At 38.8% G+C, this 61,500-nt stretch overlaps 4 protein-coding genes across 4 annotated transcripts; 1 reads left to right on the forward strand and 3 right to left on the reverse strand.

The window, feature by feature from the left end:
* Positions 1 to 1,401: 1,401 nt before the first annotated feature.
* On the reverse strand, positions 1,402 to 2,334 carry LOC100774566 (olfactory receptor 10J1). Its single transcript, XM_027419071.1, has one exon. The coding sequence runs from the start codon at positions 2,332 to 2,334 to the stop codon at positions 1,402 to 1,404; it is 933 nt and encodes a 310-aa protein (XP_027274872.1).
* A 25,466-nt stretch (positions 2,335 to 27,800) lies between these two features.
* Positions 27,801 to 32,272, forward strand: Fcer1a (Fc fragment of IgE receptor Ia). The gene is made up of 4 exons (XM_035445310.1): positions 27,801 to 27,915; positions 29,068 to 29,322; positions 30,900 to 31,157; positions 32,121 to 32,272. Exons 1-4 carry the CDS (start codon positions 27,801 to 27,803, stop codon positions 32,270 to 32,272), a joined length of 780 nt encoding a protein of 259 aa, XP_035301201.1.
* Positions 32,273 to 37,330: 5,058 nt separating this feature from the next.
* LOC100774280 (olfactory receptor 10J3) lies at positions 37,331 to 38,272 on the reverse strand. Its single transcript, XM_027419073.1, has one exon. It carries the CDS (start codon positions 38,270 to 38,272, stop codon positions 37,331 to 37,333), a length of 942 nt encoding a protein of 313 aa, XP_027274874.1.
* Positions 38,273 to 57,770: 19,498 nt separating this feature from the next.
* LOC107977056 (olfactory receptor 10J3-like) lies at positions 57,771 to 58,709 on the reverse strand. Its single transcript, XM_027418934.2, has one exon. It carries the CDS (start codon positions 58,707 to 58,709, stop codon positions 57,771 to 57,773), a length of 939 nt encoding a protein of 312 aa, XP_027274735.1.
* Between the last annotated feature and the right edge of the window lie 2,791 nt (positions 58,710 to 61,500).

Below are 61,500 nucleotides of genomic sequence, written 5' to 3' on the forward strand. Positions count from 1 at the left end.
AAGGTGGGAATGGAGATGAGTGATAGAGTATTTGCCCCACATGTGCAAGACACAGGGTTCAATCTCTCACACCACAAAAAGAATTTAAGTTTTAATTAAAAGAAAATAAATATAAAATAAAAACAAGGATCAGCCTTTAGTAATTCAAGTCATTCTTTAATGTAACCTCATCACCAAATTTTGCAGTTTCTTCTGAGTATAGGTAGAATGACAGGAAACAATTGTTTTTGAGCTTTCAAAAATACCCAGACCTTTTACTTGTATATTTTGATTCCTGTTCTTCTGGTTTTGTGGAGGCTGTGTGTGTTTGTGTTTGTGTGTGTGTGTGTGTGTGTGCATGTTTCTTGTTTTTTATTTGTTTTATTTTTGTGTGTTTGTTGGGGGGAGAGAGAGGTGTTGGGTGGGTGAGGAAGCAAGGATGAGTTGGGAAGAGTTGTGAGAGGGGAAAAATGTGATCAGATTACGTATTATGAAAAAATATTTCTCAATAGAAAAAGGAAACAAAACCCTATACTGTGACTATACAGTATATCCATGAGAGATACGTTTCAAGACCTCCCATGGATGGCTAAATTTGAGGCATATAAGCAGTCAACCTTATATATACTGTTTCTCTTACTTATACATGTTTACGATAAAGTTTACTTTATAAATTAAAATGTACACTAAGAGATTAGCACAATAGCTAATGATGTGGACATGTCTCAGTGGATAAATCACTTACCACAAAAGTGTGAGGACTGGAGTTCTGATCCCCAGAACCTGTGTAAATGCCAGGTGGGAGAGGGCAGCCCACCTGTAATTTTGTATTTAGGTGGTGGACATGGGGAATTCTCAGAGCAAATCTGGCTAAAGAGACTAGCTGTGTCTATAATTGTTGGGCTTGGTTGAGAAACCCCACCTTAAAGAATAAGGTAGAAGAGTCATCAAGGGAGATTCCCAGTATTGATATTAGAACTCCCCAAGTACATATACACATGTATGAACACACCCCACATATGCCCACATACATTCAAACATGCATACACACACACGAATAGTATACACATACATACACACATAAAAAGACAAAAATTGTAATGGCAACAGAAAAACTATACCAATATATTGCAATGAAAAGTTAAGTGACAGTTGTCTATGATTTGTTTTCAAGATACTGATACTACACCGTATCAGTAGATAGCATATAGAACTGCACAAAGAGATGATCCATGTTCCAAGTAGAATGGGTCAGAGCTGTGCTAGATTCAATTTTGTTAGTTAAAATGGTAGATAATTTAAACTGAGGAATTGTTTGTATTAGGAGTATTCCATTTATATTTTCAGACCAGAATTCACCATGATTAATTGAAAATACAGACAGATAAAAGGAATCCACTGTATGCCAAACTGCTGAATATCCTAGACAAGAGCTTTTTTCCCAATAGCACGATAAATGGCATCCTTGACTTCTTTGTTTCTCAACGTATATACCACAGGGTTAAGGAGAGGAGTAAACACAGTATAAGTTACTGAGATCAGCTGGTCCTGATCCCTGGTGTTCTCTGATTTGGGCTTCAGGTAGGCAATAGAGGCACAACCATAGTGGATGATGACCACAGTGAGGTGGGAGGCACAGGTGGCAAAGGCTTTCTTCCGTCCCTCAGCAGAGGCAATCTTGAGGATGGTGGAGATGATGAGAATGTAAGAGACGAAAACTAAGCCCATGGGCACCACAATAACCAGTGAGCTGATGATAAAGTTAATTATGTCATGTAGAGTGGTATCAGCGCAGGACAGTTTCATAACAGGACGGATGTCACAGAAATAGTGAGCTACCTCTCTATCACAAAAAGGTGCCCTGAACACAGATGCTATTTGAATTATGGCCACAAGCAGCCCAATGCCGCAGGATCCCAATACTAGCTGGGCACATACCTTCTTGTTCATGATGACTGTGTACCTCAAGGGGTTACAGATGGCTACATAGCGGTCATATCCCATCGCTGTGAGCAGAAAACAGTTGTTAATGGCCAAAGTGATAAAAAAGAACATCTGGGTAGCACAGCTAGCCAAAGACATAGACTGGCTTGAACCTACAAGGCTGGAGAGCATCCTTGGTACAATGACCAATGTGTAGACCGTCTCTGAAGTGGAAAGCATACAAAGAAAGAAGTACATGGGGGTATGAAGATGGCGATCAATACTGATAATTATCACGATAATGACATTGCCAGTCAGGGTTAGCAGGTACAAGGTCAGAAATATCATAAAGAGAGTAAACTTATATTCCTGAAAGCTGGAAAAACCTTGGAAAACAAATTCACTCACTTCTGTGTGGTTTCTTCTCATCATCTTCCCGACACAATGGCAGGTTTGAGTCAATCAGTCAGACTACATTAGTGCCGAATGCTTTGAGTAGGTGACCCTTAGGAAGAACCGATAATGGCTCTGTGTCCGGGTAGATATAGAGTTAGCAGGGGCAGCTGTCCATCTGGTAGTCAAAGATAGACACAAGCAGGAGCTAATTTAATGTGTAGAATTTTATGTGTGAAGTGTGGTATGGATTCCTGGTGAGGTAGACAGTAGGTATTGGAGGAGAGTGGGCAAAAGAAACAGAGGAGCCATAGTTAAAATTGAAAGGCACTTCCCCTTAGGGCATAGCTTCAGAACTTGTTACCTAAAATTTGTTTAAAATAGAATTTTATTGTCTTCTTAAAGGGCTGCCCTTCTTCTGTGTTGCTGAACAAAAGGATGCTGGCTGCTCCAGCTCTTCACAAATGCTTGCCTTCTCCCATACATTTGTCTACTTCATGAACCCACTTCCACAGATCGTTTAGCCTTTGCAAACCTGACCGTCCCCGATCACATTTTTAAAACAAGAAATATTCCTCTCTTTATTCAATAGTGAGGAATGCTTCCTTTTCCTCAGAAAGTCCTCTCAGTACAGGATGTAACCTGTCAATCAAGCTCCTTGTTGCCCAGCAACTCATTTTCCTGGATTGTGTTCATCTCCAGGCCTTTTCCAGCTTGTGGTTACATGTAAACAGTTGGCCTCACTAGACTAAGCCATTTTTTAAAATTTCTTCATAATTATACAGTTACATAGCTGTGGGGAAACCAATATTTTAACCTCTATTTTCTCACTGAGAAAATAGCATCAAAAGTCTTTCATGTTCAAAAATGATTGAGTAGCATTAACAACAATTTGTATCTCTTTAAGGTTTTTCCATAAGTTATTCAACATCATAATGCCCTATATACTTATTTCTTCCTCCCATCTTGTAGCAAGAAAATTATGACACCAAAGTCTATATGATTTGCTCAAATTAATTCTATCTTTTACTTCCAAAACTAGGGTAATTTATCCTCTATCACAACTGCCTACTAAGCATCATGACCACAAGGCAGATGAGAAATAAGAGGACTCTCTGTTTTTATTGGAAACAAATAATGTATTTTCCTCTTTCTGTGGGAATGAAATTACATTGTGAAGAAATGGAAAATCCAGAAAAATAATTTGGAAAACTAGAAAAGTTTTAGAACCTAAAAAGCTGAGGAAATATTAGGAGATTAATGCTAATCAATATAAATGCCTTGGATTAATATTTCTACTTTCAATTATGTATTCTAAGAAAAATATCAGATATCTGTATAAGGATGTATGTAAAAAGAACTTGTATTATTTTATCTGTAATAGGGAAGGCCAAAACCAATGAAAATTAATAATTAATTTACAATCAAATTAATTATGGCATAGGTATCTGATGGGAACCATGTGGTCAGCTCATAGCTAAAGAGAGCTGACATGGAAAATTTGATGGATAGGAAGAACACAGACTGCAATTTATAAAACAAAAAGGAGTCAAAATAAGGAATAAAATCATATACATACAAACAACACTAAGCAAGCTCAGCAGGTTGTATTCATAAATTTATGCACGTGTATGTAACAATACAAATCTAAGAAAAAAAGGGGCCATGCATTTGAAAAGGAGTAAGTAAGGGAATGTGGAGGGGTTTGTAAGAGGAAAGGTAAAATGATGTAATTAAATTTAAATATTTTAAAGGAATGAAAAGGGAGGGAAACAATAACATACATAGCATTTAAACAAAGAAAATCCACTAAAGTTTCTTTTTTTGATTAATGTTTAGACAATCCAAAATTACCTTTTTAATATTTCCCATATAACCCAGCCTTTTTCATTTAATTATTTCTTTAAACACCTAAAAACAAAATTGCTAAATATTTCTTCCCAGTCAAAACTTATCATTGGATGGCAGAGAGGACCAAGAAACAAAGATGAAAACAGGGAGTGACTCTACCTCGGAGAAGCAAAGGTTGAAGGCACAGTGCTTGAGCAAGTCAGAGGCTTTGAGTGGGAAGCCAGAGGGGGACTATCTTCAGTGTTTGAAATCTGTAATTAGTAAAATGAAAACTTTTGGAACGGTGATGGAGCAGACTCAAGCAGTGATATGCTCATCATAGGTGCAAATCTAAAGTGAATAAGAGTCTTAAAGGCCATATTTTAAAAATAGAATTAATGAAAACATTCAGAATTGACTAAATATCCTTGCTGCTTTTATGACAGCAGGATGCAAGGAGCTGACTGGGAATGAGTTTGAAATTTCTTAACTGAATATTTTGAAGAACAGTACAAAAATAATTTGAAAATATTAGCTATGAGTAAGACCAAATGAATACTTCAATTCCTCACAGATGAAGGGGTAGAATGGGCTACCTCTTAATTAACTATTCCTGTATAACTGGGATTCATCATATGTTTTAGATGAGGAAAAAGAAATGTTTATGTAACTGGGGGATCAAAGTATGCCAGACTCTACAAAGACTGAGTGAAGCATATGAATTCTGGAACTTTTTTTTTCATGAGGAAAATAATGATGGCTCCTCAGGATGGAAGAAGAAATGAGTGAACACAGGGACAGCTGGATCACATCAGCCAATGCAACACCCCAGCCTCCTTCCGTGGAGTCCCAAGCACCAAAGAAGCAACATTTTATTTCAATTTCTATTCTGATTGGGGAAAGAAAAATTTCATCCCAGCTCCTAATTTTTTTTTTAAAATTCTTCCATAGTAATAACTTCCTTCCTAGACCTGAAAACCAATTCTGAGCAAGCAGCTAATCCCACTCGTTTCATTTACCAAGACTTACCTATTGGAAGCAAGAGTTAAAAAAACAAAAAAGACAAACCTCAAGTACTTGGAAGTCTTGAGTCTATCAAATATGACTGAATGATTGGACCCTAGAGTTAGGAAGTGATTTTCAAAGCACACCATTCCTCACAAATAGTCCCCCAAATTTTGCTTCAGTGCATCCAATGATTAGAAACATATTATCTTATAAGTCAGTAGCTCTCTTTTTTTAAAAGGAAAATACTATGTGTATTTAGAAAAATAAAATTACACTTTCAAATTACAAGTACTCAGAGTGGTGGGGATGAGCAAACAGAAATCTTAGCTTTCTCCTCCATATACTCTGGCCTATAGGTAACCATGGTTATCCTCTCCTTTCCCTTTCCCTGTTTTGTTTTTTTTTTTCTGTCTGGAATTTTATTTTTATATAACCTTACATAGTTCCATAGCACTTCAGTTTTACACAATGGAATCAGACTGTACATACCAACTCTTGTCTACCTTCTTCCATTGCAGGTTATGTCTTGAGCTTTTCCTGTAACTCTGCCGTCCATCTCATTCCTTTTGTTTCTAGAGGTGTATACTATTCCAATGCTGGCATCAGTTCCAAGGTTTTTGTCTTTGGTACGTGGAAAACACTACTTTCTACTCTCTCAATATCTATTTCCTTGCTCATTACACCTCCTACACCCTTCTTTCTATGTCCTCTAACATGAGACTATTTCACACACTGCTGATATTTTCAAGGCACAGCAAGATTTCACGTCTTTGAGTCTATTACCACAGCAAAGGGGCATGGCATATAGTAACATTAATGGACATGAGGGTCTATAAAGGCAACCAAATACTGAAAACTGAAAGGGGGAAATACACTTGATATTCCATTCTCATTTACTCACTGCTTCTGACCTTGGCAATAGGAATCAGAAGGAGGCACGTTCTAGAGTAATCTTCACAAAGTACTGAAAAGACTGAGTCTAAAAAACAGACACGAGTGGACAAAACCCACATCCAAGGGGTATTTACAATGGAAGCTAGAACTGATAAAATGAAAATTCAGCTCTCTAGTATGAAACGTAAACTTAAATTATTGTTGTCCCCAGTGGAAATTGGGTGAGTTGACTTCTTTGGTCTTGAAGTATATGAGGGGGAAAAAAGAGAAATATGTTCTCTTAATTTGCAAATTTCAGGAGCTTTGAATGTTTATTTTCTCTAAAAACTAGTGAATCTCTTTGCCCTGATCTCCTGAGGGTCCTTCCTTTGGAGAATCACTTAGAGGTCCTAAGAGACAAACGAGAGGGAACCTGGCCCCTAGTCTCATGGGCTTCATTAGGAAGTTGGGTGGCTGCTGGAGAAGACGTTATCATGTGTTTACTGTTTGAGAATTGTGCAGGTTCCAGAAACGGAGTCTACATTGACGTTTACAGAAGTAAACCAATTAATACTGATAAACTTGCAAAGAGAAGATGCTAAATTTTAATTTTTCTGTACTAGAAAGCAGCTTATTTCATAAATCTTATTCAAATAATTAAGATCACTTGTAGCAGTGGATTACTGCAGGCTAAGGTAAGGCTTGTCTAGCCCAGCTTCAGCCTACAGTTGAATTCCTTAAGTCTCACTGATACATGCCTCATCTTAACATCCATTTACAACAGCAACAAAACAAAGAGTCACCTACACTTGCAAAAGGTCCCTGAACTTCCTGGAAATAAAATGAATTGGCTATGCATTGGTGGTTCTCCCTCCAAGGATGATCTGTGCCTCCACAGTAGCCTGGGAGGAAGCGTTTCAGCTCTTCCCATTGCAGGGAAACACCACAGCAATCCTGAATTCAGACTAAGGATGCTTCAAGCAACACAGTCTCTTCTTTAGTGACTCACACAGTGCACATTTGTCACAGAGGAGCACCAAAGGAAAAAGAAAATCACATGAACCATTGGAGACCCCTAGTTTAGAAATCAACATTTCTGAGCCAGGCAAGGTTTCACACACACACACACACACACACACACACACACACACACACACACACACACACACACACGCACACACCCCTGAAACAAGAGCTCAACGTCATTATCCCCTGCTTTAGGGAGTTCAAGGCTAGCCTGGCTACATGCAGCACACACACACACACACACACACACACACACCTGAAACAAGAGCTCAACGTCATTATCCCCTGCTTTAGGGAGTTCAAGGCTAGCCTGGCTACATGAATGAGACTCTGTCTTAAAAAAAAAAAAAAAAAAAAACAAACAAACAGAGAAAGTGAGAAAGAGAGAGAAAAATCATTTTAATTTTAAAATGTATAATATATGCATTCATATGACTGTATCTATTAAAACATTTATTCACTGGTATGGAAAAGTAGGATGATGATCATGTTTGTTACTGCTAATATTTGAATATGTCTTTCAAATATCATATGTTAAAACTTTGATCCCTAAATTTACTTAGGTGGTATTTAGAGGTGAGAGCTTTGTGAAGCGACTGTATTAGACTAAGCTACCATAAGACTGATTCACTTTTTTATGTGTTATATTTATTTATTTTTATGTTATGTGTTTTGTTTTATGTGATCAGTGTTTTGCCTCTATGTATGTTTGTGCATCGTGTTCATGTAGGGCTGGAAGAATACAGAAGTCCTCTTGGAAATGGAGTAACAGATGACTGTGAGCTGCCATGTGGGTGATGGGAATGGAACCCAAGACTTCTGCAAGATCAGTCAGAGCTCTTGACAACTGAGCCAACTCTCCAGCCCTGCAAAACTTTCCTGCGGGGTGCATTGCAGAGATCCCGAATCTGCCACAGACTGTCTGATTTTGCAGCATTCCTTTAAAATCCAGGTAGAAGCTGTAGCTCTTGCATTCTGCACGAATGCAAAAACATCAAATGCATGCTGCCAAGCTCATGTATCTATGCACTCCTGGGCCATAACAGCAAAGATTTCTGAGTTCCTGGATAGTTGAGCTCAAGAAATATTTTTCAAGGGGCACTTTTGAACTGTCTTCTCAAAGCCAAACAACAAAACCTTCAAATGAGCTAAAACGTTTTTTACCCTTCACACTGTAATGAAGTGAGTAGGGCCAGTTCCTGAGCTGTGGTCATGTCATTTTTCCTATTAGCCTGACACAGAATAATTGCTTATTAAAAAACAGATATCCTTTCAGCAGCAACCCTTTCATTGATGCCAACTACGCATTTGCTTATATTCTGGACAAATCTTTAGCGTTCCAAGATGTTGTTTGTTTTGGTCTGATTTTTGCTCTTGGTTTTCACTATACATCTGGCAAAAAGCAGCCAGCAATATCCATGTCATACCCTGAAAAACCACTCTGTCCTCAAATTAATATCGAATTAATCAATTACTTTTAAGCTCAGCATCATCCAAAGTGTCAGGAGCTAGATAAAATATAGAAAAACAATTTATAGAATATATCACATTGAGCATAGTCCTTACTGTCCAAATTTTATTAGCATAAGGGGTTTTTTAGATTTTTTATTTTATTAACTAATTATGTGTGTGCATATGCCTGCAGATGCCAGAGTACCAGACATACTTATAATAAAAAAATTCCATATTGTTTACCAGACCCTCAACTTTAACTAGTCAGCCTAAATTGTATCTAGGAGCCTTTATTAAGTGACACATAGAGCATGTAACAATTATAGTCAGAGAATAAAAGGCCATGAATTCAAGAGGGAGCTGGGAGTGTATGGGAGGAGGGGGGTGACATAAGCATATTTTAATTAAAATTTGAAAAAAAAGGGTCACAGGCACATAGTGCTTGTTTGTTTAATTCTAAGCAATGCTAATTTTGTTTTTTTCTGTTTTAACTTTCTTTTTATTTATTCTTTGTGTCTTTCATTTCATGCATCACCATTCCAACTATCTCCCATGCCTCCTCCCAAATAAAACAAAATAAAATGTAAAAGAAAAATTAAAAATGGAAAGGGGAAAATCTCGCCCTGAAAACTGTAGTGTGACACGGTGAGTCAGGTATTATTAAACCACTTTATCCATACATATTTTCATGCAGGCATTCATTGCAAAGAATCACTGGTCTGGTTTGAGGCCCCTGGTCTCTGCCACACTATAGCCACTGGGCCCTTACTGGGACTCTTCCTGGACATCCTGTTGTTGCCTTGAGTCATGGGTATCCTGCAGCCTCAGGTACTCAGTACCAGCCCACTCCCCATGCTCCAGTAGATCACAGTTGTGGTGGATATTGGGATGAGCCAACAACTAACCCTGGTTCTTGGCCTGGGTAGTTTCAGGGTTGGTCTGCACACCAGCTCTCCCCGTCTTCACCACCAGGGTAGCTCTCCAGCATTGATTGCCCTGGCTAATTCACCCCTTATGGCAATGAGCACTTCTCTTGTTTTTTTCCCCCACTTTCACGGTCTCAGGATCAGTTCTCCCATACCTACACCTTCAGGGCCAGAGCTACTGTGTTGCTCAGGTGTGGCATACGGGTCACTCTCCCAAGTGCTGCAGCTGATGAGGGGCAGGGACAGCTCTCTTGCTCTTATGACCTCAGGGCCAGCTCTTCTGCTTGCCTCAGGTGTTGATGGGTGGTGGGGGTGGATGGGAGGGCATTTCTCTCCTAACCATGCCACATGACCAATGAGTAATGGGTACAGCTCTCCCATGCTCACAAAACAGGGACTGGCTCACCTACATCTCCACCAATGGGGCCAGCTCTACCGTGCTGCCCAGGAGAGGTACAGGGCCTGCTCTCCAGAGTGTTGCAGCTGGTGGGGGGAGGGGCATCTCTTTTGCTTTTATGACCTCAGGGCCAGCTCTCCCACCTTCCTCAGGTGGTGATGGGGGCGTCTCTCCTCCACCCAAGTTGCCATATGACAGATGAGGGGTGGGGCCAAGGTCCCCCACACTCACGTTTTTGGGGCTAGCTCACCTGTGCCCTAGTCAACAGGATCAGCTCTGCTGTGCTGCCCAGAGCAAAGCTAATTTTTATTTCTTTTTGAGATCTCATACAACATATTTTGATAACATTCTTTTTCCTTCCCCAGGTCCTCTCAGGTCCTCCCTCCCTCCCTACCCACCCTACTTCATGTTTTTTTCTCCTTAACAACAACAAAATGCTGTGCAAAATCTTAAGATCACATTATATACCGTAAATACAAACCGTTGTTGTTAATTTTGAAAAGTTATATTTAAATTACCTCTTGATCAGTGTTTTAGTGGGCAACAGCTTGATCTTGCATTTAAACTGATGAATAACCTAATAATTTAATCTTTTGATAACTCAATTTGACTAAACAATTGTGATAAAGCACAAAACGCCACTTCTTTAATCATGTCATTCATTTATCTCTAGTCAATGACACTTTTGTATAGAAATTTCTTGCATCAGTTAGGTGGGATGTAAGCTAGGAATGAGAAAAAACACCGGATTGAATCTTCACACTTGAATTGTCCAAGTGCTGTGTTCCCTTACAGCCAATGAAGGAAGTAAAAACCATTCCCCTTTGATTTTTTTTTTAATGATACATGCCTACAAATAGTCATGACCCAACCAACTTATGCAATATGATTCGAATGGATCTGAGATGGTGGGATTATACCTCGAGATGGGGTTGAGTCTGCAAACTTCAGCAAATGTATGTGATTTGCTAAGCAGAGAGAAAGAGGGTGGCGTGGGGGGGGGTAAGAGAGCTCTAAGTAAGGCTTGTATTCAGAAGATAAAAGAAATCATGCAGAATTAAAGAAGCTGTTCTGTCTTCTCATGTGGGTCACAAATTCTGAACATCATTTCAAAATAACATTTGTATCCAAGTATACCACCATGAATGAGCCATATAGAATCAAATTGCTTGTGATTTTTGGACAATGGGGATTTTGTTCATAAATAAATCATAAAAGGCTGGACTGAGGAGACTTCTTCAGCCATATGACTGGAATAGTAAGTTAGCCACAGATTGGAACTTGGCAGGATGAGGAACTACATCTTCTATTTCATTTATTTGCTTTATTATGCTGTATTTCCAGTTAATTAAATTTATAGTCACATATCCCATGGTTAGAATGGTGGAAAGTGGATTATGAAGTCATTTTACATATTCTGAAAAAGACTGACAGGCCATCAGTCATAAAGGAAAACAGCCTATGATGCTAATTACCATGGAAATTAACTATAGAATATGTCCTGGGGGCTGGTTTTCCTAAGCACAGATGCACAGACAAGATTGGTAGCTCCCACGAAGGGCGAAGAATTCGAGATCAAGAGTGGTCCATCGCTCTCTAGCGCTCTTTAATTTGTATACATATTTAGAAATATTTGCCTTTAGGGAGAGAAGATGATTTATTAGATTGCAGCATCTTGATGGAATAATCAATGTGTTAATTGCTCATTTATCTCTCTAGTAAGTATTTATTGGAAATTTAAACATTCTCTGCGCTAGAGTAAGCCCCAGGTAAAGAGAAGTTGATCAAATACATGTAGACATCCAATTCAATGATATTATGTGATGAGGAGCCAGTTAAGAAAATAAGCTATTTTCTTATACTGTGATACATACTATTGTTAGGAAAGACTGAAGCCCCATGAGAACAATAAATGACCTCTGCCATACATTTTAATACACTATACACACATACCCATCAGGAAGTGAAAGTTACATGGAAATTATTCTCTTGTATATATTTGAAGAGTTCTTTTCCTGGGGAGACATAAATGTCTGCTTCATCCTGACAGGAATCATTGACAGGCCAACGTATGATCCCACCAAAGTCCAGTTTGGAAAACCTATGAGGTTTTTTTGGTTTGCTTAGAAAGTGTGGGTTAGATGCGACCTATAGGAGGACGAGTGACTCCAAAGTAACTGTGCCACTGAAAATGTTACCTCAGAAAGGATGATGACTTTTCACAGCTACAGATGAAATCCTCACTTCAGTTAACCTTGCATATTCTATACTCTAGAGTCAATGAAGCAATGTTCAGTTAGGGCAGAATTATACACAGGTAGCTTTAAGGTACAGGAGGGAGTGATTGAGCTAGCAGATGAGGACACAATGACCCTCTGTGCACTCCTTCAGTGAAAGAGTATCAATAGTCAACAAATATATATATATATATATATATATATATATATATACATATATATATATATTTGCATTTAAATCATGATCTTAATATTCTGAGATAACTTTAGCTTTTTTAGAGTCTTGGCCATGGGCCACAGCCAGCTCTAGTGAGATTACCATTGTAAGTTGGGGCTTACATGATAGAAACACAGGCCCTTGACCATGGAGACCACACAAAGATTTTTTTAAAAAATACACAACAGTTTTTTATCAATTCGTTGAGAATTTCACAGATGTATACAATATATTTCTATCTTATTTCCCACCACACTCTCCAGCTCCCCTTGGGTTTCTCTAATAAGTCTCTCTCTAAAGTTTATGTTGTTAACTTTGTGATTATTTTTATGGTCCATTAAGTGCTGCTCATAAGCACATGGGTGGTAGGTCATCCGCAGGGACATGAGCTACTTACCAGAACCATGTCTCTAAAGTTAACCAGCTGTCCCTCTCCTAGGAGCTGTAAGGAGTTCCCTAGCTAGGGATAGGGTCTCATGTGACACTTCCACAGTTTTGCTGGATTATTGACGGAGTTGATCTCATGCAGATCCTTCCACAGACATTCACAGTTAATAGGAGTTCATGAGTGCATCATCTATGCCATGTCCAGGAGACAGCTTTGCCCCAGTCCTCCCTGAGGTTTGGTTCCTACAATCTTTCTGCTCTCTTTCCTATGATGTTCTCTAAGGCTTTCATGGAGGGAAAATGATGTAGATGTCACCTTAATGGCTGAGCATTCCATCAGAACTTCTCTGAACTTTAACCAGTTCTAAATCTCTGTATTAACTACCATCTACTACACAAAGACACACTAACTTTCCAATTCCCATTTATTGGACTATCCTTTGTCCTTTTCCCACTTGAAAACTGACAGACTCAGCACATTTTATCCCTTGGCATATTGAAGCTCTTTCTAGTGTGGGTTGTGTGACACTACGAAGTCCTGTTGCTACTAAAGAGGACTTTACTGGGTGTGGTCATTGAGCATCCAATGGTTTATTGGCCTTCTATTCTCTTAACTATACAGTTCACACAAACCATTCTGTCGTGTTCACTCAGTCCAAATTGAACCCATCTCAACTGGTTGTCTCTAAATTCTTTTTTTTTTATTTTAATGGCTCTGTTTTTGTTGTTACTTTAGGACTTTGGACAAAAACTGACTAGGAAACTGGAAATAACTGCCCTTCCTTACAAATCCTTCATGTTTGCATCAATCCTGCTTTAACTCCTCTCTTTCTTCAGCTTCTGCTTTCAGATCTGCCACTGCCCCCCCCCCCACTGCTTTTCCTTTTCACCTCCAACAGCTTTGAGACAGCACAGAAGGCAAGGTTTCTAAATGTCCTGAACTGTCACCTTGCCAGTCAGAGAGGAGAATGAGGGACTCATCCATCAGGCAGCAGGAGTCCCTGCTCTTGGGCACCACCACAGGCACATATTGCCCTCATAACTAGCTTCTGTCCTCTTGAACCTGTACTCCTCACTGCTAGGAAACACTTGGATGTCAGACCCACAGAGGACCTCGAAGCACATGGAGTCCAACCTTTCCATTTCACAAGGGTCATTATTTTGGAAAGAGTCTCAACCGGTGAGCTATATACAATAATTCATTAACTTAAGAAGTTAGTTCTGTGGTCCTATTCTCATGAGGCAACAGGCTTGCTCAATGACATCTTAGGCCAATTCCACAGCATTTTAATTGCTTCTTATAAGTAAAATAGTCCACTGGGGTTAATAAACACAAGTCTGTTAATTTTGAATTTGAATTTTAAATATTACCCAAAACTGTGTGCACAGTTCAGTGTGGGCCTAGCCCTATCCCAAAGGACATGATCGACTCTGGTGACCCCCTATGGAAAGCCTCATCCTCCCTGGGGTGCAGAAAGGATATGTGATAGGTAGGGTTTTAGTGTGTGTGGGGAGTGATAGGGAAGGAGGGGAGCGGGTGGGAACTGGGATTGACATGTAAAACAATCTTGTTTCTAATTCAAATAAAAAAGTAACTGGCAGAAAAAGAAAATACAAAAACTTAAGTTTTACCCCAAATTGTTTATATAGCCCAGTATCCTAAGTGCCTCTACCTGCCCCCAGAGTGGCATAGGTTGATAGTTTCAGTGTCATGATATGTGTTGGGAGGTATAACTCATGCTTCCTTTACTTTTTTTGTTATAGTTTTATTATTTCAAACAATTTTTAAATTTAAATATATTTTGATCATGTTTTTTTCCTCTCACAAGTCCTTTCAGATCATCTCCCCCTCCTTACCCACTCAACTTTAAGTTCTTTCTCAGAAAAGCAAAAACCTAATGCCACACAAAACCGTTCAAAACCAAGAAAACAAAATAAAACAACACCAAATTAACACACACACACACACACACACACACACACACACACACACACACACACACACACACACACCAAACTGTAACCAAATAAACACACAGACACCCTGCGGAGTTCATCGTATGTCTGTCAGCTACTCTTGAACATGAAGCCTGCTTTGGAGTGGTTGATATTGGGTAATCTCTGCTTTGGTTTCACTCCTAGAATTATAGACTTCACCCCTCCGAAGGCCCACCAAGGGTCATCTCCTCCCTTGGTGCTGATCAAGAACACACCTACAGGATATTTAAGACTGGTTGTCAGACCTGCCACATGCTCTCTCTCCTGCCTTCCTGATAGTGCTCTAGTTTGCTTTGGTTTGTTTATTAACTCTGGTCTTATTAATTCAGTTTGATTTGGCTCATTGCATTGGTGGAGGATACCCAATAACTGGGGATCCAATACTTATCAGTTGATATGCCCAGTTTCACTCCATTGGAGAAAACTGATTTTCCCTCTCCCAGCAGGTTATAAATGATAGCTAAGTTGTTAGCCTTTATCCTAATGGGTAGGTTTCCATTAATTAATTAATTAATTAATTAATTCATTCATTCATTCATTTTTTTAGCTAGCCCAACAAAGTTGGATAAAACAAACCAACAGAAGGGAAAGAGCCTTAGAAAATGCACAAGAATCAGAGACCTATTTGTTCCCACACTCAGGAATCATATAAAAACACTAAACAGGAAGCCATAATATAAAGACAGAGGACCGTGTCTGGTACACACCTGTGCAGGCCTGGTGTGAGCTGCTTCAGTCTCTGAGTTCAAATGAGCATTGCTCATGCTGATTGAGAGTGCCTTTTTTTCTTGGTGTCTTCCATCTTCTCTGCCTCTTACACTCTTTCTGCATCTGCCTACTCAGGGTTCCCTGAACTCTGAGGGGGAAGGATTTGATGGAGACATCCCATTTTAGGGCTGAGTGTTCCAAGGTCTCTCACTCTCTCTGTGGTATCTGGCTGTGAGACTCTATATTTGTTCCCATCTGCTGCAGAAGCTTCTCTGATGATGACTGAGCAAGGCACTGATCTATAACAGAATATCATTATGGGTCATTTACCATTACATTCTCTCTCTCTCTCTCTCTCTCTCTCTCTCTCTCTCTCTCTCTCTCATTCATTCTTTCTTTCTTTCTTAGGCCAGTAGTATTTGGTTTCACCTTAGGTTCCTGGGCTATCTAGTCTCAGTTTCTTGATCATCCAAGCAGTGGCAGGTATGGGTCCCATTTCATTGAGTGGGCCTTAGTTCAAATCAGTTATTGGTTGCTTATTCCATAAGCTTTGTGCCACGATTGCCCTAGCATATCTTGCAGGTACTATACCATTATAAATAAAGGGTTTTGGAGGAGAGGAAGGAGAATAGAGAATAAGGCAACTATCCACAGTGAACATTCAGAAGCTTCTTGCTTTGTTATAAGTGCTCTTATTGTATATAAACTTTGTAAGTTAAGGTGAAGGAGTAGTGGGGTTTCCTTTGTGTTGGTTGTCACTGTTTGTCTAATGTTATTTATTGTGTTTCCTTTCTTGATCATTATTCAAATCCTATTTTGTAGGCATTCCTTTTTAGGTTCTTCATCTGCAGCTTGTCTTATCCATCTTCATATCTTAAATGATCTACTCATCTGAGACTCTATCCTTTCGTTCATCTCTCACTGTAGGAAGCCACTCATTATAGTAAACCTTGTCAACCACACATTGTCTCTCCTGGGTTGATTATCTCTGAGGCTTAAGGTTTCATTATTTCCTATTATATATACTTTGTCTATGGGAGAACTAAGTAAATGCCATGAAAAATGGTGACTGCATAGGCCAACTGCATGCATACTTCTGGGGGGGTATCTATCTCTGCTTACCCTATTTCTTATAAATTGTAGAAGCATTGAATGATCTGGAAATATAATGCTTCATAATCAAAGCAAGATCTAGACATGCGATCCCAACTTACTTAGATGAAGAAAATGGTTTAATAACTCCAACTTTTATAGCAGCCATCTTGAAACAATACAATATGTCAAATGCCTTTCTTTCCAATTTATAAGACCTGGCTATCCAAATCTGTGAACTTCAAATATTGACCTCACCAGTCATATGATCTAGACTTCTGTGGCTTATGAAAGCCAGATGTACCAGTGATATGTACTTATAAGATTCCTTTGAATCTTAAGTGATAAAACCATGGCATCTGATATACAGTAAATATTCAGTAAATGCTATGAATTAATTGTGGCTATTCCATATTTATTATTTTTACTGAAATATGCTTCAATTTTTCCATTGTCATTTCTGCCTATAGAGCTTACTTTTTTAAACAAAGCACTACATTTGTTAGGATAAATCTTTCTGCCAAAGCCACCCGAGCCCCACCGCCATGTGGGCGGCCTCCGCCAGCCACCTGAGTTCTGCCTGCCACGTGGATGGACAAAATAATACAGAGACATATTAGGTACAAAGCTACTTGGCCAATGACTAGGATTCTCATCTGTTAGCTCAGTCTTAATTATCATAAATCTATATATTTTATAAGATTTATCTTAAAGAGGATGCCTTTCTTTGGTGCCCTCTCTTGCCAGTGGCTCACATCCTGCCACTGGAGGATGCGAAGGGGAAAAAGGACACTTTCTGTTTCTCCTTGCTTAAATATGAGTCTCCTTGCTATGTCACTTCCTGCCTGGATCACCACTTCTCTATTACACTTCCCAGAATCCTCTTTGACTCCTAGTCCCATCTAACTTGCTGTCTCATTGGCCAAACAAGTACTTTATCCAATAATCAATAAGATAAACATACACAGAAGTACTTCCCCCATCATACATTTAAAAAGAAAAACCCTTTCTGTGTATCTTTGTCCTATACAGTACTCAATGTATTGCTGTGTACATATCAGCTGCTTAATAAGTATTTTTAAAAAGATGTAGTATTGCTATAACCTAATGCATGTTTACAAATTCAAGTTAGTTCTTATTTTATTAACAAGACAAAGGGTAAAAATATAATGTGAGAAGCTCACACACAATTTTTCATATCATGATAATATGTTATACTACTAAAGGAAGAATTTCTGAACACAGACCTTCATTGTACAGTGAAATATACTAAGTATAGAGTCCCTGTTGGTATTATTTTCTCAGCATTTAACTTACACATTCAGTTATTTGGTTGAAATCCAAATGTTAATGCTCTGGTGATGGGTTTTGCACAACTTAAGACTTTTTTTAAAAAAGAAAGTGTTCATTTTAGTGTGTTTTTGCAAGATGCAAAGATTTAAAATAGTCCTGTCCAGAGTGTTATGGCAGAAACAACTATATTTTAATCAAACAATGAAAACAATTTCCCTTATTTGTGGAAGGATTTAATTCAAATGCTTATCCCCACTTCTGCTTATTAGACCTGTTCATAAGCTAACAAATGCCATCCCAATCTCCCCCAAATGAGAACTCACCTTGACCCTGAATCCTCCAACCCCTCGAACCCACTGGCAGGTTTTGCTAATGTTATCTGCAAGAGTTCATTTTCTTCATCCCTGTCTGTTGTCTTCAACCCACTTCAGCTTGACTTCCATACACACCACTCCACAGAGATCACCATCACTAATTCCCAGAGACTTACACATTACCAGACACAGTGTCATTTATCTTCACATTTTACTTCATCCATCAGCAAGATTAAAAAATGAACCATTTCTCTAGAAGTGTGCTCTCTCCACAGCTCCAGTGAGGACCCTCTTATCTTATGAGCTGTTTCCTCTAGTATCTTTCCTGGACCTGTCTCTTCCTCCACCCTTGAGATGCTGGTATTCTTTAGGGCTACATCCTGGGATTTGCTTTGTTCTTTTCTCTCTCTCTCTCATTCTATATTTTAGTCAACTTCACCTTATTCAGTCATCAGATATATGTCAGAAATTTAAATATACATTTCTAGTTCAAACACATATTTCTTTCAACTTTCTAAACTATCTATTTATCAGTAGCACTGTATAAAAAGGGAAATCACAACACAACATTCTTTAAATTGGAACACTTAATTTTCCTCCCTAAAACTTATAGTATCCTAAACTGTAGTCCTTCCCCAGCCTTCAATAAAAGTGATGTCACCACTCACAGAGTTATTATGGTAGAAAATTAGGAACTGTCTTTTATGCTTTCTTTATCATCCAATCTGTCAGTAAATCCTCTTAATGCCCACCTTGGAGCCATGAACCCTTCACTACCATCTCTCTAGGACAACTTATTATCATATTTTATTATCAATTAAATCATATTTTAACAATCTTCTAAGATACTAGAACACATCTGACTGCAGATATATCTATGTACATATCTACCTCAATATTTATTCATATAAATGTGGCATATGTATATACACATACAACATTCATATGTATTTAAAAGTCCTCCAAATGTTTTAATCAAGGCAATATTTATACATGCATGCACACACACACACACACACACACACACACACACACACACACACCACCACACCTGCTTTAAACAGCAGTCAGACAGCTTTTCAAGACCCTTCAAAGAAAACCCTACTCCTTGCCATATTCTTCAGGCACTCACAATCTATTCTTATTCTTAGTTCCATCTCATTTCATGCTTTTGCCTCTACTTGTCAAATTTCTATCCAACTGTTCTCTTAATTCCTAGAATCTCCATGGTCTTTCTTGTTACAGGAACTTTGAATTCCACACTATTTGAAATTTTCTCATTTCAGCTTTTGGTGTGGGGCACCTTATCTCCTCCTTTAATGCCATTCTCGTTGAAAGGTTCCTCTTTTTGTTGTTTTCCTGTTTGTCAGGTAAGAGAAGACTCATCACAGAGGGAAACGATCTTGTTATTTCTTTTATGAGTCATCAGCAAATAACAATGTGTTTGCCACATAAATATGTATATCAGATAAAATGGATTTGCATGATTAATATTATTCTTATATTGAAACTAAATGTTGTGTTGGGTTGAATGGCAGAAATAACAGGGTCAAATCTGAGCCTATATTTAACTCATTTCTTTAGTCATGATAGTTAAAATTTGTTTGCAAAATGTAATATGCAAAATGGTGTTATTGAACCTCACAGCTCAGTTTTCTCTTTTTATGAGATTAGACCAAATAATTAACCAACAAGCCATACTTAAATCTTAACTTTAATGAGATAGACCTTGATAATTAAATGTACTTCTCCTCTTCTTTTAAATATCCATATTATGACATTACTGAAATATATACTAAATTAGTAGTATGAATCCAATTTAGAAATTAAGAAATTCATTTTGTATTTTATTTTGACTATTATGCCTTGCTCCTAATTAATTATTGGCCATTGGTCATATGGAGATTGGATTTTCTCTCTACATTTTTTTCTATAATATGACTTTGTATTAGTGATGGTAAAGAGCACTGTTTTGTGTTTGGAGCCTTTTACTGGTGGGTTTTGTCTCTATTTGGACAGCCTGAAGATTCCTGCACAGGTACAACAACACAATTGGAGTTACCAGATGGAAATTATAGTTAAAAAATAAAAATGCAGAATAGTAACTTATTAATTAATCATTGAAGTAATTTGTAATATTTATACCAATGCTTTTATTTTGTTATCAATGAAAATGTTCACATACTGTCATTTTAAAAGTGGCAGTCCTTGCCTGGCAGTAATGGCACATGCCTTTAATTCCAGCACTTGGGAGGCAGAGGCAGGTAGATCTCTGTAAGTTTAAGGCCAGCCTGGTCTACAGAGTGAGTTTCAGGACAGGTCCTAAATCTACAGAGAAACCCTGTCTAAACCCTCCTACCAAAAATGTGGCAATCCCTACTTGAGAGAAACACAGGCTTACAAAACTGGCCAGAGAGATCTTTAAAATTCTTGCAATACTTCTATTTCTAATAGTAAAGCATTATAGTGTTCCATTCATGTCAGACCCCAAGTCTTCTGGGGCCAAATCCCTACTTAAGTTTTTTTCTTGAATTTCTACTATCTGTGGGCATTAACAGTCTTGGAAGAGGGAATGGCAAAGCTGTGATGAATACCACCGGGGCAGACTGTGTTCAGGGATTATTTCTCTTTCTGGTTCTACTTCCCTTCCTGCAAACCTAAACCAGTGGTTTCTAGTCCCAGTTGGCCCTGTTTTCTGTCATCCGTTTCATAACACCCTCTTTGCTGCACTGATATGACATCTACAGATTATAAACTGATTAGAAGTTACTGTAAGGTTAATGAAAGTCAGGCTTTGTGTCTGTCCTCTTACATGGCCTTGCAAAGGCTCTGAATCAATCATATATTTTTATAAAATTTATACACTTGTGTTAGTCAACTTTCTGCTCCTATTTAAAAACAATTCCCGAGTAATCTTAATTGAAAAACATGAAACGTTTAGTTTGCTCACAGTTTGTGAGGTTTTAGTCAGTTGGTCCTGTTGTCTTTGGGCCTTTTCACAAGGCAGATGTCTCAGCAAGCATGCAGGCCAGGGGAGCTGTTCACCTCATGGGTCCCTAGGATGCAAAGAGAGAGGAAAAGCATGGTCCTGGGACCCAACATCCCCTCCAAGGGCATTCCTCCAGTGGCCTCTGACCTTGCCCTTGGCCCCCCCAGTACCACAGGCTGTGGAGCAAGCCCTTCACACAGATCTTCCCATAGTCCTGGCTACAATTGTCTGAAAGCACTGTCTTCCCACTCAGATTTCCTTCAATCATGGTTCCCCTCCTGTTGCTGACAGGAGAAAGGGTTTTTCCCCTTTCAGGTAAGGAGACTTTTAGCTGAGGAGCTACTTAGCTCAGGGTTAGTGTAACAGCTGGTTTAATTAACTTTCTGGTGTAGTAGTCTACTCTACTGCATCCAAGTGTAGACGTGAGTCCCAGGAAAACCCTTCCTCAACAACTGGGGAAGCCTCTCCTGGCTTCACAGCACAGAGGTGAAAGGCTAACCTTCATGCTCAGAGTGGTGCATCCGCCAGTGCTGGGGGAAAATCAGAGCAGAGAAGGAAAGACAAGGGTGAAATATCTGGCCTGACAGCTAATCCCACACACACACAAAAATGTAAACCTCAAATTTGCCTAATTTTATTAGCAAGATTTGAGTTTTTCCAGCACCTAATAAAAACACAAGGTTTTCTCCACAAAGAACTTTTTCAATAACACAAAATAGAAGGTTATAAATACATTATAATGTTTTTGGCTCTTGTGATGGGAATCGAGCATCCAGAAGCACCAGAATGCCTGGGTTTGTGAGCATAAGCCGGCAGCACTACAAACAATAATATCACATGTTGAAATTGCATTTACCCTGCACTCCAGCTGCAATAATGGAAAATAAACACTGATCAATGATGCTAGGGGAATGAATTATACTTTTAGCTTCCCTACCAAAGTGATATTAGAAAATTACTCTCTAATAAAGAACCATCAAACAATATGTAGGAAAGGCATGTAGAAAAAGAAAACTACTATAGAACAGTTCATATGAGCAACAAATTAATTTTTCTGGATTTCATGTTTGTGTTACCAGGTTTTGCCCTTTGTAGTGTGTTGAGGTTTATTTACTTGTTTCAAATAAGTAGTCATTGAAATACCTAATATTGTATCCATTGCTTTCTATTTTAGGAAGAGATTCCTAAATTACATAAACTGCATGACCCTAAAGCTGGGTCAACCTCTGTGTACTACCTACAAAAAAATCAAAACAACTCAGGACTTCAATACGAGGAAGTAAAAAAATGAGACAACTTCATTAGAAAGTGGGACCATGATGAGTAAGCACACAGCTGGACCTCAGTGATGCATCCAGGCGCTTAGCCAGAGAGTCCCCGTGATCTCTGTGCCCACCTCCCATCACTGGGGTTAATGCGGAAACCTAAAGCGCAGTAGTATCCTATGTCCTCTTGGGTCACGCGGCTTCTGGGCCTTGGGGCCTTTCCTGGCCTTTCGGCTCCTCATCTGTATCTCTTTCTAAGTGGCATTTACTGTGTGAATCCCAGGAGTTTCTATTTCTTTCACATATTTTTGACCTCAAAATAGGTAACCACTCAGGTCAAGACAAGAAGTGAAAACATCAAAGCCACTAACTTGAATGCAAAAACTCATCAGGTACATAACACCAACTACTGAATGTTCTTTTTGAGAAGACTCCTGTTAAAGGTGACAAAAGGAAGACAAGGCAGATGCATGTCTCCTTGCCCTAAAAAAAATCTCAAAAAGATTATGAGGGATTGACAAGAGGGCTTAGTGAATAAGAGCACTTGTTCTTGCAGAGGGCAAGAGTGTGGTTCTCAGTACCCATGTTGCAGCTCACAATCCTTGGTAATTTTAGTTTTAGGTGATTCAACACCCTCTTCTGGTTTCCACAGGCACCCCACTTAAATGCGCGCGCGTGTGTGCGCGCGCGCGCGCGCACACACACACACACACACACACACACACACATAAAAAATCTTTAAAGAAATGATGGGATGAACACAATTAAAATGCCACCATGGCAACCATATTGTGTGTCTATGGATTGATAAACTATGCCTTGGACTGATGAAAGGAATGTGTAAAACAAGAAATGGATGAACTAGACTGATGATTTTCTGTCTGTGGGTGATGAGCTCTGGCCAACCTAAAGAGTTTTAAGTAGGTATGACAAATGCTTAGGAACAAAATCTCGATGTGTTGATTGAATTGACACTTCTATCTGTCAGGTTATGCATGTGCATGGTCCTGCCAAATTCCCTGAGTTTAAATCCTAAGTATTTATTTGGCAACTGTAAGTCCTTCAACAAACTGCCTAACATCTCTATGATGTAATTTCCTCATTAACAACCACATAGTGATGGTAGAAGGGACAAAGTTGATAAGATGTGTTGCATGCTTAACCTTTCCCCTGGTCACTAGAGAGGGTGTGCTGTCCACGAGCCATGCATATTATGAGGAATCAGCTTTACTGTCTTCTCAACAGTTCATATCCAATATTGTATGGACCTTGATTTTATTGAACATACAGAGGAAGCCAGCCCATTGGCCCTTCTGTTTCCTGAATTTGGAAGAAGTAGGCAGTGAATAGTCTGAGTTTTGATGCTTCTCTTTCAGACATGTTGTGCAAGACAATGAAGTTCTGGTTAAAAGCTCCTCACTCTGAATCCAGCTTCAAGGACACCTCACAGAACAAAAATCCCATCGTTTATGCACAGCCATTAGAGTTTTATGTCTGTACTCCACAAAGTGTAATACAAAGTAAGTCTTCTGGGAGATGGCAATAGGTTTAAATCTGAGCACGAGATGCTATTATGTATTAATCACACATGTTCTCAGATTCAAAATCCTGTGGTAAGAAGTGAGATTCTATATATTGTACTGATTTTGTTAAGCACACATCCCTCCCTCTTTTTCGGTTTCACCATTTAGCTGTCAAAAACCTTACAGAGCATAAAAGGGTTTCTTAGATTATTTGGTGCCCTGAGCTTATTGATCCCTTTCAGAACAATGTTTTCAAATGCATGCTCACAATAATAATAACTACAAAGAAAGCCAATTAGTTTAAAATATAATTTCCATGTATTAACATTTTCCCTGCGCCTGAAAACACATGTTCTTAATGAAGATAAACTGAGTACAAGAAATGAGCAGCCGGACCATCCAAACAGTGGATATAAAATAAATTTGGAGGACATTTTGTAAATAAGGTTAAAATGTATCCAAACTATATTAAGCATGGTAAATGAAGTTCTTATTTAATATTGATTTTATTTTTTTATTTCTTTTGAGTTTTTTTCTTGTTTGTTTGCTCATTTTAGAAATATACTCTGGATATAATTGTATGGTTTATTCTTTCTGATGTTTATATTGCTAGTTGTTTACTTTTTAGAGTAAAAATTACTATGTTTTTTATTGAATTTCATTGGTTGAACCTTCTGTTTGGGGTTGTTGGTGCATCTAAAGCACCTTCTTCTTATTACTATCACATAGTTGGACACTTAAGTGTAAGCTTTAGATGGTGAAGCAAATAAGAATGATCTCACTAACAAACCCACATCTTCAGACTAGGCAAGCACCTCTCAGGGAGCTGTTTGGACAGTGTGCAGACTTCAGAGAAAGCCCTTATAGAAGCTGTGTGAGCCACAGTAAAGTGACAGCAATTCAGTCAGTTTTATTGAATGGCCTCTATCTTAGGGAAAAGAATCCCACAAATTCTCATCAATGTGTAAAGCATAATCTGCCTCCTCCATCTCTCCCAAGGTCTATGAATTCAAGCATTACCATCCCAGAACCTCAAGCCAAGACCTTCTCCATTCCTCCTTAGTTTCCTTCCAAACAAAAATTCCTTCCTGATCCTTCTCTTTTCTCATGAATCCAGAGAGTACTGAGATTACTTAACATTCATTGCCATGAGAAACAAATTATTGAAAAAAGTATCTTATATATGTTTCTTATTGCCTTAACCCATCCCAAATAAATATTTCTATTATAATTATTTAGCATATAAAATTAATGAAGGTAATATTATGTAACTATTAAACATTTCTTACATGCTAGAAGCTGTGCAATGTATTTTATATACAATAATTTTTAGTTGATCTTACTATGGTCTAGATATCACTGTTCCTAGTTTGTAAGTAAAATCCAACTATATAGTTAATAGAAGTACCTGACTTCTGCTCTGTAAATGCCAACAATGTGCAGCTTTCAAAAACTAAACCCCTGGGCTGCAGGCTGGCAATCCTTTACTCTATGTCTAAAATCTACATATGAGTGAGTACATACAATGCTTGTCATTTTGTGACTGGGTTACCTCGCTCAGAATGGTTTCTTCTAGTTCCATCCATTTACCTGCGATTCCATTGCTTTTTTTTATTCTCCGCTGACTACCACATTTTCTCTATCCATTCTTCAGTTGAGGGGCATCTAGGCTGTTTCCAGGTTCTGGCTATTACAAATAATGCTGCTATGAACATAGTTGAACAGATGTCCTTTTGGTCCCCAGACTGATAGCTGGGAAACCAGCACGGGACTGATCCAGACCTCCTGAATGTGGGTGTCAGTGAGGAGACCTTGGAAATCTATGGGGCCTCTTGTAGTGGATCAGTACTTATCACTACCATAGGAATGGACTTTAGGAGCCCATTCCACATGGAGGGATACTTCCTGAGCCTAGACACAAGGGGGTTGGCCTAGGCCCTATCCCAAAGAATATGACAGACTTTGAAGACCCCCCCCCCATGGAAGGCCTCACCCTCCCTGGGGAGCAGAAATGGTATGGAACAGGTAGGGTGTTAGTTGGGGGGGTCAGGGGAGGAGGGGAAGGAGAGGAACCTGGGATTGGCATGTAAAATAATTTTCTTTCTAATAAAAAGAAGGAATAAAGAAGAAAAACATTACAAACAACCCTAAAAGTCAAAGAAGACAGGAAGTTGGTAAGAAACATGGAAAAGAAATCTGGAGTTAGTTTCAAGGTATGTGTGCAGATATGATCAAATAATTTAAAATTTTTTAAAATAAAAAATTAAGTGAAAAAAACCCACTGGCTATTCCATTAAATCTCTTTCACTAAAATGTAAGATGATCGCATGTTCTTGAGTCATGTTCAATATCAGACTATATTCCCTAATTCCATGGGTAGCTGGAAATTTAGAAATATACTGTGTGGCACAGTTTTATGTTTAATTCAGCAGACTTCAATTGTCTTGGAGGAAGACCTCATCACGATACATGGTGTCCCAACCACTCCAGTCATGAGATGTGCTTAAATATATGGTTCCCACCTATTCCAGAGAGATGGCAAATAGAAAACCTTTGAGGATGAAATACAATGTAGATATTCGTTTTTGTCATCATCTCCAGGATCACTGGCAATGTCAGATCTTAATCCAACCTGAAAGAAACCAGTGAATTAGTCAGAGAAACCCTGATGAAACGGAGAGCTACTGTGCACTTAAAGGAGAAACCTGTTTGTGTTCAATGATCATAAAACTTAAAGTTTACCAAAGCTAGGATGTAACTAAAATTAAGATGTCTCAATCCCGTAAGTGAGGGCTCATTATCTACCTCCCCTGTCATGAGCCATATCTGAACCCAGTAGAGGAAGAGCCCCAGAGCCTATCTGCAACAAACCAATCAGATAGTAGATCACAGTGAACCAGATGGAGACTCTCAGACTAAGCAAATGAGATATTAAGCAGGAGAGTATCTGTAACTGAGAGGAATCTCAGAGCCTCTCACCCATTGTTCTCCATGATCTGGAGTATTCTTAAATAGAGCATAATAATGGCTAAGAGGTTGATTTCAGGGTTACACTTTTTACATGTTTAAACCCCAAATTCTCCACTTAATAGGCTGCATCAAAACACAGATTACTTAACCTTTCTAAGATCTATTTTCCCATCAACATACATATGGATTGCAATAAAATCTAATTGCTCTAAACCGTAATATCTAACTCATAAGATATTTTTTGTGAACAGTCTCAGAGTGCCTAGCACTCATCAAGGGATTCAATAAGTACTTATTTTATTCTGCAGTCCTCTATACCCCATGCTTCTAAGTTGCAAACCAAATACTTGTGCATTGAATGGCATCTTAAGGAAGCCTGTGGCTTTGCTTAGATCCATGGTCCTCACCCACCAGATTCTAGGTGTACAGCTGAAGGTACAACAGGAGCAAATGGGTGACTATAAAATTGCCCAATTTGGCACAACCCTATTATTATCTCTGGAGAAAGCCAAGCCCAGGCATAGCTGATGAGCTAACCAGATACGATGCAGAAAACATTTCCTTCTCCTTTTTGGTTTCAGCCTATTTTTGAAGCCATATAGCTCTCCGGCACAGTTAGCACCTGAAGGCACAGAGGCAATGGCTACTGCCACTGGAGGGTCTTTCAAGCTGTGGCTAACACTGCTGTTCATCTGTAAGTACCAATTCACATCACTCTCCACCCCAAGGGACCAAAATGTATCTAGAGAGCTTCAGGATGGGTACATTGATGGTTTTTGGGTGACTTTGCAAGACATCCACAAACCATAGGAGCATTTCCCAGCACTGTATAGTAAAGAGGAGCAGAGAAAACTGGCCTGAGCATCACCTCTGTGGGAAATCAGGATAATAGCTTGGATCTTTTCAGTCTTCTGGCATCTATAGAGTACAAGACAGATACCAATAAAGGAGGATGGAGGAAAGAATGCAATGCCTTCTCCCCATTGATTATTAAAACGTTATGGATGTGGGTTTCAGTCCCATGCAGATCCCAGTCTTCTTCTGTCCTGTAAATCTGGAGATAGACACTAACTTACCCTTTATTAATTTTGCAGCCCTGGGTGTCACACTAACAGGTGAGTTCATGGTCCTTATTCCCTCTGTGTATGTGGACATTGCTCTCTTCCTCTGTCTGCATTCCTTATGCTTTCTTACAACTCTGAATTTTTTTCTTCTCGGAAAGTGTGCTTTCCAGATCTACCCCTTCCCCATCTTTGTATTCCCAGCCCTAGGATTTCCCATATACCACTTTCCCCTCTCAAGTCATCTCCTCTTCTGCTTAAGCCAACAGCCATGTCTGCACTGCTGTAAGCCTCTCTTCTAGGACTTTCACATACACTCATCCAACTCTCATGTTACTACCATTATTGCTATTTTATAATTGAGAATCTCATAACTCAGATTACATCACTTACTGGGGGACTGCACAACCAACAAAAACTGGGTTCTGTAAGTCCCTTGGGTCTGAATACAATTTACCTTGACTATATCATATTTTGTCATCACCACAAGCTGCTCTATAGCTTCTGTTTAAATTATCATCACATCTCCTTGCCCCTGGAAGCCATTCAAGGCTGACACCCTCTTATTGCTTTCCACAAACCTTGAAGATTGCAAACTTTTCTCACTGTATATATTCACAATTAAATAGGTAGAAAATTAGAATTAATAGTTTATCAAGCCTATTATATATTTTTATTTTGATTAATATAATTTATTTACATTGTATACTAAAATATACCAACACTTGCTGTAGTCTGAATGGTTGACAGTTGCTCCTAATATGTTTAATGAAACTGAGGTTTTAACATTTATCCTTTATTTCCACATTGAGCCATTCAATAACTATTTAGCAAATACTAACTATGAACCAATCATTATGATAAGCAATGGTTGGGTGTGTCAAATATTATCTCTATTTAAAAAGATTGCAGTTTTCATTTATGGATACTGATGTTTACATTTAGAGAATTAGAGTAGGTTATAACATCATTTAATAAATTGCTTCACTTGTTTCCAAACTTCTTGTGTTTGAATCATATCTTCATGCCTAGATAGTTGCTCTCTGAGACCACATAACTATTTATTTCATCCTTTGTTGCTTTTCTTACACATCAAGACTGAGCCTTGTCACAAGATGGACCATTGTTTGACTGTTGACATGTTTGTACTCTTGAGACTGGATAGTTTTAAAATTTCTTTATCTTTGCAATTTTACTTTCTTTAAGACACTCAGAAATCTGTTATGTCCTTGAACCCACCATGGATTAGAATATTTACAGGAGATAAAGTGACTCTTTCATGCCATGGGAACAATTCCCTTCAAGAGAACTCTACTAAATGGTTCCACAATGGCATCATCTCTAAGGTGACAACTTCACATTGGGACATTACGAGTGCCACCATTCAAGACAGTGGAAAATATGTATGTCAGAAGCAAGGACTTTACAAGAGTAAACCTGTGTATTTAGAAGTGATGAGAGGTATGTTCTTGGGATATGGGAATACATATCTTTCACGGGAAGAATAATCTACTAGAACAGTGGTTCCCAAACTTCCTAATGCTGCAGACCTTTAATATAGTTTCTCATGTTGTGGTAATCCTAACAATAAAATGTTGCTACTGTTATGAATCATAATATAAATATCTGTGTTTTCCAATGCTCTTAGGTGACCCTTGTGGAAGGGTCTCTCCCCCCACCCCCCACCCCAGAGGGGTCATGACCCACAAGTTGAGAACCACTACACTAGACGATGGTAGGAATGTAGGTTACTCTAAGAGATTCAGGGCTTCTCACTGAAGACATCTCTGTCTTTCTTCTGCACCACTCCTTAAGTCCTCTCTCTTAATCATCTATTCAGTCATCAATATAATTCCTCTGCTCTGTTTTTTTCTGTCTTACCTAGATATAGACCTGTGTTCTGTGACCAAATGGCATGCTAGGCAAATGGACACTGCAAAGAGCTCTCTATGTACATTGGATCATCATGTTTGAGTAAAGATTTGCTCTGAACAATCTGGAAGCCATGAAAGATTCCTCTATATGTTCCTCATGTCCTTTATTGTTACTAAAACAATTCTATTGTTTATTTTGATACAAATATTGCTTATTTATGACTCTTTTACTGCCAAAAGTTAATGCATCATATCTAGTTTTCAGTAAATGTTGAAATAGCAAACTGTCTTTCAAATGGAAAAGTTACACAATATATTTTTCTTGAGTAAAAAGATACATTTTAGCATCTATAAACCAAATTCAAAATACAAACTAAACCATGCAAAGTAGTTATTTATTTCCTGGTAGTAGACTTTAGAGAAGTCCTCAAAGGGTTTTTCTTAAATACAATATGCTTGCACAAGTTAGATATATTCTCATTCAAAAGTCTCCATTTATGAATGTTTTACAATTCTTAAAATGGCACTAGCTATAGAACACAATTCTTGGAACTTGATGAATCATTATTGACAAATAATCATTGAGTATCTACAAACTCCTAAACCCTGTGTTAGATACTACTGACAAAACAGAACTGGACACAGCCCTGTATCTTGATACATATATCTATACAGGGAAAAGAACAGTAAATAAAAATTAGGCAAATAGGTAAAATTTAAGGAAGTATTTTGGACAGCTATCATTAACAACAGAACTGTGAAGCTTCTGTGAATAAAGAGTACACAAAAATAATTCCTTACGTTCAAACATTTTTGGAGGAGAAAGTCTGTCTGCTATCGCTTAACTAGATCCAGCTAGAACAATCTGAAGGGGATTCTGGTCTTTGGGCTTTCCACATGTGGGCTCAGCAGCCAACTGTATGCCATTTTCTGGCTCCTGACTGACTTTTCAGAGGGAGAAAAGATTCACTGTATAAATTTCACGTTATACATATTATTTTGTTTTTGTTCTTTAATTTATCTTATGAACCAAGAAGTGGGTTATTGGACCCCCCTTTAATGAGTCTGTGGATCTGTCTGCCTGCTCTTCTCTCCCTGCCCCCCTTCCTCAGGACACTTGTCTATTGTTAAGTAAATAACAATAATGTTATGAATGCTCTTCAGATTGGCTGCTCCTTCAGACTTCTGCTGATACGGTATTAGACAATGAGTCCTTTGATATCAGATGCTATGGCTGGAAGAACTGGAGTCTCCACAAGGTGATCTACTATAAGAATGACCTCGCTTTCAAGTACTTTTATGAAAGCCCCACAATCTCCATTAGAAATGCCAAACTTAATGACAGTGGCACCTATCACTGCACTGGCTATCTTAGGCGGCTGAACTATACATCTGAGAAATTCAGAATTACTGTAATAAAAGGTAAGTGGATACAGAACAAAGTAGCCCATAGCAGGGAAAGAGAAAGTGTACATGTGAGCCAGTATTTGAAGTTAGTACAAGGACATCTGTCGTTGTCTAGAAAGGTCAATAAACTTGCAACAAGGAGACCCAGGACACATCTTCACATCAGAGTCCTTATTTGCTAAGTGCTGATGGTAATACCTATGCACAAGAAGAAATTTTATAAAGATTAATGAGATAGTTTTGTCAAATGGCTTTATAAACTGTCAAGTCCTGTCTGAACATAAAAGATCTCAATTAGCATTTAAGAATTATCTCTTGCTCCTAAGAAGAGTGTTTGTATCTATCAAATTGGAAGTGACTTGGGAAGCTAAAGAAACAAGGATACAAAGAGCTTAGAGAGTCCATATTAGCTGAGGGTGATGGGGAAGGAAACCAACCCCTTGGTGACCTGTGTGTGCAGGTCCTAGAGGATGACAGTGAGCCCGCTGAGGGCAGGCAGGTGGGCTGCCTCTATGGCTCAAAAGAAAAGCTGCTCTTAGCAAACATCATATAAGAGGGGAACTTTGAAATGCTTGCTTTCAAAGGAGGAAATTTTGCTTTATCTTGGTATGCTCATAACTGTCTATCAAAAAGCAAGTTGGACAAACTTAGAATTATGGTCTGATGTTTAATTATCACCAGTTCCATGCTGTGTCCTTTTGTACTTTCAAATCATCAGCATCATGTTTCCATGACTTTCACTGACTAGAAGAACAGTTAGACAGGGATTATCAGGAAACATTTATTCCCCTAGAGTGATCTAGAGACCAGACTGTGGAACCCAGTATCTTGGGTGTTTGCTCTCTGTTCCTGGATACCCCGTCAGGCTAAGGGTAGAGAATCATGCTTGTGTCCCTCTTAAGGAAGATGGAACTCTGAGCCCCATTTTTCTGTTTCTTATCTGAATTGTATAATTGTTGTATCTGTGTTCCATTCTAGTTTACAAAAGCAAGTACCATTGGCTACAACTAATTGTCCCACTGTTGGTGGTGATTCTGTTTGCTGTGGACACATGGTTATTGGTCTCAACCGAGAAACAGTTCAAACTAGTCTTGAAGATTCAGAAGACTGGAAAACACAACAAACCTTGAAACTTAACTCCTAATCTCAGCACATACAGGAACTGATCACATTGCTGAAGAGACAATTCTTAACTGTAATTTTCCACAGTCCTTAATAGTGTCTCATCTGTCAAAGGCCACTCATATTATCCATAGAAAAGTCTGTACCCCAGGATTTGTATAAAGACTTCCTTAAACCCACTGTAGCTTATTAAGTGATGGGTAATAGCAAATGCTCAATAAACACCGGTTTAATGAGTTAAAGAATGAGTTGATTGTTTTATTTGCATTTGTAAAAGTTAAAAGCACAATTTGAATAAAGCAAGTATAGAATCATGTGGCATAGTACCTTTACCAATTCTGGACTTCTTCGTTTGATTTTTTTCTTCTAGAAGAAAGACCCATGAAGGCACAAATTTAAAGTAACCTTTTCTTGTCATTATAAGGAGGTAGCACAGAAGACCTGGTATGATGCCGGTGAGGTTGGCGATGTTTTGTATTCTGCCTTCCATTGCTTGGAGCTTTTGATTCTTGACAAAAATTGAGGTGACTACAAAGCATAGGAAGTTCAGGCCAGGATTCATATGTGATCAATTATAGTTGCAACTTGTATCTTATCACCATAGAGGAACAAGGCAAATGGCTTTTGAGAAATCCAATAAATGACAAACATTGTCTATAGTCCAGGACAGCAATTCTCAACCTGTGGATCATGACCCCTTTGAGTAAGTTTGAAACAATGAAAATATATCCTGCATATCAGAAACTTGTATTATGATCCATGACAGTAACAAAATTATAGGTATGAAGGAGCAATGAAAATAATTTTATGGTTGGGGGTCATCGCAACATGAGGAACTATACTAAATGGTTGCAGCATTATGAAGGTTGAGAACCACTGGTGAAGGACCTAATACATTTTGGGGTAGGGAAATATGTTTATGTTTTATCTCTCTCATTTTATTATCAAGCCATTCACTGAAGTCCTGGGCCTGTCCCAGAGTGTGAATTGGATTAAGTTTCTTCCCTGCAAAGACACCCATTATTAGAACTAAAGTGTACAGTATAAGACATGGATCAAAATCTTTATTCTTTTCCCTTCTAGGTTTATGATGTGAGAAAATCTGCTTATATATTTATGAGTCAAGTGTTACATTTCTAAAGTAGTAAGGATTGGCATCATGTCCAGCTCAGCTCCTGCCCATGCTCATGTAGACAATGAGTTGGGGCTTAAGGGAAACTCTAAGGGACAGAGTACACACTGTCAGTGCTGAACTGGAGCTTATGACAGCACATGAAAGTAGAGGGCTTCCAGTTTGTCCAGACTCTGCACCTACTGACACGGTGGGAAAGGCATAAGGGCAATTTGTAAACATTGACTAGACCTGGAAATTCCATTTTGTCAAGAAATGTTAATGGGGTTTACACAGCAATTAATTCAGCTTTTTATAGGGTGAGCATATTACATGACCTTCCTTCTCACACTCCTCATTTCACCCCCATTTCGTATGGTAAGGAACGACTGCATTCCTGTCACATGGATTCATGGAAATAGGTGTGGTGAATACAGAAGAGATTTCTTCCGGAATGCAGGCAGGGGAAAGCCCCTACTGGAAACTCCTGAGTGATTTTATGGGAAACTTTCTCTGCTTCCTGTCCAAACCTTAATTCAGGATAAAGCCTCCAGAACACACTGTTGCCAATATACACAATGCAGAAACATTGTTTCACAGAATTCCCTACAGTGTCCGTGCCTCTGGCATTGAGCTAGACAGGAAGTTTCTCCTTTGTCTCAGACTTGATCCTGATGCCAAATACTCAGAGTTAGGAACCAAGATATGCTTGATGTGGGCAAAAATTCCAGGCTAGATCAGCTTGAGAGACATCCAAAGAGTATATAGGACTCTTGCACATCGCTGTTCACTTTTGCCTCCTCCATCCCTAGTCAAGCTCGGGGTAGCCATGGACAGAGCAGAGGGATGGAAGTTCAAGTGGCTTCTCACTGGGTGCTGGACTGGGCCAGGCCACTGGCAAGTCTTCGAGATTCTGTTTTTCTGTGTGAGAAGGGCCTGGACAAGGCAGTTTCTTGTGTCTCTTTAATCTCAGACACGGCCACTCTTTATTCTAGGCTCAAGCTCAGGAGTCATCTACCCCAGGGCCAGGGTAGATTCCCTTCCATGCTCCATCACTGGGCAACCAGATCTGTCATTACCTTCCTGTAGTGATTGTCATATTTAAATTCCCGGGTAATTTAAGATCTGTGTCTGCCATTTCTGTTTTATTTTTTAGCCTTCATGACAATTCACAATCTACTCCAGAAGTAACATAGAAAATTAGCTTAACATTCTAATAGTTACTGGTCCCCAAAATATACTCTTTCTAAAAGAATCTTTTTAAAAATATACGTAAAATACTTTGATCTATGTCAAAGAGTATGTTATACAGGTTAGTCAAGGAATTTTATTTCTTGATTTATCATTTTGTCCTCCTGGGTCACCTCTGATCTGCACTAAATTGGTCCAGGACAGAGCATAAAGTAACATTTGCTCTCTCAAAATAAATAATCACAAATCCTTATGAGTTTCTGATACTTAGGGGATGGCAGATGAACATCTCCTGGCTTGTGACCTGAAGATAAATTCCAAGGATGCCTCCAGAATAAAGATTCAGACAAAAGATATATCAGGAGAGACTGTTTGGGAACTAAGTCCTTAGAAGAAAGGTGAACTTCTCTTCATCAAATGGGAAATGAAGCACAGGTGGGCACCTCTCTACACCTGGAGATGCATTTTCCTGCTTTGGAGGTCAGAAACCCTCAAGACAGCCCAAGTCTATGGATGGCCTCAGTCTGTCTTCCTGTCTTAGATCACCAGCCCAGTTCTAGACAGTTACTTAGCAAGTCCATGCCCCCATCTGGTGTTTCAAATGCCATAGTATTCCCATAGTAAAGCTTTAGTTTACTAATACTCTCAGAATTGCTATCAAGTTCACCTGCATTTACTACTTGCAATACCCATATTCCCTCAGGTGTAGTGTCTGTCTTGTTGATGTTCAATACAGCAAGGAGGGTGGACAAAAGCCTCTCTGCAATGTGAGGTTGGAATGAAAAGACTCTGAAATTGTAGAAAATTAAACAGAAAAACTCAGATATTTATTTCTTAACAAAATTTCAAAATTATTGTGTCATGGTAGATATAACTCAGCACTTGTAACAGCAGTGTACTTTAAAACTGAAAGCAAGGATCTCATCCACCTCTACCAGGATAAATTAAGGCTAACAGTTGTGTATTTCACAAATGCCAACTGTTCTAGAAGTGGAATTCTAAAGTGCAGCTGCAGATTGATGACCCCAGGAAAAAGACTCCAAGAGAGAGGCTTGAATGCAGCACCCACATGTATGCTGAGGTGAAAGAAGCAGGGTTCAAAGAGAAATGTGAAACAGTCCCAGCAAAAGCCCTAAATCATCTCACAGATGACAGCTCTAGACAGGAGATAGTTCTTCATCATCATCATAGAGAAGAGACACCATGGAATAGACAAACCATTGGAAGCAGCCTATCCCCCAAACATGATAAAAACACAGATGCAGATCCTTAACATGGAAACTGCCTGAAGGGGACTCACGGAGAGCCTCACTCCAGGGTTCTATGTAACCTGGAGAGTTCATGTGTGGATTCTGAGGTGTACCGTCTGGAATTATATATACATCAGCCTTTGGCAAATTCATCTTCAGGCATAGGATGGCTGTTCCACTGACCATTACATCTGTACTTCATATCTTTACTTAAACTAGAGTCAACAGAATTGCTAAGCTAGTCTTCAAAATTTGTCTTTTAAGCAACTCCATTGAAAGGAGCTGGCTTCACCATTTCTGGAAATCTGGAGATGTAGTAAAGACATAGCACTCCACATTCCTTCTCTGTGCATACTTCATAGTCTAGTCTTTCTTCCTCCAAATGATACATGTTAACTTAAAATTATAGATCATTCATTTCCATAGGTGTACTCTACTACTGTCAAATGGTGGATCTGATGTTCTTTTCACAGTGATATCTACTAGGCCCTTTCCATAACCATTTTCTTTATTCCAGCATTGTAAGGATGGACAAAGCTAACTTTTCAGTATGGTCTTCTTCTGGGTCTGAGTTTTCTCAAGTGTGTATAATAGGACTGTGGATGTCCCGTACCTTGATTCTCTCTGCAGGTGGTGCAGTTTTACTTTCTTACCTCTATGATACCATTCACTTCAAAGACAGACATTAAGACTCTTGAACCCCCCAAGTCATCACACAGTATTAATATGATATTCATGAAACAGAATATAAAAAATTATTTGACAAAAATATATGTGTTTGTATACGAACTATACCAGCAGTTTAGCAACAACAGAAATCTTTCTTGGCCGATTGCCAGAATGGAGATGTATCAGACTTAGAAACTTGATGGATATTAGTGTTTTAATAAATTTGAATTGATATAGTCTACCAATGAGGATCTAGTCTGAGAAATAATCTGGAAGTAGTTTCATCATTGTATCCATATCACAGTGTGTAGCTACACATCACACACAGTACCAGTTCAGGGTATACAACCAGCTGAATGGTCTCTGCCATTATATATGAAGTCTATCACTGTATTAAAAGTTACTTGTCACACATGACAGCAACTCACAATATTCTCATGGAGAGTGCAGCCATTTGCTCATGTGAACAGGTCTATACAAAAGGTCTCTGGCATTGAACCAGGTCTACATTTAAAGGAATTTGGCAGGGAAGTGAAAAGGCATTAGTCAACCATGACACACAGTTGGACCAAAGCTTTCAATTAAAAGCCTGTCAAGCCTCTGGCTATAAGTAACCCAAGTTTATAATTTTTCTTTCTACTTATATTAAGTATATAAAAATCATTATTTCATCCCTCTAGAGCAGAGCCCAGAGGATTCTGATGGTGTAAAAGGAAGCCTCTAGATTACTAACCATTAGCGTATTCTGGTCTTCCTGATACCACAAGTAAAGGCATAATTTGAAACAACTTAAAATAAGTGCCTATTCACAAAATGAAAGAAATTAAGTTTGCAAATGAGCCTGATTAAGATGAAAGTGGCTTTTTCCATATGGCTCGGTATAGGGCGTCTTTGACTTCCTTGTTCCGAAGGGTGTAAACTAAAGGGTTCAGTAGAGGGGTGATAAGAGTGTAGGTCACTGAGATGAGTCTGTCCTGCCCCAGCAAGCTCTGGGACTTAGGCTTCAGGTAGATGATTGCAGTGCAGCCATAGTGGATGATGACCACAGTGAGGTGGGAGGCACAGGTGGCAAAGGCTTTCTTCCGACCTTCTGCTGAGGCAATCTTAAGTATGGTGGAGATGATCACAACATAGGAGATGAAGACCACACCCATGGGTAGAATAAGAACACAGACACTGACAACAAAGTTGATAATCTCATTGATAGTGGTATCTGTGCAGGCCAGCTTCAGTAGGGGTCTTACATCACAGAAGAAGTGGGGAATAACAAAGCCATCACAGAAGGGCAGGCTAAACACCGATGTAACCTGGACAATAGCCATGCCTAGGCCAATTCCCAGCGACCCAGATGCCAAGCGGACACAAGCTGCCCTACCCATGATGACTGAATATCTTAGAGGGTTGCAGATGGCCACATAACGGTCATATCCCATGACCATGAGTAGGAAACAATTGTTGATGCCAAAAGTTAGATAAAAGAAGATCTGGACAACACAGTCTTGGAAAGCAATTGTGTGGTAAGGATTGAGAAGGTCAGAAAGCATCCGTGGTATGATGGTCACAGTATAGCAAGTGTCAGAGATGGACAATATGGCCAGGAAGAAGTACATGGGAGTATGGAGGTGATGGTCCAGGTGAATAATAGTCACGATGATCACGTTGCCAGACAGAGTCAGAAAGTACAATGTTAGAAAAACAGCAAAAAGGGAAAGCCTGTGCTGCCAATTGAAGCTGGAGAAACCTTCAAAGAGGAACTCTGTGACAAAGGTTGCATTTGACTTTAACATTGAGAATACTGTATTTCAGGAAGTCAGACAAAGGAGAGAAAATCGGTAGTGAGTCAAACACAAACTGAACAGGAGTCGGCTGGATCAAGGCCTTCAGAGAACAATATGTCTACCCTGGGCAAGGCTGGGGATGCCAGAGTCTCAAGACTCAGCTACTGGAGAAATGCTCAGTCTTCCTCTTTGAGCTACCTTTCCTCTGGGACTTAAACTAGGCCCATGGGATTGAGAACACAGATGGAGACAAGAAACCAAATAGATCAAAATTAAAAGAGATTTGTAGAAATAGTCTAGCTTCAGTTTCTTGATCATGTGATTATTGAGTCACGTGTTAGTCCCCCTTTAACTTTTATGTAATTTCCTCCACCAATTTCAACAGCGATTGTGCTAGGTTTCTATTCCATTAACAGTGCACAAGGTTTTCATTCACTCAAATATTTTCTAACACTTGTATATATTAATATTTGTTTACTATTTTCACAAATTCATAAAAACTTATAATTTATTTTATATACACCTTAACTTTTAGGATGTGGCATCTAATTGTATATTTTAATTCTATTTTTTAAATAATTAGTGATGTCAACTAACTTTTTGTTTGCTTACTTAAATTCAACCATGACCCTAAAATGTTATCTTTACTTTCATGTTTAATATAAAGCCATACACAATAGCTAACTTACAGAAACAACATGGCAGTCTGTAGACAAAAAATGACTAAAGAAAACTGACATTTGAAACAGGTTGCTGTTGGTACACATCTTTAATCCCAGCACTTGGGAGCCAGAGGCAGGCTAATATCTGAGTTCCAGAACAGCCAGGTCTACACAGAGAAACCCTGTCTGAAAAAAAAAAAAACACAATACCCAATCCCCCACCAAACCACAAAACAATTGGCATTTATGTAATATGGTGTAGTTCATTCTGAAAGGAAGGAATTCTGAAAGTTGCAGCAATGAGGAGTCATCTAGAGCTTATCATGAAAGCCAAATAAGCAAGACAAGAGGTGAACAATTTTTGGGTGTTACTTAAAATATTCAAAATAACATAGATTAAATTTGCATTATCAGTAATTATCAGTAGCTGGAGAAGGGGAATGGGGAATTGTTTAAAAACTAAAACATTTCAGCATGTAATATGAATTACTTCTTAAGATTTTCTATATAGCATAATGGCTATGTTAATAACATGGTACTATAAATTTTAAGCATTTTGAGAGGGTAGAACACACAATAAAGTATCAAGAGTCTCTAGGGAATGTTTGAAGCTCTGTTTTTCATATTTGTGGTGTCCACACTTAACTGCTATATTTGTTCATACTCATGGTATATTGCATAGCAAGGATGCTCCAGGATAATTGCCTTAAGAAATAAAGAAACAGTGCCAGCAAAATGACCCAGTGATGAAATTCCAAGTCTGAAGACTTGGTCCCAGTACCCACATAGTGGAACTCCCAGAAGTTGTCCTTTGGTATCTACATGGATACCATCATGTTCATGTATGCATTGTACATGGACACACATACACACACACACACACACACACACACACACACACACACACACACACACGTAAAAATGAGATAACTGTTTCTAAATAAACAACTGTTTGACCACTAGAGAAATGGGGCTAGGTCAAAAGCAAGTATGACATTGAATGTGATAAGCTGTATTTAGACACCCACAGCTAAACCTTGAACTGAACTGAAATCCAGTTGCAGAGAAGGGTGACTGATGAGCAAAGGGGTCCATACCAGGCTGGTGAAACCCACAGAAAAGCTGACCTGTACAAGGGAGAGCTCTTGGTTCCCAGACTCATAGCTGGGAAACCAGTATGGGACTGATCCAGACCTCCTGAATGTGGGTGTCAGTGAGGAGACCTTGGAAATCTATGGTGCCCCTTGTAGTGATCAGTACTTATCCCTAGCATAGGAATGGACTTTGGGAGCCCATCCTACATGGAGGCATACTCCCTGAGCCTAGACACAAGGGGGTTGGCCTAGGCCTTAACCCAAAGGATATGACAGACTCTGAAGACCTGGTATGGAAGGCCTCATCCTCCCTGGGGAGAAGCAAGAGTATGGGATATGTAGGGTGTTAGTTGGGGGAGCAGAGGAGGAGAGGAGGGAGAGGTACCTGGGATTGACATGTAAAATAATTTTCTTTCTAATAAAAAGAAAAAAAAGAAAAGAAAAAAGAAGAAATTGACCAGTGATTTAGTAAAATATAAAGAAAAAATAAAGATGTATGAAACCAACAGCCTTTCTACATTTTATCATCCAAAATCCTGTACTGCATACATTCCCTAGAGCCCTGGTCTAGTTCTAGACATTGCCTCTTAGCCCTCACACCTGCCTACCCATGTCATCCTCAAGATCATAAAGAGAAGCAGAGCCACCGCCTCAGCCTCATTTTCCTATAGAACCGGTAAGAACTGTTCTCTGACATCATGAAATGGCTTCAGAGTGTTTCAATACCTGTACTCTGTTCTAGCTAAAGGAAGGAAAGGGGATAAAATGAGCTGAGGATCTTTGACAAGGAGAGAATAGGCTTTCCTGTGTAGAAACAATGAGAAAATCCATTTAAACAAAGAAGGAACTGAACTCCTATGATTTGCTTTATTTCTGCACATCCCACACAATATCAGGGAAAGAAAAGAAACTGGACCATCTACCTTTTGTCTTCCCCAAGGTGAAGCCAGAACAGACTATAATAATAGAGCAGAAATACACTCCCATCTGAGAGTCCATTGAATTGCTTCTCTCCCCTTTCATAATGTCCTGGGGCACAGTTTTCTGAAACAGCCCCATCTTCTCTCTCCCTACTTCCTGCGAGCACCCAACACCTGATGCCCATCATCCTCCCCGAATCACTGCAACTGTTTCTAAACCCATTTTCCACATTTCAGTTAAGTTGATGGTTGTCCACACTTCTGCCTGAATGTGGTAATCATGTTTTCATGAAAAACTACTCATTGGACACTCTTGCATAAATTCCTTCAATCACTTCAAAGTTTTAACCACAATGTTCAAATTTCACTTGCAAACTGATTATAGTAATAAAGCACAGGGATGCCATGAATTAAACAGGCTCGATGCAGGTGAAGAATTTGATCTGTTGCTTGACATACATGAAGCCAGTAATAGATAGTTGTTTTATTAGTAGTTATTCTTTTTCTGTTTGACAACTTAGCCAGTTGAAACTCAATCACACCTCTCTGTACTTGTAAATAATTCTTTGAATACTTCAAACCTGATTTTATAAATTTTCTAATTTCCCCTTTTCATTCTCCTTTGAAATCTTTCTGGAGGTGCATCTAGCAGAATCACAAATAGCTACTTGAACTGTCCCAACACGGGTATGGATTAGGTGAAACACAATTTTCAGTTTTATTTCTAACAACATCTTTATGGTGCCCCAAATTTTACTTCTTCCTGGGGTCATAGTGGCTGTTCATCCAACCAGTATAACTGGGAACAGTAGGCAGTTTCATCAAGATCCTTGCCTGGTATGCAACTGATAATTTGGAGGCAACTCCTTTACAATAGGTTTCCATTATACCTGTATACATTGAAATTCATGCCCATTATTCTTGGCACTTAATTTCATTTCAGCAAATAAAAGACTTTTTTTCAGACCTGTAGGTTTATGCTCATGATCTGGAATGTTTTTTCCCTTCCTTCTCCAGTCCACTTATTCAAAGTTAATAACAGTCTAAAAATGTCTCTCTGGTTACCATTATGTAAGAGACTCTTTAAGAGAGAGGAGTGGGTAAATTAGAGATATTGACAATAGTAGAGCCCCTCCCCTAGGCTTTGTATATGTATGTAAGGAGGACAGGATGAGAAGTGGTAAAGTAAGGAAGTGACAATTGGATGGAAAGCACAAGATTCAAAGAATGCTTTTGTTTAGAGGGCTTTTATTTTACCTCTCTTTTTCTATTAGGTAGATGGCAAAAAAGGTGGTACAAAGTCTTATCTCTGGATAATAATGGATAAGTGTATTGTTTATATTGTTTAAGGGAAGGGAATATACTTATTTTTGCACTTTCTGAATGTTTCAACAATTCCCTTTGCATTTTAGTTAGCTGAAACCAAATTTTGCTTGGTTATCATCAGGAAAATCATGTATGTAATAGCACATGTATTCAATGGTTAAAAAAGTATAAGTATATTAATAGTGGAAGAGAAACATGGTCAAGATGGTCATTGTACTCATGGAGTTTGCATTCTTGAACTGCTTTGGATACCAGACTTAATACAAAACCCTTCAAGTATTTTATGCATTATATTAATATGTATTTCCAGATAGATCCATAGAGCCCTTATGAAAGGCCATGTTCTCCTTCGCCTATAGACTGCCACTGGGATGGATGTGTGTGACAACTGAGTATCTCTTGTAACTGTTCCCCCTCTTAACAGAAAATAAAGTGCCAGGCAGTGTTGATGAAGACTTTAATTCCAGCACTAACTAGGGAGGCAGAGTCAGGTGGACGGATCTCTGTTAGTTTAAGACCAGCCTGGGGTCTACAGAGCCAGTTCCAGGACAGGCTCCAGAGCTTCACAGAGAAACCTTGTCTCAAAAAACCCAAAAGAGAAAGAGAGAGAAAGAGAGAATAAAGTAAAACTCACCAGGCGTTAGCTTCTTATATCTTCTAGAGAGTTGTGTTCAAGCCTGAGCCCCACCCATCACTCTGGAATTTTTATTATCTATAATAACATAGATTTTTTCTAATAAATACAAAAGTTTCCCAAGGTTTTTGTCAAGGATCTTTTAAAAATTATTTAAAGCCTACCAATTACTTAACTTTAAATTAGTTATCAAAACAATTATATTTTACCAAAATACAGTTTTGTCACAGAGTTATCAATGTTTTAGGAGCAAGATTTGTTGGCACTCTGACAAACTTCCAAGAAGCCACACCTAAAAGTGGCTACTTCAGTGGAGAGAAACAATGCCAGTCATCCTGTGTATGAGACCAAAACAAAAGACAAAGAAAGTCTAAGTTTTTTCAGATTTTCTAGTTCTACCCACAGTAAGCTTGTTTGTCAGTCACAAAGCAGTATGGGAGGAGGGTAATGAACTACTAAACTTCTGTTAGTATCCTGGGTATTTTACTCCCAAATAACACTTTTTTAAACTCCCTAATGATTAATAGAAGAAAACAGGATATGAACAAGACAGTGCCTTGAGACCTCATTACTGAGGCATCTCATTATCTAATTCTGACATTCATGCTTGGGAGAGCTGATTGAAGTATTAGGAGCTATCTCGCTGGATAAAAGGTTAATTTTGCATCTTGGAGTGGGCCAGGGTCCTGTTGGGATCTAGGCTATATTTTCTGTCCATTTCTCCAGTGCCAACAGAAGGGATCATAAGGCCTGATATATTCTAAGAAGAGAGCAGAAGCAGCTGTCAAGCAGAGTTTGAGAAGGCTCTTTCTTCACACTCAGACATACACAGGAATGATTTCTGGTACTTTTGACACTTGAAGCCAGTTTAAAGTGTCTAGGTGGAATCTTCAACCCTGTCCCAGAATCTGTTGTCTCTAAAGTGATATTTGTCACCTCTGTTCCAATCACCTTACACTCTACACTCATTCTCAAGCCTTAGCTCAAGTTAGTTCCAAACCTCAGCTTCACTGGGTATCCTTGATACTCCCTAATCAATTGATTTCCCATAGCCCAAATAGGAGTCAATACTCATCTGTAAGTTTTTTTGGGGGGGTGGTTTGAGACAGTGTTTCTCTGTAGCTTTGGAGCCTGTCCTGAAACTAGCTCTGTAGATGAGGCTGGCCTCAAACTCACAGAGATCAGCCTGCCTCTGCTTCCCTAGTGCTGGGATTAAAGGCATACACTGCAACCACCATCTGGCTTCATCTACAATTTTAAAATACACAAAAATCAGGACTCATTTTCACATTTGTGAGGCAATTTGGAGTCCATCACATTCATGTTTGTTCTCTCAGTATTCTTAGAATTGGGTCATTCAAGCAATAATTACTAAGACTTCTCATAGGTTCTTATGAAGTGCTATATGTAAAGCTATACAGTATACATATACTAACTTATTTTATCCCAACTAAACCCCACTTAGAACATAACTATACCTGTCTTCCATGCTTCTATAACATAATCTTCTTTTCTTTATGGCATTGACTGGTTAATTAAGAAATCAGCATTAAACACAAGACACCTAAGATATCTGACCTCATAGTTTTGAGATACACACACACACACACACACACACACACACACACACACACACACACACTGATTTGAAGTTGTTTTCAATGTTAGTGGAATTGCCAGGGATAACAAACTAAGAAGTCACTTTTTAATAGGGAAGAGAGGATTGGAGGACTGATTCACTTTCCATAGAATATATTTTCTGTTGAGTAGGCAAATGTTTAAAAAGATGAATTTTCTCATCCATTTGTTTGTTTGTTCATCTCTCAGTGATGATATCATAAAATAAAAGAATTCTGATTGTCTGCCAGATTTTGTCTCCCACTCTGAGTTCTTCACATTTTTTGTCACCTCATACTAACACCTGAAGAGTGTGAGTGTGTGTGTGTGTGTGTGTGTGTGTGTGTGTGTGTGTGTGTGTGTGTGTTTAAGAAACTGAGTTCAAGTGAAAGAATTAGAGTCATTGATTCTTTACCAGGATTCTTTTCAGCCTTCCACTCTCCATTGCTTTATATAATCATTTCGACTATGTGTCTAAAACAATGCTATCATCACTAAGTGATATGGATATAATTAAATTCTTTAAGAATCAAGCATTTAGAAAGAAAGGATAAAATAAATGTGTTAGTCTGACATTCAACTTTTGTGGTCTCTTTTTATTTTAATTAGAAAGAAGATTATTTTATAGGTCAATCCCAGGTCCCTCTTCTGCCCCCCAACTAACACTTTACCTATCCCATATCCTTTCTGCTCCCCAGGGAAGGTGAGGCCTTCTGTAGGGGGTCTTCAGAGTCTGTCATATCCTTTGGGATAGGACCTAGGCCCACCCCCTTTTGTCTAGGCTCAGGGAGTATGCCTCCATGTAGGATGGGCTCCCAAAGTCCATTCCTATGCTAGGGATAAGCACTGATCCACTACAAGGGGCACCATAGATTTCCAAGGTCTCTTCAATGTCACCCATGTTCAGGGGGTCTGGATCAGTCCCATACTGGTTTCCCAGCTATGAGTCTTGGAACCAAGAGGTCTCCCTTGTTCAGGTCAGCTGTTTCTGTGGGTTTCACCAGCCTGGTATGGACACCTTTGCTCATTAGTCCTCCTTCTCTGCAACTGGATTTTAGTTCAGTTCAAGGTTTAGCTGTGGCTGTCTGCTGCTGCTTCCACCAGCTGCTGGATGAAGGCTATAGGATGACATATAAGTTAGTCCTCAATCTCATTATCAGGGGAGGTCATTTAAGGTAACCTCTCCTCTGTTGCTTAGATTGTTAGTTGGTGTCATCTTATGTGGTCTCTTTAGGGATCTGTCATTTGTTGTTTGTAGTCTTTGGTCAAAAGAACGTATAAAATAAGCAGAGCATCTGCAATCACCTTATGCACTTATACATGAAAGAGTGAGTGGAAATAAATTAACCCTCACAAAGATTGAAACTAGATCTAAATTTACTTAGTCCCTGGTTAGATGAAAATGATCTTGTCCCTACTACCACCTGCCAGGGAGTACAATAATATCCCTACTACAGGAAGATAATGTAATCTAGAGCTTCAATTTGTCTTTATAATTTATTCATGTAAATCAGGAATAAGCAACTATGGCCTGCCAGCTGATGTGACCACCATCTGTTTTTGTACATACTACAAGATGTAAAAAAAAATGCTCAGAATTTAAAATCAATTAAAAATAAACAAATGGAAAGATATTTTTTAAAAAGTATGTTATATTTAATTTTATTAACCATACAATAAAACATATTTTAATTTATAAATTATCTATAGCTATTTTGGGTTACTTTTGCAAAATTTAATGCAACAGAGATTACGGTCCAAAACCTTAAATTATTTATCATTTGGCCCTTATCAGGGAAAAATATTGACTACTGATAGAGTGTTTAGGATGCAATGGACCTGTATAGATGCATCAGGAGAAATGAACAAAGAGATAAAGTCAAGAAGAAGGCAAAGCACACAGTAGGGACAGACAAATGAAAATTACTCCATGGATTCGATAAGATACAACATTAAGATGACTCCAAATGATGCAAATCCATCCAAAGATGATCCACCTGTGTATCATCATACTTTGGACAGAATGGGACTTGCCACTTACAAATATAATATAGCAAAGATGACAGGATGTCAATTACATGCTAGAATGCATTATATAGAGATTTGACTTATCATTATACATTTTATACAAAGGTATGTACAGTTAAAGACATGAAAAGTTTTTAAAAGTTAAAGGTCCATGTAACCAGACAGGAGAAAGTCATTCTTCCTTCTGTGGCTTTGAAGAAGTAAGATTTTGTGTTTTAACAATGCCTATTAGTGGATTATGTACAAAACACCTGAGTAATTTCTGTAAACATAACACTCAAAATTGACAACCAGAAAGAAAAGCAACTTCAGTCCTCTAATCACATGGAATTAAATTCTTTCAACAAACTTTGGAAGTGCTCACCATTCTGCAGCAATGGCCTCACCCCTGTAAACACTCTGTGGGTCCCTGAGACTTTGAGAAGAAGACCCAAAAAGATGGTGCTCAGATAGCTGAGTAAGAAAACAGGTCAAAACTGTATGTTGTTTTAAGGTACTGAGTTTGATATGAAGCAATAGAAAACTACTCTGATCAGTATTGGATATAAGAAAATATAGCCTATAATTGAATATTTTAAACTGAGGATGGGAAATAGAAATGTGTCGAAGGACATCTTCAACATGGTGAAAGAAAATAGCTGCTGTATGGGAGTTCCAAACTCAAGGAACTACCCATTAAAAAGGAACCAAAATTAGTTATTGAATTTGTATCACATCTTTATACAACTTAGAAAAGTCCAGCAAATCATATTAATGGGAACTCTCATATATCTGAGTACACTTTGGGATTATTTTCCAATTTACAGTGCCAGCAAAATGACCCAGTGATGAAATTCCAAGTCTGAAGACTTGGTCCCAGTACCCACATAGTGGAACTCCCAGAAGTTGTCCTTTGGTATCTACATGGATACCATCATGTTCATGTATGCATTGTACATGGACACACACACACACACACACACACACACACACACACACACACACACACACACACGTAAAAATGAGATAACTGTTTCTAAATAAACAACTGTTTGACCACTAGAGAAATGGGGCTAGGTCAAAAGCAAGTATGACATTGAATGTGATAAGCTGTATTTAGACACCCACAGCTAAACCTTCAACTGAACTGAAATCCAGTTGCAGAGAAGGGTGACTGATGAGCAAAGGGGTCCATACCAGGCTGGTGAAACCCACACATACATACACACACACACACACACACACACACACACACACACACACACACACACACAAACCACCACAATCAACACTACTACCACCACTACCACCACCACCAAATAACAGAAATTAACAGGCAGCAGTCATGAATACCTCTCAATACCAATGGAGCCAATTTGCCAATAAAAAGACACAGGTTATTGCTCCTCCACATTTCAGCTAAGATCAAGAATAAAAAGAGAGAGGCTAACAGGATGTATACAAAGCAGGAACCATCCTGCTACATATAAGAAGCACACCTCAACATCAAATACAGACATTATCTCAGAGTAAAGGGTTGGAAATCAAATGGACCAAAGAAGCAAGCTGGTGTAGCTAGCATAATATCTAACAAGATAGACTTCAAGCCAAAAATTAATCAAAAGAGATGGAGAAGAACATTTCATATTCCTCAAAGGACAAATCCACCAATTCTGAACATTGATTCACCAAATACAATGGCACCCACAGTTATAAAACAAACATTACTAAAGTTTAGATCACATATCAAACCCACACATTAATAGTGGGGGACTTCAACACCCCACTTTCACCATTGGACAGGTTGTTCTAACAGAAACTAAATAGAGAAATAATGGAAATAGCCGATGTTATGACTCAAATGGACCTAACAGATATCTTCAGAATGTTTTGTCCAAACACCAAAGAATATACCTTCTTCCCAGCATCTCATGGAACCTTCTTCAAAATTGACCACATAGTCTGAAACAAGGCAAGTCTTAAAAGATACAACAATTGGAATAACCCTGTGTATCTTCATCAGATCCCCATGGATTAAAGTTGTAGTTCAACAACAACACAAACTACAGAAAGCCTACAAACTAATGAAAACTGAACAATGCTAAACTGAATTACCACTGTGTAAAGAAAAATGAAGAAAGAAATTAAAGACTTCCTAGAAATCAAAGAAAATGAATGCACAACATACCCAAATTTATGGGACACAATGAAAAAGAAAAGTCCATAACACTAAGTGCCTTCATAAAGAATTTGGAAAAAAATTATACTAGGGACTTAACACCACACCTGAAAACCCTAGAACCAAAAGGAGTAGATTGCAAGAAATAATCAAACTGAGAACTGAAATCAATGAAATAGAAATAGAGAGAACATTACAAAGAATCAATGGAACAAAGAATTGGTTCTTTGAGAAAATCAACAAGAAAGACAAATCCTTATGCAAACTAACTAAAAGGAAGAGAGACAGAATATCCAAATTCACAAAATCATAAATGAAAAGGGGTGCCTAACAACAGACACTTAGGAAACCCAGACACCATTAGATCATACTTCAAAAGCCTCTACTCCAAAAAAAAAGAAAGAAAATCTAAAAGAATGGACAAATTTCTTGAAAGATACCATATACCAAAATTAAATCAAGACCAGATAAACAATTTAAACAGACCTAAGGAAATAGAAAGAGTCATTAAAAGTCTCCCGAGCAAGAAAAACTCAGGGTCATATGGTTTCAGTGCAGAATTCTATCAGACTTTCAAAGAAGAGCTAATGCTGGTATAGAAGCAGAAGAAACATTGCCAAATTCTTTTTATGCACCCACAGTTACCCTGATACCCAAACCACACCAAGATACAACAAAGAAAGAGAATTACAGACCAATTTCCCTCATGAACATTGATACAAAAATACTCATAAAATGTTGGCAAACCAAATCCAAGAACACATCAAAAATATCATCCACCATGATTAATTGGGTTTCATCCCTGAGATGCAGCAATAATGGTTCAGCATACTAAAATCTGTCACTGTAATCCACCAATCCACAAGCTGAAAGAAAAAACCCACACGATCATCTCATTAAATGTTGAAAAAGCCTTTGACAAAAATCCAACACCTCTTCATGATAAAAGTCTTGGATACATGTAACATACCTAAATATAATAAAAGCAATATACAGCAAGCCAACAGTCAGTATCAAATTAGAGAGAAACTCAAAGCAATTCCACTAAAGTCAGGAATAAGACAAGGCTGTCTACTCATTCCATATCTCCCTTGTGGCCAATAGAAGAAAAATTCCATAGTCAGTCACCTGATGAGCATGTTTAGAAATTGAGCCCGTTGGAAAGAGGATGTGATCACTGCTAGTTGTTATTAAGTGGGAAATGAAGAGAAAAGGAACACTCTTTTGAACCCACATGTAACACTTCCTGATGATCTTGGCAGAGGCAATTAGAAACTCAAATCCCTGGATGACCAAGAGAGCTGAGCTGTCTTCCAGCCTTTGGTTACCTGCCTAGCTCTAGGCAGTTACTTACCAAGTCCATGTTCCCACTGATGTCCAACTGTGAGATCCCCACTTTAAAGTTGCATTCTGCTGTTGTATCCAGGGATACCATACACTTCTCTGTCTTAGTGAGGCTTTCTAATGCTGTGATGACCAAAAGCAAGTTGGAGAGAAAGGGTATATTTAGCTTATGCTTCCACATAACTGTTCATCATCAAAGGAGTCAGGACCGGAACTCAAGCAGGGCAGAGTCCTAGAGTCCGGAGCTGGTGCAGAGGCCATGGAGGAGTGTTGCTTTCTTACTTGCCTCTCATGAATTTCTCAGTCTGCTTTCTTGTAGAACTCAGGATCTTATGGAGGCATTTTCTTAATTTCAGTTCCCTCCTCTCAGATGACTTCAGCTTACATTCAGTTGACATAAAACTATCTGGCATAATTGACTTCTTGTTAACTTGATATACAAACACATCACTATTAAGCCATGACCTTTTTCATTCATCCCAAAGATTTCGCATTGAATATGAATAACTTTAAAATCCCCCAATCATTATAAATTCAAATTCATTAAAAGTCCAATCTCTTTAAAATAGCCAATCTCTTTTATTTTATTTTTATTCATCATTTTTATTGCTTTATATACCAAAGACAGTTTCCCCACCCTTCTCTCCTGTTCCCTCCTCTCACCTCCCTCCTACCCTCCCAGCCACTCCTTCTCTGTCTCCATTCAGATGGGGTAAGACCTCTCATGAGAATCAAGAAAGCATGGCACATCAAGTCGAGACAGGACCAAGCTCTTCCCCACCCCGGCCCCACGTCAAGGCTGAGCAAGGCTTCCCACCACAAGGGATATGTTCCAAAGAGCCAGCTCATGCATCAGGGACAGGTTCTAGATGCTCTGTAACCCAAGAATGGATAAAGAAAATGTGATATATCTACACAATGGAATATTACTCAGCAGGGGAAAAACAAGGATATCATGACATTCACAGGCAAATGGATGGAACTAGAAAAAAAAACATTCTGTGTGAGGTAACTGTGACCCAGAAAGACAAACACTGTATGTATTCACCCATAAATGCATATTAGATGTAAAGCAAAGGATAACCAGGTGTGGTGATAAGTTATTTATGATTTAATAAAGTCGCTGGAGATCAAAGCTAGGCACAGCCATAGAGCCAGGCAATGGTGATACACACCTTTAATTCCCTCAACCACACTAGTTAGCTATAGAAGCTGGAGAGTGGTGGCACATACTTTTAATCCTAGGACTCAGGAGACAAAGACAGATGAGTTCAAGGCTGTGAGTTCAAGGCTACCTAAGGTTACATTTGCGTCAATCAGTCTAAAAGGAAACAGCTCACACAAAGCAGATCTCAGCACTTGTCGTCCCATGTCTTTAATCCCAATTTTGGAGAGGTATACAAGATAGGAGCAGGGCATTCAGTATTCAGCCTCAGAGATTTTTCTCCAGCCACTCTGAGGATAGGGACAGCCCTTTCAGCCTGAGGTAGAGGTAAGAAATAATGGCCATATGCTTTGCTTTTTTAATCTTCAGCTTGAATCTTAATATCAGCCCTGGATTTATATTATTCATATTACACAGGCTACATTACTCAGCCCCAGAGAAGCTAGGTAACCAGAAGGATCCTAAGAGGGATACTTGGATCTTCCTGGGAAGAGGAAATAGATGAGATTTCCTGGGTAAACTGAGTATGGGGGGAAGGGAAGATGAGGGATCAGGATGGTCCAGTTAGGGGTGAGACACAGGGGGAGAGTAATGAAAGAGATATCTTGATAGAGGGAGCCATTACAGGGCTAGGATAAACCCGGTGCCAGGTAAACTCCCAGGAACCCACAAGGAGGATCCAGTTAAGGCTACTAGCAATAGTGGAGAGGGTACCTGTGATGGGGAATGTACTACTGTGTATGTTTATCTTATTGATTATTGAATAAAAAACTGTTTGGCCAATGAGACAGCAAGTTAGACGGAACTAGGAGTCAAAGAGGATTCTGGGAAATGTAGTAGAGAAGTGCTGATCCAGGCAGGAAGTTACATAGCAAGGAGACTCATATTTAAGCGAAAGAGAAACAGGAAGGGCTCTCTCTTTCCCCTTGGCTCCTGCTCCAGCGGCACGATGTGATTCACCAGCAAGGAGGGATGCCAATAAGGCATCCAATAAGATAAGTCCCATAAAATATATAGATGTATGGTAATTGAGACTGAGCTAACAAATGAGAATCCTAGTCATTGGCCAAGCAGCTTTGTAACTAATACAAGTCTCTCTGTGTATTCATTTGGGCCTAACTCGGGTGGGCGGCTGGCATAAAGCTCGCACGTGGCTTTTGGCAGAAAGATTTATAGTAACATACCTGAACTGACCTTCCCCTATAATTAGATTGGTGACTACCCTAATTATCACCACAGAGCCTTCACACAGTACCTGATGGAAGCAGATGCAGAGATCCACACCCAATCATTTGGCCGAGCTCTGGGAGTTCAACTGAAGAGAGGGTGGAGGGATCACATGAGCAAAGGGATCAAGATGCTGATGGAGAAACCCAGAGACAGCTGACCTGAACTTGTGGGAGCTCATGGATTCTGGGCAGTCAGCTAGGGAGCCAGCATAGGAATGACTTAGGTTCTCTGCACCTGGGTGACAGTTGTATAGCTTGGTCTTTTGTGGGGCTCCTAACAGTGGAACCAGGACCTGTCCTTGATGTATGAGCTAGCTCTTTGGAGCCAATCTCTTTTGAAACCCAAAGTCTTCTAAAATACAATAAAAAAAAGACTTTCTTACTTCAAGAGAGAAGAACCAGGGCACACATACACAATCAAATTAAAGCAAACCAACCTCCAAAATTTTAAACAACTCAAGAACCAGGGTCTGAGATTCACTCATGATATTCTTGTCTTTTCCAAGGGGCTTGGGCTACTTTGCCATCTTTGCCCACTGCAACACACAGCTTGATTTCTAGGCTCTAGGTGGCTCCACTCCACTGCTACTGCTGTCCTTGGTGGTCATCGCACGGTCCTGATATCTCCAAAGTACTGGGGTCTTCTGCTACAACTGGCTGCAGTTTCAACAATAGCCTATCATATGTTCTATCCATGGTGATAAGTCTTAGCATCTCTGCATGACACCTCTAGTCCTGGGTCTTTAACTACCACTGAGGCTGCACCTTCCTTCCCCAGTGGCCTCTCTTGGCCTCCCACAGAGCCAAGCTTCAGCTGTTCTCCATGACCCTTTCATGCCTTCGAAACCAGTAGCACCTGGGTGACTCCTACACTACCAAGCTCAGCTGCCAGTACAAGGTACAACATTGGCCACCCCTGGAACACAGCTACTGTGTGCTTACACTCAGGAAACACTTCCCAGAAGATTTCACCCCAATGATGCTCCTCCTCCTTTTTTGTTTTATCAAGACAGGGTTTCTCTGGAGCTTTGGAGCCTATCCTGGCACTTGCTCTGTAGACAAGGGTGGCCTCAAACTCACAGAGATCCACCTGCCTCTGCCCCCCCCCCAGTGTTGGGATTAAAGGCATCAGCCACCAATGATGCTTTTCTTAATAATTGCTAATTTCTCAGTTCTAGCAGACCAGGATTGGGTATCCCTGAAAAGCAAAGGTCTTACTTTAGTAGTTCTGGTATCTTGTCAATCACAGCTCATTCTCCAGACATAGCTAATCAGAACCACATCTTAATTCAAAAATAACAAAAGGCTCTAATAGAGTCTTTAAACTGCCCTCTGAAACTTTATATATCAGGCCTCCATCATCTGCATTGCCCTCAACATTCTTTCCAGCCCCCACAGAACATCTCAATAAGCACTGAACAGTCAACAGTTTTTCTTACACAAAATTCTAAAGTTCTCCCCAAATCTTCTCCAAAACAACACAGTCAGGTCTGTCACAGCAATCCCCACTCCCAGACCAACTTGTCTTTGTTAGAGTTTCTACTGGTGTCATGAAATACCACAACCAAAAGCTAGATGGGGAAGAGAGTGTCAAGTTGATACAAAACTATCCCACATATTCACTTACATAGTTTGCAACATGTGCTTTTTCTTTCTCAAACACTGGAAAGGCATAGGCACACTTTGAATATGTTTCATTATTGCTGATTTCCAGCACACCACTATGATTGAAGCTTTCCTACTGGAGGGCAGAGACACAAGACTGCAGTGAAAATAAATTGTTCATGAAGAATTATAAAAAGACAAAAAAGAAAAAAGAAAAAGACTTCTTGATCCCGAAGGAAAAATCAGACTTTTATTTCTAACCAGTTTTTTTTTCCCAAAAAGATAATACTGTGTTGCTGACAACTAAATTGAGTCACAGTGAATTTAGCTCAATAAACATGATGGAATCATCTTTTTTTTAAACTTTTCACTACAATATATCATAGCCAAAAATTTGAGCAATTGTCTTATGCCAATCATTGTTCTAGAAATGAAATCCTAAACTGTGCAGGAAGAGGTGCTGGTAATGGGCCATGCTATGGATGTAAATGCATCACGTTTATTGTTGGGTGCTCCCTGCTCCTATACCTCTGTCAGAGAAAAGGAAGAAGGGATGAGAAATAAAACACGTTGAAATGATAGACAGTCACAGCACAAAATCTTAGACTACCTCATAGATGAGCACTCATGCTGGGATGAGAGTAGCTCTTCATATTTATCAAAGAGAGAAAAAATACCCTGAAATAGAAAATCACTGGAGGCTACATGCACCCCAAACCAAGTAGAACCTTAGAGGCTAAGGTTCCTTAGTAAGAATAATTCCTGAAGGGGACTCACTGAGAGCCTCAGCCCAGTGTTCTCTCATCCCTTGAAGAAATCATATGTAAGCCCTGATCGGTACAAGCCGGGGATGTACATCAATATCCAACAGATGACTTCAGAAAAGAGATGGTATTCACCATCAGACTCACACTCAACAGCTTTGAACTAAGTTCACCAGAACTCTGAGGCAAGCATTTTGAATTGTATTTTGACCAATGTCACAGAAGTGAAACCACCATCAGTTCTACAAGCCCAGACACAAAAGGAAAGACATCTTCATTCCAGATCAATTAACTCCATATGCCATTTTAGTTTTGCAAAATGACGTGTGTTTATTTGAATTAGAAGACTCGTTCATTTCTACAGACTTTTTCAATCCCCAGCACCCCATAAGGGATTCATTACTTCTACGGAATCATATCACAGCGTCTGACACATTGTATATCCCACACAAGCTGTTTGAATCTCTGTGTATGTTTGTTCCCCAGAATAGATGACCAGTACAGAGTGCAATGGTGGGAGAGAAGCTCCTTCCTCATGGCAGAGCATCTATTCTCGAATTCCATGATAAACAGAATGGACATTAAATGCTGTATTAAACTCTGCTTTAAAGCAGATATCCCAAAATCTTCCAAAAGTTCACCAAAAAATGTTTAGGAACAACCTATTCTTTTTAGTGCAGTTTTGGACTTCTGTTCATTAATAAATATCATGTAAGTTGTAGTTAAAGTGTTTACATTTTAGCAACTATATTTTTCTAGAGTTCAGGCTCACCCTAAAAAGTGAACTCTATCTTTACTGGACTCCTTTCAACCTCTATCCCAGAGTCCAGAGCTGTAGGATTTCCGTAGCACAGGGCAATAGCAGGATAACCAAGAGGAGAGTCCCAGTCAGGGCCCAGCATTGATAGTGTAACAGAAACCAGAGGCCTCAAACCAGACCAATGACTCTTTGTAATGAACACTTGCAATAAAGATATATGGGCAAAAGCTGTTACTGCATGACACTCTATGTCACACTGCAGCTTCCATGATGGGATTGCCCCCTGCCCCCGTTTTCCTTTTCTTTTTTTCTCTTAAATTTTACTTGTGGGGGCTGCAAGGGCAGAGGGTGGACACACAGGGTGGGAAATGAATGGGATTGAGGTGCATGATGTGAAAGACACAAAGAATAACCAAAAGGAAAGTTTCAAAAGGAAAGAATTTTATATCCTACAAAAAACTTTTGACATTATTATTTCATTATTTAATTACATATTTTCTCTCCTTCCCTCCTCCTCCTGAACATTTCCATGTACCACTCCTTGTTCTCTTCATATTAATGGCCTAGTTTTTTATATGTATATATGCACATATTTATGTAACAGCAATTAACATATATATATGATATACATAGGATATATTTAGGAGTGTATACTATAGGAGTTATTTAGGATTATATACTATATTAATATATAATGCATTGTGTTATATGTATAATATATATTTATTATTTATATTTAATAATATATAATAATATACATATTATATACATATATATTACTAAATATATCCTGTTCAGTCTGGATAATGTTACTTGAATGTATGTGTTCGGGGCTGTACTTTTGGTATTTGATATCCAATTAATGTGCGCTCTGTGAGTTACACTAGTTCCCCAGCTCTCAGCATTCCTGAATTGCCTATTTCTTTGTATAGGGGTGAGGTCTATCGGGATTTCCTTCATCTGCTTTGGCATGTCTAAATTTGTTGTCCTTTTTCAGCTCATGTTTAGGTTCATTTTGGTGAGGCTTTATGTGTGTAGCTTCCGGTATTATCAGGAGACACAGGCTCACAACAAACTTCCTGAACCTTTGGCTCTTAGAATCTTTTTGTACCCTCTCCTGCAATATTTCTTGAGCCTTAGGTGTGCAAGATGTTTTGTAAATGTATTCCCTGTGATTGGGCTCCACATTGCTGTTTACACTATTTACACTAGCTACACATGGAAACCATATACGTGTTCTTCAACTGATAAATGTAGAATGAAAGTGTAGCATATACGTTATGAGACACTATTGATCTTTAAGGAAAAATGATTCATGGACTTTGCAAGTAAATGGATGGAACTAGAAAAGATCATATTCAGTGAGCTAACTTAGGTCTAGAAAGACAAATGTTTTAAGTTCTCTCACATTGGAGTCTCCTAGTTCCAAATCTTCAGATATAAGTGTAGACATCAGCCCTTATCAAGGAAATATTTCTTTGCTGCATACAAAAATCAATACAGAAAACAACTGATCAGAACATGTTCAACTTTTAATATGGCCTCCATTTCAGTCTATGTTCTTGGTTATGAATCTCAGAACTGGGGATAACATATTGTAGGTGACACCTTTACTTACCATGTGTGCACTTGCAATTTGTGGGTCAGTTAGAGCATTCCATATTCTTAGATGGTCCTCCATAGTTTTGAAGTTACCATGATTATAATGCAGTATTAGCAAATTGCAAAACCAGAATGCAGAAGTGTTTTTGAAAGAAAGTTGTGTATGTTCCTGTCTCCTCACTTACTTATCAAAAGAGGTTACAACCTGACACCTTTAACTTCACCAAAAATGTTTTGTCAACATGTGTTAAAAATCATTTGTTCATATCATTTAGAACCCTGATAGACTTTGATTCCTCCTCTTCATTTGTGTAAATGATAAAAAAAACATTGTTAAGATGTGTCTAGTTGCACACAAATGCATATAAAGGCATGGAGGAGAGAGTAGCATAGGTGAACACACTTTTATACTGCAGACTTCCATGTACGTTTAGAGGAGGACGCAGATAAACATTGCTACCCTGGAAGGAAGCTCCTGTTTTATCAATCACTTCACTCTAATTTGCTTTTCTTAACCTTATATATAAAAACATTATTGGAATATCAGAAAAATAAAGTCATACCTATATCATCAAAGGATGTCTTTTAAAAAATTCCTATTAAGAGGAAAGAGGCCTAAGACCTATGGCTTTTCGTAGAGCCTCTTTGACTTCCTTATTTCTCAAACTGTACACCACTGGGTTGAGTAGAGGAGTGATGACGGTGTAGGTCACTGAGATGAGTCTGTCCTGCCCAAGGGAACTCTGGGACTTGGGTTTTAGGTAGATGATTGAGGCACAGCCATAGTGGATGATGACCACAGTGAGGTGGGAGGCACAGGTGGCAAAGGCCTTCTTACGGCCTTCAACTGATGCAATCTTAAGGATAGTGGAAATAATGACAACATAAGATATAAAGACAAGGCCCATTGGTAAAACAAGGACACAGACACTGACAACCAAATTGATGATATCATTGATAGTGGTATCTGTGCAGGCCAGTTTCAGCAGGGGTCTCACATCACAGAAGAAGTGAGCAATAATAAAGCCATCACAGAAAGGTAGGCCAAACACTGATGTAACCTGCACAATAGCCATGCCTAGGCCAATTCCCAGTGACCCACATGCCAAGTAGATACAGGCCTTCTTACCCATGATAACTGAATACCTTAGAGGATTGCAGATGGCCACATAGCGGTCATAACCCATTGCTGTGAGAAGAAAACAGTTGTTGATGCCAAAAGTTAGATAAAAGAAGAGCTGGGTTGCACAGCTTTGGATATCGATGGCCTGGTGAGGAGAAAGGAGACCAGAGAGCATACGAGGAATGATGGCAATAGTATAGAAAGTCTCAGAGATGGAGAGTAAGCTCAGAAAAAAGTACATGGGTGTATGGAGATGACGGTCCAGGCGAATAATAGTCACAATGATCACGTTGCCAGACAGAGTCAGAAGGTACAATGTAAGGAAGACAATGAAGAAGACAAGCCTGTGTTGCCAACCAAAGCTGGAGAAGCCTTCGAAGAGGAACTCAGTCACAAATGTGGAGTTCTTTAGCATTGAGGCAGGTGAAGGCTTCAGGGAACTGGGCAAAGGGAAAAAAGGAATGATGAGCCAAGCACAAAACAGAATAGTCAGGTCCTAGACCCTTAGTAAGTAAGGAGCATGCCCTGTCCAGCCTGGGAGTTAGATACTATTGTCATATGGACTCAACTATTTGTGCCTTGTTCAGTCTTCCTCTGTGCCCACCCTCTTCTTTGGAAATGCAGAGTAGTTAGAGGAGGACCCTTGGATTCATGGTGAGACAGAAATAATATATAAAGTCAAGTTAAAGGAAACTTGTAGAGACAGTGGCCCGATTTCAATTTTTCAACCCCTATGGCCAGAAAATTGAATCGCTGAAGCATTTGATAATTCTATCTTTAAGTTGTTAGCATCCATTTTTTTCTATATTGACTTCATCATTTTATCTCTCCACCAACAATAAACAAGATTTCCAACTTTTCTCAACCACTCCCAAATATTGCTATATCTTCATGAAAGGTTTGTAACATCATATCACCTCACTGTTAGCAAGTATTCCATTGTGCTGTGGATTTGCATTTCCCCCATGATTAGTGATAGTGAACAATTTTCTGCACACCTGAATTGAAAACAAAACTTTCAAGCAGCAGACTTGTATATTTGCATTTACTGCTGCTCAGTGCCTAAGCAACAACTTACAGAAACAATTTAGACATCCCTAGACATAAGTTTGAGAAATGAAAACCTGACATACATACAGAACAGAATGCTATCCAGCAGTACAGGAACGAAATACTGCATTTATGATACAATGGGTAAATATGTATTATCATGATATTGCAAATTAAATGGGTGACTCACAGAAGAACAAATACTGAGTGGTTTCATTTATATGAGTTTTTTTTTTTTTAAAGTGTCAAATGATAAAAGCAAAGAATGGTATTTACCAGACTATAAGACCAGGGCATTATGGAGTGGTAATTCAACAGCTGTGATATTTCAATTCTACAAAATGAATCGGGTTTTCTATCATCCCTACAAAATACTGCATATAGTTGTAATATTTCATTTCCAACTTAAAATATTTTAAAGGGTTTGATCTCATGTTAATTGTCTTACTACCTAAGGAGTGGGGAAGAGCATATAGGAACACAAGAAAATTCTCAAATTTGATAAATATGCCTTTACATGGTGCTGGTGAAGATTTCATGAATGAATGCCTATGGTCAAACTACACACACACACACACACACACACACACACACACACACACACACACACACACGCACACCAAGTACACCCAGTTTAGTAGTTATCCATTATCTTTTGGTAAAACTGTTTTGTTTTTATTTTATGGTAAAACTGTTTAAGGAAATCAAGAAATAACTTCTTGGTATTAGAGAAGTAGATCTAGATCATGGGAAAGGCAGTCGAGATATTAAATATTACCGTTCTTTAATCCTTCCCCAACGCATCTTGAATTATGACTCCTGAGATCAAATGAACACTTACCTAGTGAAGGATAAAAGTCATCAGATGGTGATATTTTTCTCCATCCTATCAGCTGCATTCAATGGCAAATCCCCTGTGAAGATCTTAGGATAAGTTCTCTACAGAACCCCATATGCCTTCATTGTCTCCATAAGACTGGCAACTACCAACCACTGTCATCCTGAAAAACAGAAAAAGTTGCATGTCTGCTTCCTGTCTTCCTAGGGATTCTGCCACAACTATCCTCTCACCCCATAAAACATGGTTTTTATAAGGCAGGGCAAAAATTCTTGAAATCTAGCCCCAAGAAGTAAAGAGCATTAACAAGCCTTGTATTATCCTTTTAAGGAGGGAGTGAGCTCCAGGAAGGCAAAATTCATTTAATCACAAACTGAACCATTATCCTATGCCCATTTCTTTTCTTCATTCCATGATGTATTTGGTAGATAAAGGAACTAACACATCTGTACTTTCTGTCTTCCCACAGTAATCTCAGCATGGAAGAGTCTACTGGGAGGAAATCCAAACTTATACCCTTAGCTAAGCTTAAAATTAATGTCATCTAGAAAGTCACGAGTCCATTGAATTGTTTCTATTTCATTTTTTCATTCATCCCAAGGCAATTCTTCCTAAAGATATCTTTTCTGTCTCCACCCCCTTCTTCTTCCTACTTCTCACCAACACTCAAAATCTGATGTCTGTTATTTCCTGTGTTGTTGCTCTTGTCTCTAAACCCATTTTCCTCATTTTGTTGGTCAAAGCTTGTATCTTCCTCCCAAATGCTTCAATCATGTTTTTTTTTCCCCAAAAGATCTGGTCATTAAATACTCCTGCATAGATCCTAAAATTGTTTTTAAAGTTTTAAGCATAATATTAAAATTCACTTGAAAATTGATTATAGTAATATAGCAGAGAGCTGCCACGGACATTAACCAGGTTAATGTAGGTGAAGAATCTGATCTGTACTTTACACACAGGAAGCCCTTAAAAATGGGAATGTTATTAGTGGATATTCCTTTTTACTTTGTAAAAATGACCCAGAATACATTATGGTGTAAAGGGAGGTAGGAGATTTAATTAAAAATGTAGGGATTTGTAAACAATTGTTTGGCCATCTTAAACTTGACTTATGAGTTTTATCATTTCTCCCCTGTTTACACATAGGATTTTATTTTCATCGTTAAAACTTAAACTTTTATGGGGCTAGGAGATAGATCTTTGATAAATAAACTAACCATGCAAATGTAGCCACCCGAGTTTGATCCCTGTCTCTACATAAAGATAAAAGGAGAGAATCAACTTCACAAAATTGTCATCTGACCTGAACATACATGCC

The sequence above is a fragment of the Cricetulus griseus genome, chromosome 5 (genome assembly GCF_003668045.3).
Source record: "Cricetulus griseus strain 17A/GY chromosome 5, alternate assembly CriGri-PICRH-1.0, whole genome shotgun sequence".
Taxonomy (NCBI): Eukaryota; Metazoa; Chordata; class Mammalia; order Rodentia; family Cricetidae; genus Cricetulus; species Cricetulus griseus.

Excerpts from the sequence above, each read along its gene's own strand:
- LOC107977056 (XM_027418934.2), bottom strand. The coding sequence starts at position 58,709 with ATGCTAAAGAACTCCACATTTGTGACTGAGTTCCTCTTCGAAGGCTTC.
- LOC100774280 (XM_027419073.1), bottom strand. The coding sequence starts at position 38,272 with ATGTTAAAGTCAAATGCAACCTTTGTCACAGAGTTCCTCTTTGAAGGT.
- Fcer1a (XM_035445310.1), top strand. The coding sequence starts at position 27,801 with ATGGATGTGGGTTTCAGTCCCATGCAGATCCCAGTCTTCTTCTGTCCT. Across the intron at positions 29,323-30,899 it reads GTATTTAGAAGTGATGAGAG|ATTGGCTGCTCCTTCAGACT; the intron begins GTATGTTCTTGG and ends AATGCTCTTCAG. Across the intron at positions 31,158-32,120 it reads CAGAATTACTGTAATAAAAG|TTTACAAAAGCAAGTACCAT; the intron begins GTAAGTGGATAC and ends GTTCCATTCTAG.
- LOC100774566 (XM_027419071.1), bottom strand. The coding sequence starts at position 2,334 with ATGATGAGAAGAAACCACACAGAAGTGAGTGAATTTGTTTTCCAAGGT.